The 72,089-nt window shown below is 44.9% G+C and overlaps 1 protein-coding gene and 1 long non-coding RNA gene across 7 annotated transcripts; one reads left to right on the top strand and one right to left on the bottom strand.

The window, feature by feature from the left end:
• Nucleotides 1-19,700: 19,700 nt before the first annotated feature.
• LOC122928593 (transmembrane gamma-carboxyglutamic acid protein 2-like) lies at nucleotides 19,701-64,493 on the bottom strand. Of its 6 annotated transcripts, XM_044281586.1 has the most exons (8): nucleotides 58,769-59,109; nucleotides 58,389-58,471; nucleotides 37,235-37,337; nucleotides 35,915-36,078; nucleotides 28,672-28,720; nucleotides 25,653-25,785; nucleotides 22,204-22,359; nucleotides 19,701-21,145 (listed from the first exon to the last, which is right to left on the bottom strand). In XM_044281586.1, exons 3-8 carry the CDS (start codon nucleotides 37,326-37,328, stop codon nucleotides 21,115-21,117), a joined length of 627 nt encoding a protein of 208 aa, XP_044137521.1. In that variant the 5' UTR covers nucleotides 37,329-37,337; nucleotides 58,389-58,471; nucleotides 58,769-59,109; the 3' UTR covers nucleotides 19,701-21,114. The 6 variants fall into 6 exon arrangements, with proteins under 6 accessions (XP_044137521.1, XP_044137518.1, XP_044137523.1 ...); XM_044281583.1 differs by lacking the exons at nucleotides 58,389-58,471; nucleotides 58,769-59,109 and adding an exon at nucleotides 64,411-64,493; XM_044281588.1 differs by lacking the exon at nucleotides 58,389-58,471 and having other exon boundaries at nucleotides 58,769-59,108.
• Nucleotides 59,305-65,140, top strand: LOC122928594. The gene is made up of 3 exons (XR_006387900.1): nucleotides 59,305-59,437; nucleotides 62,492-62,551; nucleotides 64,877-65,140. It is a non-coding gene; the product is annotated as an uncharacterized LOC122928594 (long non-coding RNA).
• Nucleotides 65,141-72,089: the final 6,949 nt, after the last annotated feature.

Raw genomic sequence — 72,089 nt, 5'->3', positions numbered from 1 at the left:
CTACAATGTGTGTACTGTGTGCATGCTACAGATAGGGGAAGGTATTTTCTTCTAGAATGTGCACATAGAAACCCGTACGTTTGTCTTCCTATGAGCTGTGGACATGGCCAGCAGACACGTAGCATGGTCACAGCCTGCGGGATGCTTCAGGCAGTTTGGAATATGGATGTGTTATAGGCGCATATGAGCAGTGCTGATCTTTAGCCTAGATAGTATATGTTATCATTTAGTCTTTATAAGATGGGTGATCTGATTATTATTTTTGTTCATCAATCCAAAATTATTTTACATCATCATTAATGCAATCAGCTGTATTTGTCAGGATAGGTTCATTTCACCCATTGACTTGAACATATTCATTTCATAGTTTCTTTTTTGGGTGTGTGTTTGACACAGCTGGTACTGTAGAAGCAGTTTTAGGAATTGCTGTGATAAGAACAACCCTATTGTCGTCTTTAAGGTCAAGATACTCCCACCAATGCTCCCACCAATGTAGGGGGGCTGAGGTGCCACTTCCAGGGAAAGGCGTCATTCACAAGTCAGTGTTTTGGTCAGTGATTTACATTTGAGCCAAAACCAGGTGCGGTTCTAAACACAGAACAGGTGCAGATCTTCCCCTTATACCATATGTCTGTGGAGGCTCCAATCCTGGTTTTGGCTCACAACCACTGATGGAGATCACTGACCAAAACACTGATATGTGAATGAGGCTAAAGACTGTGAGAGAGCCACAGTGTTGAATCAAGACTGCAGGTTCTTCATTCCTAGGATCAGTGAAGTTGCAGAAATTGGATCTCCACTGATCATAAAGTGACTGCTCGGTCATGTGGGACACATCACCGCTGAGCACCATGATAGAGCAGCAGGGAGCCAGCGTGTATGATTTTTGACATCAATAATAAACAACATGGGGTCCAGAAGTTAAAATAAAGATATAGGAGTATGTGTATTATAAAGTGGACAACCCCTTTAATGTTTATTGATCTGTGTATTTGATGGTCTCACACATTTCAAATTTAATTTACAAATTACAGCAAAAAAGCTGAGTTTGCAAATGTTTGTGCTCCAAATAGCAGTAAATCATGAAATAATGTATTGAGTTGGAGATAGTGAGAAATATATGACTGGAAGGTGTATATAGATAATTTCCAAAATACGAAATATGAGCAACAATGTAGAGGGAAGGGGGAGATTAAAATATATAGCTGTATAGATGTCTCCATTATAATATACATATACTGTATATTGGCCCTGAATGGCCAGTAGGGCTATAAGTTATATCCCAGTACATATATATATATATATATATATATTGTGTGGACTCGCTCTGGTAGACAGGATTAACAGACGCAGTATTACAAGTTCTTTGGATTAAACAGTTCAGTGTTTTATTCACACTTTAGGCAAGCGATAAAACAAGCAGTGTAGGGGGATCAGCTCTCTTTCAGGGGTCAGTCTCACAGATATCTTCAGGACACCAAGTTTAAGATCCAAACACTGTGCTTTATTGCGGCACATGCGCATAAACATGAACAATAATACAACATAACAAACACTTGCCCGGCTAGGCTCTAACTGAACAAATAGATCCCTGACTCACCTAAGTCCCTGTTCACACCCTGTGAACACGTGCGGCTTTCTGAGCCAATGTCCCACAGCCTCCTGGCTGTACAGAGCACAGTACGCCCACTGTCTCCAGTCCAGTGTCTCTTGGGGAATCGTGGTCACTCAGCCCTCCTGGCTTGGACCACATTGACAGAGCCTCCAGGCCTCTGTCCACAGGTACCACACTCCCCCCTTTCTGACACTCTGGGAGGTGCCTTATGCCAGGCTGATTACCTCCAGCTTCTCTCACCTGTGGTGGAACAGGGGTGTGGACTGCACTATCCACCCCTTCCTTACCTCCAACCTGCGTGAGACCTGTCACTGTCTCACATATCCCCCCCTTTGTTCAAGCCCGTGAGGGTGAACACCTGCATAACCACGGGAGGCTGGTGAGAGGGTATCGACCTGGCCTGGACGTGGGGAACAGCCACCCACCCTGCTCTTTGGCTGCTCCCAATAAGAACCGGCCCAGATTGGCTTTACAGCCACACTAAGTAACCCAGTGTCAGTGAGCACTAGCTGCCGCTGACACAGAAGATTACCGGTTCTTATTTCACCGAGGCCAGGAACCTCAGTGACACGTACCTTCCCTTTGTTCTGCCAGACCCACGCCAGCAGAGCTTGGTTTATCACCAAAACCAACATCTTGCCTAACCGAAACTGCCTAAAGGCCTCATGTGCCCATCTCATGGCCAGATACTCTTTTCTTACTCTTTGCCGAGTGATGATGATGCGCTGTCGTATATTTTGATCTCTCTCTCTTTTTAGATCCTCTGGCTCCTGTACATGCGCCTCACGTCCTTTCTTTGACTGCTGCAGCTCTTGCCTGAACTGTTCCCAGTCATGGTCATATCCTGACACTTTCTCCTTTGCTTTGCAGGGCTCCTTCAGCAGGGCATGCTTGCCCCTACTCGCTTCTTTTACGTGCATCTGGGTCACTTCTTCCTTCTTTCCAGCAGTAGTTACCCCAGCTACTATGGCAGTTTTAGAGACCTCTGCTTCTTTAGCGGCTTTTTCCACTTCGGCCGTGGCTCCCTTTGGCTTAACTTTGGTCTCTGTAGAACCTGGGGACTTCACATCAACCAACACATCGGCCTTAACTTTTTCAGTCTTTGTCTTCTTGAAGTCTCCAGTCTCTTTGAACGCCTTCTCATCCTTCTCGGACATGGCACCATACACTTGCCCTGTTAACCCCTCCCCCTCTTTCTCATCGAGGCAGGAGGCACCAGGGTCTTCAGCAGACTCCTCGTCTTCTGTCATTTTCTCCAGAGTCAGGAGATACAGCCCATTGTAATAGCCCGGATCCGAAAACTGATCTTTCACCTCCTCGTACTTCTTCCCCAGCAGCCTGCTGGCTATTTGGAAGGTCTTGTATGCAGAGGGGACGTCTTCCAGGCTTAGGCTACATGCTACCACAGGTCTGTGGTCTTCGGCATCCACATCAGCCCCATCAACTGGTTTAGCAGAAGCATCTTCCATCTTCTCTGCCACAGCCAGCACCACAGTGCCACCCTCTCCAGTCCCATTTTTAACAGGCTCTGGCTTCTTGACATCTTCCAGAGAGCTCTCCTCTTCAGGTTTCTCACCTTCCACCTGCTGTTTGAGAGCACACTTAGATTTCTCCCACTCATCTTTTAAGCTCATGAGATTTTCAGTCTCTGCTCTGAGTTCAGCCTCTCGAATTCAGCATGCTCCTCAAGCGCTTCTTCCAGGGCTTTAGCCAAGGAGAGGGCCTTGGTCTCCTTTTCCCAAGCATCAGTCTCTGTTTGGTCACGTTTTCCACCATATCGAGCCGAGATGTATTTCTCTTCAGCTAGGAGCCAGTCACACTTCTCCTGTTTCTTCGCTGGATTAGACATAACTTGCTTCTGGTGGTCCAGGTCCACCATCAGATCATCCAATCCTCGCGGAAGTTTGTTCTTGGTTTTCTCCACCTTTTTGTATGTCACACCCTGTTTCTCTAGGCGCTGAACCACCAACCACCTGTTTTTCAGCAGTTTCTTTTCAGCTTTTTGCACAAGCTTGTGGGAAGTGCCCTGCTTTTGGGCCTCCGGTTCCAGCTGCTCCTTGCTCGGCTCTGCTGCAGCAGATGTAGGAGTATCACCATTCTCTTTCTGGCTCTCCTTCTTTGCCCTTTCTGAAACCTTCTTCAGTTGCTCTGTGAAGACAGCTAGTCCCGTCTCTAACGTTTCTAGGGAGCGTGAGGAGAGAGAGAGAGAGATCATCCTCCTGTTTGCAGCTGTACTGTCGTGTCAGGTCACCTACAACTGTCTGGATATGGGCTTCAGACCCTAGGCTGACATCCCCCGACTTAACTCTCATCTCGTCAGATATAACTGTCTGGTCGCTACTAGTAACCACCTTTGTTTCACAGGACCTTGACATGGTAGCTTCACTCTCTGGGTTGCTAACGGTCACAGCACATACGTCACCTATACCGCTCGTGTCATTATTAATTCTGACCTCTAGGGGCACTGATGAGCTAATCCCCACCTGGTACACTTCCTTAGTAACCAACCAATATTGTGGAGACTGCATTTCCACCTCTGGTATGTGCGGTGCACCCTCTAACCCCATCATATTTTCCTGCACCTTCAAACACTGAGCTGGAGCTGGGCTTTGCTCCACACTACTTATATGTATGTCTTCAAACCTTTTGATTAAGTCATATTGCGCTTCATGAAACATAGCAGATGCAGAAAATAAAGTTTCATCATCATTTACATTTTTACCACCAGGGGGCGCTTCTCCCCTGACCACAACCTGCAACGGAAAAGATATATCACTGTCACCATCACTTTGCACTTGACCAGCACCCTTGTTTCCAATGGTCAATATTCTTTTCCCGTGCAGGTCAAAGTGCAGCTCCCTTAGATCCTCACTTAAAGGGACAGGTACAGGTTCTGCAGGAGTTTCGTCACTATCTGCAGAAGTGTCTACCTTACCCCACAGCAACAAACCGATATCACGGCCCAATACTCCCTCATGCATGAGCGTATCTGTAACATCAAATTCATAAGTCCCTGTTCTCATTGGAGTCTAACGCTCAGTGAAAATCAGCGGATAGTCCTTATCCGCATGACTGTCCAGCACCTTTAATATTTTGCCAGTCTCAGGTTTCAATATTGTGCTACCTCTTACCCGGGCTATCATGGGATCCCGGATCCTTGTCATCCCAAAACTAGCTTTGGTCATGGGCAACTGAGGTAACACAGAAACCTTCTCCTCTGCAGGTTTCTGTGAGGGAGCAATCACAGCAGGCTTATCCGCCTGTCCAGACACTGCTTTTTTCACATTGTCACATATTTTTGTAGCAGTTTCTCGACTGGGTGTCTTACCCCATACTGGCCCAGCAGGTAGCAACTGCCGCCGACTCACTGTAATGGGGTCTGCCACACAATCAACAACAACGTTCTTACCCCCTGATGCCACGGGTTTGGCAGTCTTGGGAGCCGAGGACATTCCAGGGACATCTCTACCGAGATCATCATCCTTCTTCCGGACTTTGGAAGACTGCCCCTGGTTCCTGGTACCACGATCACCTGCAGACTCTGTGATGCAACCGTTGCTACTGGAAACGCCCTGGCCTTGAATCCAGACTTTTCCTGGATGGTCATTCCAGCCGCACCCTTTAGAATCTTGTGCACAGTCGCAGAAAAGATATGTACTCCTGAGAACCGCACCGCTCTCCACCTCTTTGTCTTCCCGAAGGTTGCCCTTGGCAACGGCATATCTTTGCTTTTTATCAGGAACTCCGCTCCACAACTGCCCAAACAATGGAAAGTCCTTGCCCAGTACAAATTCCACTTCCAGTGTCTCACATTTTAACAGCTCCCATTGCACAGAGCCATAGTCTGTCACAAAGGTCAGTGACACTGTAGTTTTTGTCTCTGGCCCCCTTGTTACAAAGTCTAGAATTTCAGGCAGGACCCGAGACACTTGCTGGCGGGAGTCTAGAATGACCCCCAGCGGGATTCCCCCGATCACTAAATCACAGGATTTCTCCCACGGGCTATACCATTTTGCAGCCATTTCCACTGATTAGTCTCTTGTACTGGGCTTCTGGCCCTTTAAATCCTGCACTGTTTGCACCACAGAGAAAAAATAAATAAAAAAATGTCCAGATTAACACCAGCAGTCCCTGCTCCTGCAAACTAGCAGGCTTCCAGCACTTTTACTTCTCAGCAGGGACACCTGCCCGCATCAGACACCAATTGTAGGGGATCAGCTCTCTTTCGGGGGTCAGTCTCACAGATATCTTCAGGACACCAAGTTTAAGATCCAAACACTGTGCTTTATTGCGGCACATGCGCATAAACATGAACAATAATACAACATAACAAACACTTGCCCGGCTAGGCTCTAACTGAACAAATAGATCCCTGACTCACCTAAGTCCCTGTTCACACCCTGTGAACACGTGCGGCTTTCTGAGCCAATGTCCCACAGCCTCCTGGCTGTACAGAGCACAGTACGCCCACTGTCTCCAGTCCAGTGTCTCTTGGGGAATCGTTGTCACTCAGCCCTCCTGGCTTGGACCACACTGACAGAGCCTCCAGGCCTCTGTCCACAGGTACCACACTCCCCCCTTTCTGACACTCTGGGAGGTGCCTTATGCCAGGCTGATTACCTCCAGCTTCTCTCACCTGTGGTGGAACAGGGGTGTGGACTGCACTATCCACCCCTTCCTTACCTCCAACCTGCGTGAGACCTGTCACTGTCTCACAGCAGTCATATTCAAACAAAAAGTCCCCTTGCGGTGTTGGTGGCAATTCACACCATGCAGCAATTCTGCCTCAGAGTCCTTGCCGATAGCAGCACCAACCTGTTTACACACCAAACAGGTAGCTAGCCTTTATCCAGACACAAGGCTCCCAGATCCCAACACAGACATGGCTTCTGAGCCCATCTGCCTATTTAAGGACAGCCAGATGCTGCCAAAACCCGGACCGGCATTTAAAATCCAGTCCGGTATTTGACCTCACCTGGCAGTAAATCAGCCCTGCAGCACATGTTTCCACAGTTTGAATAAATTCACATGGTAAACCTGCTCCGGCTTTCGCCGCCCTGGCTGGTGTACCTTGTAGTTTACATCTCCAATTTTTTATTTTTTTTTGTACATCGTAGGGCCCCTGCCACCTAGCCAGGAACTTACTGTCCACGGTCGCCACCAGAACCAAAACCCGATCACCTGGGTTAAAGATCCGGACCCGAGCCTGCCGATTATAGACCGGACTCTGGGCTCGCTGAGCTGCCTCCTTATGCTACCAAGAGGCAACACTGTCTCTATCCGATCTTGCATCTGGGTAATGTACTCAATGACACTTTTATGTGGAGTGGGTTGTTGTTCACACGCCTCTTTGGCCACGTCCAAGAGACCACGAGGGTGTCTGCCATATAGCAGTTTGAAGGGCGAGAACTCAGTAGAGGCCTGGGGTACCTCTCGCACTGCGAACATGAGATAGGGCAGAGGGAGGTCCCTGTCCTTCCCATCTTTAGACACTACCTTTTTCAACATATTTTTTAATGTGACCATCTGTCCGTTTGCAGATGGTAAACAGACGTCCGTAGCTGTTTTATGTGCAGCAACTTACAGAGTTCCCTCATCACCTTGGACATAAAAGGGGTCCCTTGGTCGGTCAGAACCTCTTTAGGTAGTCCCACTCGGAAACACATCTCCATTAACTCCTTCGCTATGAGTTTGGCCGAGGTATGTCGCAGTGGCACCGCCTCTGGGTACCAAGTGGCGTAGTCCATAATGACCAAGATGTGTTGATGCCCTGTGGCGGACTCCGGTACTGGGCCTATGAGGTCCATAGCTATTCTGTCAAATGGTACTTCGATAATCGGGAGAGGTACTAGGGGACTACGGAAACGTGGCTGGGGGCTAGTTAACTGTCAGGTTGGGCAAGACTTACAAAACTCTTCCACTTTCTTGAATATGCTGGGCCAGTAAAACCACTGTAGAATACGATCCTGAGTTTTCTGCAGCCACCGGTGACCCCCTAGAATGTGTTGGTGGGCTAGATCTAACACAAGCTTTCGATAAGCCTTGGGGACCACCAACTGTTCAATAGGCTCACCCCGTAGTTTGTTTACCCGATACAACACATCCTGATGAACCACAAAAAGGAGAAACACTGAGTCTGCCCCAGGTTGTTGTGGTTCACCATCTACTATTAACACATTTTCCCAGGCGCGGGATAGGGTTGAGTCCCGATGTTGGGCAGTACCAAAATTATCTCCGGAGCCATTGAGGTCTGCCAATTCAGGATCCGGCGGCAAGTCCTACACGTCTCCCACCATCACACTTAGAGGGGGTTGTCTCCCCTTCTTCCACTGAAGTGGCGGTCACACCTACTGCTAGCCCTTTGGTCTCAGGTTCCCAGGGTTCTGGTCTCCTCCCTGAGTCGGGCCACTCTGCTAGTCACTCTCATAGCAGGCTACAGTGCCGGGAAGCCCGGGAAGTCTCTCCCTATTATAAGTTTGTAGTGTAAATTTGGGGCAACTGCCACTTTGTGAGTCCATCTGCCAGTCCCTGTGGTTAGAGACACCAGGGCGGTGGGATAGTCTTTTAAGTCTCCATGGATTCACATGACCCTGACCAGTATACTCCACCCAGTATACTCGGCTGACCGTACCAGGGGAGCCCTTACTAGGGACACCAGACTCCCTGAGTCCAGCAGAGCCTCCGCTGGAGTGTCTCCTACCTCCACCTGGCACAGGTGGTTTAGAGTTTTTGGGGTACCTGCTGCACACAGCTTCCTGGCGTATAGCGACTTACGGTAGCCATAGTTAGTATCCATGGGTTCCACCTGATGGGGACAGTCAGCTCTTACATGGCCTGGCTCCTGACACCACCATAAGACTATCAGAGCCAGGTCCGTAGAGGGTACACCCCGGGTGGGTTTAGTTGGTACAAGTCGCCGGGTCTGGGATGGAGATTTACGGTGTTTGACTGCCCCCCCTCCCAAAAGAACCCCCTGTAACAGTCTTAGTAGCCTCGTAGCGCTCCACCAGGTCCACCATTTCCAGGGCATTGCCAGGAGACAACTGGCCGGTCCAGTGCTGGAGAGGGGGTGGCAGAGCCCTCCAGAACATATCAGCCAATAGTCTATCCAGCATATCCGTGGGACTCAGCACATCAGGCTGTAGCCACTTTTGCAAGAGGTGGAGTAAGTCATAATACTAGGTCCTCGCAGGCTCAGCCGGCTTAAACCCCAACTGATGTAACCACTGGACCCGGACCAACACATTCACCCCCAGTCTTGCCAAAATCTCACCCTTTACTTTTTGGTAGTCGGCTGATTGATCGTCCGGCAAGTCGAAATACACCCTCTGGGAATCGGATGCCAGGAATGGAGCGACGACCTCAGCCCACTGGTCATGGGGTAGCTTTTCTCTGATGGCCACTTTCTTGTACATCGCGAGGTAGGTTTCGATGTCGTCTGCGGGGGTCATCTTAGGAATTGCGGCACAGACTACTGTCTGCAAAGCAATCATGTGTTTTAGCAGCAACTGGTTAGTCTCCTGCTGCTAATTATTAGCCTCGCGTTGCTGCAGGTTTGTCTCTCGCTGCTGCAGATTAGCCTCCATGAGGTCCTTCACAACAGCCTCCATTTTGTCGTGGGGCACTGGTTGTAATACAGCTGGTTTAATGTACAACATACAACCGTGCCTGAAAAATGCAGAACCCACAAATATCGGCGTTCACGCCAGCCTCACTGCTTTTGCCCGCATCCTCCACCAATTGTGCAGTTTTGCTCTGGTAGATAGGGTAAGCGGGCGCAGTACAGAGGCAAAAAACAAGTTCTTAACTCAATTGCACAAAACAGCATGTACTGTAACCTTGCAGTTTGGTGTTAATTTACACACAATGGAAAGTTCATATAACACAAGTCACCTTGCTGGCAGTTCTGCCTCCAGTAGTCCACAGCGGGCTTTTTGGGGCCTGTTTCTTCAGCATGCGGCTCTCAGCCCTCCAGCATGGCACAAAGCCTCAGTTCCCAAAAACAGAGACATCTCTGCTGAGCCCAGCTGCCTATTTAAGGACAGCCATGTGCTGCCAAAACCCGGAATTGCATTTAAGCTCTGGTCCGGTATTTCCGGCATTTGACCTCACCTGGCTGGAAGCCAGCCCAGCCACACATGCTGGGAGGAAAATACCTGCCTTGCCAGACACAACCCCTCACTGTGTCACAAGTGGCCAAATGGAAGGGAGTATGAAGATAAAACTTACATAATCTGATTCAGCATCACTTACACTATACACCTCTTACTCTAGTTTCAGAGCTGACAAGTTCCCTTTCAATAGAAAAAACTAACAAGCCTCAGCTAATACTGTATAAGGGCATGTACACACTATATAGCATACAGATATATTCTTTGAACAGGAACAAGAAAAACATACCTCAAAAATATCAAAAAATAGCAATTTTATTACACAAAAAACTGAAAAATTATATAAAAACACATTGAGTCGGGGATAACAATGTCAGAAATAGGTGACAATGACCTTAAATGATGTATGGAAACACAGGCCTACAGCCCTACTGCCCCTGAAAAGAATGTATTACATGCCCCAAAGAAAAAGGGGATAACAGGTGAGACCAGATATTAAATGAGAGTAATATATAACCAAGCCCAGAGGGATGTCCCATATTGAATGAAGGCTGGAAAAATAATCAAGCAAATATAAAAATATTAGCTCCTGCTGAGCTCACCTGGAGACATGATCAGGGGAAGAGAGCTGTAGTGTAGCCAGGTAAATGCCTCGACGCGCATTTCGCTCTAGTAGCTGCGTCAGGAGGTCAAACATACACATGGTGTCATTATATAAATCAGACTTTGGTACCCAAAAGGAATTGAACACTGGGTGATGCATGCCGCGTCATTGCAGCAGCATCAGAGGGAGCAGTGGACCGCAAGCCACCCGTCCATCAGCTATCCAGTCCGCTCTCAAAGGACTAACACGGCGCCACCACGTGACGCAGCCACCAAGAGCACCCTAGTTCTAATTTCGTTACTACATAAACCAATAAACAAATTAAAATTAACGCTGGGCATAACACTCATAACCAGGGGCGTAACAATTGCGGTCACAGAGGGTGCGACCATGACCGGGCCCAGCGGGGGGAGGTGGCCCGCTGCGGAAGCCGCACTCACCCGGCCCGACAATTCTTGTCACTGCTGGGCTGTTTGTTTCCAGAGTGAAGCAGGGAGACCTCTCCGCTCCCTGCTTCACTGTTCTTCAGGAGCTTAGGCGCTCCCCCTGCAGGCTGCACATCGTGCGATGCGAGTGTGGGAAGAGGGTAAGGGAAGAGGGTCATCAGGGAAGAGGGTAAGTATGTGTTGTTGTTTTTTGTCTTTTCCATAAAGCTGGAAAAAGGGGGCAACAACTACAGTGAGGGGGCACAAAAGAGCATAACCACTGTGTGGGGCACATATCTGGGTATAACTACTGTGAGGGGGCACATATCTGGCATAACCACTGTGAGGGGGCACATATCTGGCATAACCACTGTGAGGGGGCACATATCTGGCATAACCACTGTGGGAGGGCACATATCTGGCTATAATGACGGTGAGGGGGGCACAAAAGCAGGCATAACTACTGTGACAAGATCAAAGGTGGGCATAACTGCTGTGAGGGGCCACAAGGAGGACATAACAATTTTGAAGGGACAACAATGTGGGCATTAGTACTGTGTAGTAGAATTTAGGGGAAATGTCCTAGATTACCCTGCTATACATTGGCATGGCTCGGTCTTACAGGACCAGCACAGCGCCCCCTGCTGGTGATTTCACAGGGGCAGTCACCATCCCTTCCTTATGTGATTATTCTTTTTTTCCTCTATCACCACAGGGTCCTTGTTCTGGATACAGCGGACATCACGCCGACACCAGCGACACCCTGGATGAGGTAGTACCAGATTTTATTAGGACTGGGTGAGTGTAGCCATGCATTGGGCTTAGGGCTCTTTAACACAAGCGGATCGTGTGCGGGTAATCCACTGCGTGAAAGCGAGCCAAGCCCCGTTCCGGACAGCAGAGACAAGGAGCATTAACATGATTGATAATGCTCCGTGCCTCTCTGTGATCTTTTTACTACAAAATCACGGTGACAACTTTATCTCACTGTGATTTTGTAGTAAAAAGGTCACAGAGAGGCACAGAGCATTATCAATCATGTTAATGCTCCGTGTCTCTGCTGTCCGGACTGGGGCTTGGCTCTCTTTCACGTAGCAGATTACCCGCACAGCATCCGCTCGTGTGAAAGAGCCCTTAGTGTAAAGAAAATCTGCCGCCTCTTTGTAAAAATGGGCCCGATCCAAAGTTTGCACTGGAGCCCATAACACTCTAGTTACGCCATTGCTCATAACCTAAATATGGATAAAGATATTGATCTATAAGGAACAAATGCTCAACTATAATATATCAGAGAGACCAAAAAATAAAATGCGATGCACACTTTTTACCATTATATCGTGAATGATGTTAAAAGTGCCTTAAAGTGACAGTGCACCAATAACACACATCATATGAAAGTACAAATCCAAAAATTATATAAGAAATAGAATACAATTATGAATCATAAAGTGCAAGTGCAATGTGAATAAAAGTAAAATAGAACCTGTCCAACAACATTAGGTAGGCAAAAAGATCTCAAAAAGCAACACATCATGGCCCAATCTGAAGAAATTCAAGAAAGAAAGTCATTGACATCAGTCTGGAAAAGGTTACAAAGCTATTTCTAAGGCCTCATGCACACGACAGTAATTTTTCACGGTCCGCAAAACGGGGTTCCGTTGTTCCGTGATCAGTTTCCGTTTTTGTTTCTGTGTGTCTTCCTTGATTTTTGGAAGATCACCAGACATGAAGGAAAGTGAAAAAAAAGTCAAGTTTGCCTTGCAAATGATAGGAAAAAAACGCACACGGATCACGGACGCGGATGACAATCTTGTGTACCTCCGTGTTTTTTCACGGAAAGGTCATATTGTTTTGACGGACTGAAAACACGGATCACAGACGCGGATGACAAACGGTACATTATCAGAGTTTTCAACGGCCCCATTAAAAGTCAATGGGTCCGCAGAAAATCCCGGAAAACGGAACAACGGACACGGAACACAACGGTCGTGTGCATGAGGCCTTAGGCTTTGGGACTCCGGCAAACCACAGTGGGAGAACTAGTATCCGCAAATGGGGAAAACATGGATCAGTGGTGAAGCTTCCCAGGAGTAGCCGACCTATCAAAATTACTACAAGAGCGCATCGATGACTCATTTAGGAGGTCACAAAACAACTCAGAAAACCATCTAAAGCAATATAGGCCTAAGGCTACTTTCACACTGGCGTTTTGGTTCCCGTTTGTGAGATCCATTTCAGGGCTCTCACAAGCGGTGTCTGCCTGACGATGCTGAGGCAAACGGATCCGTCCTGACACACAACGTAAGTCAATGGGGACGGATCCGTTTTCACTGACACAATATGGCACAATAGAAAACGGATCCGTACCCCAATGATTTTCAATGGTGTTCAAGACGGATCCGCTTTGGCTAGGTTACAAATAATACAAACAGATCCGTTCTGAACGGATGCATGCGGTTGTATTATCTGAACGGAAGCGTTTGTGCAGATCTATGACGGATCCACCCCAAACGCGAGTGTGAATGTAGCCTAACCTGCCTCAGTTAAGGTCAGTGTTCATGATTCAACAATAAGAAAGAGACTGGGCAAAAATGGTATCCATGGGAGAGTTCCAAGGTGAAAACCACTGCTGACCAAAAAGAACACAAATGGCCCTTTCACATTTGCCAAAAAACATCTCAATATTTCTCAAGCTTTTTGGGAAAATATTCTGTGGACTAACGAGACAAAAGTGGAACTTTTTGGAAGGCGGGAGTCCCGTTATATCTGGCGTAAAACTAACACAGGATTTCAGAAAAAGAACTTCATACCGACAGTCAAACATGGTGGTGTGATGTCTGGGGCTGCTTTGCTGCTTCAGGACCTGCATGACTTGCTGTTATTGATGGAAGCATGAATTCTGCTCTCTGCCAGACAATCCTGAAGGACAATGTTCAGCCATCAGTTCATGACCTTAAGCTGAAGAGAACTTGGGTTCTGCAGCAGGACAATGATGTGAAGCACACCAGCAAGTCCACTTCTGAATGGCTGAAATAAACAAAATGAAGGTTTATGAGTGGACTAGTCAAATTCCGGACTGAAATCTGATTGAGATGCTGTGGCATGACCTTAAACAGGCCGTTCATGCTCGAAAACCCTCCAATGTGGCTAAATTAAAACTATTTTGCAAAGAAAAATGGGCCAAATTCCTCCTTAATAAATGAAATCATCATTTAAAAACTGCATTTTTTGTACTTACCCAGGTTGTCTTTGTCTGATATTCAAATGTGTTTGCTAATCTGAAAAACTTAAAGAGGACCTTTCATCTGTTCTACTTATAGGAGCTAAATACCTGTACTTGCTGATGCTGCCACACCTTTTTTTATGTGTAATCTTATTTTATTAATTTTTTGATTTTCATAAGCAAATTACACATTACATCACAGATATTGATATAGGTAATATGGACACAGTCCAACACAGGGACACGCAGGACCCTCAGAAAACAGCTGAAGTAACACAGACATTTTAACCTTTAAAGGGACTCGAACATCCCAGTTATAACAGGGAACCCCAATCAAGAAGGGCTATCATTGCGGAGGAGAGTAAGGTTTATTGTGAGCCCTCGAATGCCCAAGTGAGCACACTGAGTGAGTAATCCTAAACGGAGGTTCCTAAGACACATCAAACATAAAGGACACAAAAGGAAAGAGGATTAGGAAGAGGGGCGGGATAACAAGCAAAGGGTACACCTGTCAAAAACCCTGCTGGGGAAAAATTCAGGAACAAACCAAATCTCTAAATCTCTGAGAGTCTAGAAAGAAAGTTAGAGAGTTGTATCTGTTCTGGTAAATCCCACCTCTTTCCTGACTGTCGGCTATCAACTCTTCCATCCTAAGAATATGTTTCAATTCCTTGGCCCACTCAGACAATGTAGGGGGGGGAAGTGGTTTTCCAGTGCCTTGGAATCACCATACGCGCCGCTGCTAAGAAGAGACGTAGTGCCCCTTTCTTAACTTGTGAGACAGAGCCCGGAATGAGAGACAGCAGTGTAACCTGAGGAGTATTAGGTATTGACTGGTTCGAATAGCTGGTATAGATATCCAAAACCTTCTCCCAGAAAGGCTTTATCACCTGGCAGTCCCACCAGATATGCAACATAGAACCTTGCTCTCGTTCACACCGCCAGCAATGATCGGGAACCGACGGAAACATCTGGTGTAGAGTAGTAGGACAATAGTACCACCTAGAGACAATTTTATAATTATTTTCTTTAATTTCAGATGTCATAGACATCCCATGGGAGAGTGTACAAATCTTCTCCACTTCATCCGCTGAGAAGGTAATTTGCAGGTCCCTTTCCCATTTTGCGAAGAAAGGGGCTCTGTCACTATTCTGGGATTGTAGCAAAACCTGATACATGGATGATATTGTACCGCGACCATCAGTGGAGGCCAGGTAAAGTTTGTCAAAGTCTGTCAACTGACCTATCGCTCCACCAGGAAACGTGAGACCCATGAAAGACCTGACTTGAGCGTACCCCAACCATGAAACTTGTGAGAAAGCTGCGTTCTGTCTGAGGATCTCCCACACCTTTTTTTAAACATCGCTCCTACGCCCCGATGCGCCCTCCTGAAGTTTTCACGCTCAGTATGTAAATACTGAGAATCGGTACAGGGAGGAGGAGACGCCAGGGTTTCTCAATGGGCGTCTCCTTCTCCCTGGCTGTGCCGCGATCCAGTGGCGTCTCTAGCTTTCAAATTTTGGGGAGGGGCACACTGGGGGCCAGGACAAAAGTAGGGGGGGCAGCTATAACAGCGATACATTTACACAAGTATGCTTAGAAATGCTGCGATACTTTACCCAATACCTAAAACTGCAATAGGGAAGAAAAACCCTAATCACTCAGATTTCAACATGTCCTAGCTGCCTGGGGATCTGTGGATGACACATACCGTTTATAGCATCTTATGCTATGTGTCATCCACAGATCCACCCCATATCAGTGTCATACCGGGATCCCTCTCCCTATAAGGCCCCATTTACAAATCCGAAATTTGCGTAACGGAATTGCGGACCCATTCATTTCTATAGGGCAGCATGATGTGCTGCCGGACACGGAAATGCGGACCCGCACTTCCGGGTCCGCAATTCCGTTCCTGAAAAAAAATGCGGACCTGCACATTGCCGCTGTTACGGACGTCTGAATAGAGCCTAACAGTGGCACAGACACCCCCCCCCCCCCCCAATAACCGTGTCATCTACAGATTCCCCCCCCCACCCGTAACAGTGTCATGACATCCACGGATCCCTCCCCCCTATAACAGTGTAATAACTCATGACATCCACAGACCACAGATCACCCTCCCCACTGCTCACATTTGAACATGAATTCTCTAAACGGTAAAGTAGTAAACACTGTAATCATCCAGGCTGCACTGACATTAACTTTAAAGGGGTTCTGCACTTTCATTTAACTGATGATCTATCCTCTGGATAAATCATCAGCTTCTGATCGGGGGGGGGGGGGGGGGGGTCAGACACTCGGTACCCCCGCCGATCAGCTGTTTGAGAAGGCACCGGCGCTCAAGCACTTACCGCCGGCCCACTGACTGACGACACGACTAGTATTAACTAGCCTGAGCGTGGCTAAGCTCTGTTCACTTGAATGGAGCTTAGCCGCGCCCACGCTAGTTGATACTAGTTGTAACTCGTGACATCACTGGGCCGGCGGTAAACAGTGAGAAGGCCGCGGTGCTACTGGAGCGCCGGTGCCTTCTCAAGCAGCTGATCGGCGGGGGTCCCGGGTGTCTGACCCGGGACCCCCACCGATCAGAAGATGATGATCTATCCAGAGAGTAGATCATCAGTTAAATGAAAGTACAGAACCCCTTTAACTTTTAAATCAGTTAGATTCAGGGGCAGCCGCCAGCCATCTCTCCTCTCAGACTCAGAGTCAGATCTAATCTCTCTAGTTAGAATAGAAAGAGACTTAGTCAGTCCACTCAGTCACTACTTGCAAGTTGTACCTTATTATTATTAAGTTAACCTGCTACACACCGTCACCACTAGGTCAGGCTCAGTCCAGTCTGTTCGGTATCGGTAGGTTAGGAGGAGGAGCAGGAGCGCCGCCCGCACTGCACTGCTGCCAGTAGTTGAATGAATCAGAATCAGCTAGTCTCGACTAGCGGCGCGCTGATTTATGCACAGCACTGCCACCGAGTCCGACTCAACTGGTCAGGTCCTGGGGCCGGGGCCAGGACGAGGCGCAGCGGCGGCACAAGACTCAGTCAGATCAGATCATCAGAATCAGATGTGAAGAAGATGTCCCGGTAGGGCTGCCTAGTGCCTACACAGTGCGCAGCACAGACCAACTAGTGCCAAAATGAATGGGGGACATTTTAGTTGGGGGGGGGGGGGGCACAGCTTGATAAAGGGGGGGGGGGGGGCCGTGGCCCCCTCTGGCGACGCCACTGCCATGATCCAATCACATCGGAGAGCGTCACAGCCAGGGAGGTTTTTCCAAAGCGATTGGATTGTGGCACAGCCAGGGAGAAGGAGATGCCCATTGAGAAACCCTGGTGTCTCCTCCTCCCTGTACCAATGCTTAGTATTTACATATTGAGCGTGAAAACTTCAGAAGGGGCGTAGGAGCGATGTTTAAAAAATATATAAATGTGTGGCAGCATCAGCAAGTACAGGTATTTAGCTCCTATAAGTAAAACAGATGAAAGGTCCTCTTTAAGTGTGACAAATGTGCAAAAACCAAAAGAAATCTGTAAGGGGACAAATACTTTTTCTTCACAGCACTAATATACACTCACCTAAAGAATTATTAGGAACACCTGTTCTATTTCTCATTAAAGCGATTATCTAGTCAACCAATCACATGGCAGTTGCTTCAATGCATGTAGGGTTGATGCTCCTCCTGGTCAAGACAATCTCCTAAACCCCAAACTAAATGTCAGAATGGGAAAGAAAGGTGATTTAAGCAATTTTGAGCGTGGCATGGTTGTTGGTGCCAGACGGGCCGGTCTGAGTATTTCACAATCTGCTCAGTTACTGGGATTTTCACGCACAACCATGTCTAGGGTTTACAAACAATGGTGTGAAAAGGGAAAAACATCCCGTATGCGGCAGTCCTGTGGGCAAAAATGCTTTGTTAATGCTAGAGGTCAGAGGAGAATGGGCCGACTGATTCAAGCTGATAGAAGAGCAACGTTGACTGAAATAACCACTCATTACAACCGAGGTATGCAGCAAAGCATTTGTGAAGCCACAACACGCACAACCTTGAGGCGGATGGGCTACAACAGCAGAAGACCCCACCGGGTACCACTCATCTCCACTACAAATAGGAAAAAGAGGCTACAATTTGCACAAGCTCACCAAAATTGGACTGTTGAAGACTGGAAAAATGTTGCCTGGTCTGATCAGTCTCGATTTCTGTTGAGACATTCAAATGGTAGAGTCCGAATTTGGCGGAAACAGAATGAGAACATGTATCCATCATGCCTTGTTACCACTGTGCAGGCTGGTGGTGGTGGTGTAATGGTGTGGGGGATGGTTTCTGGGCACACGTTAGGCCCCTTAGTGCCAATTGGCCATCGTTTAAATGCCACGGGCTACCTGAGCATTGTTTCTGACCATGTCCATCCCTTCATGACCACCATGTACCCATCCTCTGATGGCTACTTCCAGCAGGATAATGCACCATGTCACAAAGCTCGAATCATTTCAAATTGGTTTCTTGAACATGACAATGAGTTCGCTGTACTAAAATGGCCCCCACAGTCACCAGATCTCAACCCAATAGAGCATCTTTGGGATGTGGTGGAACGGGAGCTTCGTGCCCTGGATGTGCATCCCTCAAATCTCCATCAACTGCAAGATGCTATCCTATCAATATGGGCCAACATTTCTAAAGAATGCTATCAGCACCTTGTTCAATCAATGCCAAGTAGAATTAAGGCAGTTCTGAAGGCAAAAGGGGGTCCAACACTGTATTAGTATGGTGTTCCTAATAATTCTTTAGGTGAGTGTTTATACACACACACACACATACATACATATTATCGCGAGTCGTCAACAAATGGGCGGATTCCATCTACCAGCGCCCAACATGGCACTCGGCTGACGCTCATATGATACAAAGAGAAGTGATGGTAGCAAGACATCTTACCCTGATGATGTCTTCAATGGAGCTGTTCCAAAACTACCGTAAGTGTTCTCTGCTCTCCTGGCCCCTCCTTGCCCCACTTTTGAGTACCTCATACTGCAGGAATGTGGCAGGTATAGACATCACTAAATAACTTCATGACGTTAAAGGGGAGGAACTAATTAAAAACCTCGCTTTACAACACACATTTTATATATCTTTTTTGGGGACAATCCCTTTAGCAAAGCCAGGGGAGCATCTATATCTGTGCCCGTCTACATTCTGATTTAAAATGGATCACAGTTTCATACCACCTTATTCCCATGATATACTGGGACCTGGGGAAATAGGTCGGTACATAACAAATTCACAACACTTCAGCCTGTATACTACATATGGGGGTCATTTACTAAATAATGTTGTGTCACACGTCCTAAATAGAAAAAAATCCTGCTGGAGGAAGATCCGACCAGTTTATTAAAGGAGTTGTCAGGTTTTCTCATATTGATGACCTATGCTCGGGATAGGTCATCAATACCAGAGCGGTGGGGGTCCGACACCCAGCACCCCTGCTGATCAGCTCCTTGAAGAGAACACAGATAGCCCATAGTAACATCAGATTTGACCTTTCATTTTTCAGAGCACCTTTAGAAAATGAAAGGATGAATCTGATTGGTTGCCACGGGTCAATTCACAGCACCAATTTTGATAAATCTCCCCCAGAAGTCATAAAATGTTTACACAAATGGCCTTTGTACCAAATTAGCGTTTTTTTTTTTTTTTTTAAATAACAGCCCACAAGGTTAAACCTTCTTAACAAATTATCTTTATTTAAAAATACAAATTTAATTAAGGCAACTTTTCAGTGAAATGTGTTTCTAATCCAAGAAGGAAAAAAAAAAAAATTCTGTTCATATTTTTGATCTCCAAAAGCCTCCCCTCCACATGCCACAATTAAGAAAGGCACTCAGTGGCATATGAAAGCAAGATCCAGAGACCAATCACCACCCTGTAGTCTGTGTCACATGACTGTGCCGATACATCGTCAGCCTATGAAACAGTCCGTAAAACGGTGGGTCTCCTGCCCTGCCCAGTAAGGATATCATGTTCACCCCCGGCAGAAACACTTGTGTAATGGAACAAACCTGACATTGTGGGTTATAACTTAATAGAACTCTGGAGGCAGCCATTGTTGCCTAAGGCGTCCCATGTAGTTTCAGTCAACAAAATGGCAGCCTCCACTGAAACACACAACCCATCTTACTATGCCTTTCAGGAATGGAGTAACTTACTCATACCAATATTTCTGCGGGAAAAAAAACATATAGAACTACAGTATATCATTGCAAATCTGAACCCAAGTAAAATATCTGCTCCACGTAAGTTGAAGAGATCCCATCTTGTCAACTGTTCTTTTATATATTTAAAAAGCCCAAGTGAGCGGTGCCTCGGTGTACTCATCCCGCCGCCCAATAGGTATTCACAGCATGTTTTTTTTTTTATCAAGTCTTAAATCCCTCTTTCTGGTGACGTGGCTGACATTGCATTGCCTTGAGTGTAAACTGTAAGGCCTTAGAGGAGAAAGAACCGATGCCTTCCAGAGACGGAGAATGACTTGTGAAGTCACGTTGTCACGGACTGAATGGAATTTCCTCAGGAGTCTGTAGCACTGTTGGATATTGTTGTGTAGTCATAGCAATTACCCTTAAAATATCCAGTGGATCTGAACTAAATGGTAAGCAACCAGGCACAAAAAATCCCTGCTGGAAAATGTGAATTTTCATAGCATTTTTGGTCAGCATTACTGAAGAGTCTTCCCTCATAGAACATCCCTGTAATTTTACATTTTCATTGATTACACAGAATATTCCAGTTCAAAGAGAGGGACAGAATTACACCAATTCTCGTCTTCTAGTAAATCAGCTTCTGCAGAGCAGTCCTGTGTCTGGGAAATGGATAACAAGCTCATAGTTAATTACAACATCAGCTACCGCGACCATGTCCTGGGGTCTGAACAAAGCGATCTCTTCCAGTAGAGCGTAAACATTAATAAAATCCTCCATGCCGGTTCAGTGGTCTTCTCTTTGGTAACGGTTTATTTCAGTAGTGTTAATAAAATCCCTGGATAAAGTATTTTGCTCCCCCAAAAAAAGTCCTCCTCTGAAATCACACACCATTCATACAGAGACAAAAAAATAAGGCATCATGTTGACTCTGAAACCTCAGCTGGGTTGATTTGATCTGGCTGAACCTCTGTGTAAGAAGAAATAGCAAAATGAGTAAATAATATACTAGATATTGAAAGCTGAAGGCGTATTCCTTCCGTCTCAGAACAGGCCCCCTGAACTTCTCCTGCCTCATGCACATGGCCGTTGTGTGTTTTGCGGTCCGCAAATTGCGGATGGCATTCGTGTGCGTTCCACAATTTGCGGAACGGCACGGACAGCCATTAATATAACTGCCTATTCTTGTCCGCAAAACGGCCAAAAATAGGACAGGTTATATTTTTATTTTTTTGCGGACCACGGAACGGAGCAACGGATGCAGAAAGCACACAGAGTGCTGTCCGCATCTTTTGCGGCCCCATTGAAGTGAATGGGTCCGCTTCCAAGCCGCAAACACTGCAGCTCGGATGCAGACCAAAACAACGGTCGTGTGCATGAGGCCTAAGTACGATGGTCAGGGGTGGTCGGGACTACGGAAATGGCTGAGTTACCCGTCCTATACTGTTTCCATATCTCCTATACAAGTGAGACGGAGCTGAAAAGTTAAAGGGGTTGGCCAGTTTATGGAAACTTTTAGAAAGGTGCTGGAAGCAGTTTACGAATAGGCTGTGATCGGAGCATGTCCATTGCTGTCCACATATGTGCAGCATCGGACCCCTTGTGCTGACAAGCTTGTTCTTCTGTAAACATAACGACCCTTCCCCTGACATGGCTGGTGATAGACCGGTGCATCAGCGGCCTCCACAGAATAACAGTGTGTGTGGCATGGGCAACCAGTAGGTTGTTGATGGACGGGAAGGTGCAACCTACGGGTTGTTGATGGACGTCAGTTGCCATGTTGGGGGAAGGATCATTATGCTTACACAGGAACCGGCTGTCAGCACAAGTGGTCCAATGCTGCACAGAAGTACACAGCAATGGACATGCTCTGATCACAGCCTATTAGTAAACGGACTGCTGCTACCTTTCTAAAAGTTACCATAAACTGGACAACCCCTTTAGCATAAATCCTGGTGAAGTAGTATGTAAAACAGGGCAGCTGGTGGGATGCCATGCAACACTGAAGTTTACCATGAGTTTAAATACCTGTGATAAGGTGGAGGGGGAGCATCATATGTGCCCGATGCCTCCAATGCCTCTTCATAGGATGGCAGCCCTGGGGCGGTGGGATCAGGTAATGGCGGTTGGTTCAGAGGAAGTGCTTCAGGAAGCGGAGTATTACTAGTGAGGTGTACGGGAGGCCTGAAAACAAAAGTAGAATTGAATGAGACTATCAAACAATATGAATTAAGATTTTATTTTTTACAAAAGCTGGTGTAAAACGTTACCCCTTAAAAAGGAGTTGTGTCATCAGAAAATTACCTATTGTTTAAATCACATTTTTAAATAATTTTTAATGGTCATTTTAAAATTTTCCATGTCAATACCTAGATTTAAAAAACATTAAATCCTGCAGTTTTCGTACTGGCCACTAAGCCTAATACACTTTACTGTAGTTACCTGCTTATCTGTCATTCTAATCCTGCCTGTAATGATATCACCTCTTTCTAGAGATAAGACAGGATCCACCCTTCACAATAGGTGATTGTCAGAGCTTATCTATTCTTTCTTTGTACAATGACCTCTGCACAGGGCACAGAGCATGCCTAGAAAACTCTACCATAGAAGTCAGTGAGGTCCCCTCCTGACCATTGTGTACTGTTGGGGTGCCGTAAAGCAATTTTCTTAATGCTGTCTAAATTCTGTTAAAAACAGATCAGGCAAGATGGCCGCCCGCATAATCATGTTCAGAAAATAGAATACATAAATCTGTAAAATAAAAATAAAGAGTTTACAAAAAAAGATGTGCTGCTATCTGGTTTTAACTGGCAGATAAAATGTTTGATGACACATTTCCTTTAATGGGTAGACACTGTGCGGAGATCTATCAAACTGGTGTAAAGTAGAACTGGCCTAGTCGCCCATAGCAACCAGATTCCTCCTTTCATTTTTTTACAGCTCCTTTGGAAAATTAAAGGAGGAATCTGATTGGTTGCTATAGGAAACTAAGCCAGTTCTACTTTACACCAGTTTGATAAATCTCCCCCTGCATTTTTGTTTTTAGCATTTTCATCCCTGCATTTCAACAGTCATAATTTTTCCACTGACGTAGCCGTACGTGGGATGTTTTTTTTTGTGTGGGACAAGTTTTATATTTTAATGCCACCATTTTGGTGTACATCTAATGTATAGAAAACATTCATTTTCATGCTGCAATCTATAGGAATGGTTTATATTATTTGGTCGCTTTCCTGTATTTTTCATTTATTTGAGCTATTTTCTCAGTTGTGCACAATATGTTGCTGTACGTGATTTGTACTCCCTCTGGGGAGGGGGTGAAAAAAAACAGCAATTCCACCATGGTTTGTCTTCTTGTGGTCTGGGTTTGTGCACATTTTTCAGTTGACAATGCTGTGTGAGGTCTTGTGTTTTTTACCGGGCAAACTCTGGTTTTCATTGGCATCATTTTATTGTTTATAAGACTTTTTGGATTTCACTTTTTATACATTTTTTTTTTTTTTTTTTTTTTTTAAGGAAAGATGAACCAGAACTCTTTTTTTTGTTTGTTTCACCATGCAGGATAAATGCATAGAAATGTTATAGTTCATGTTGTTAAATAGTTTCATTTTTTTCTTATTTTTCATAAAAAAAAGCATTTTTTCCAAGCGGTTGAAGATGAGATGAGAATTATCCTTTGCAGTGGCCCAAGCTTTTTTTTTTTATAGCTTACAAAAATAAATAAATACCATTCACACTATGCATTCAAAAGTTGCACAATTTTTAGGCAGTAGTAAGGACCTTTGGTGACGTCACTGCGCTCATCACATGGTCCATCACCATGGTGGTGGACCATGTGATGAGCGCAGTGACGTCACCAAAGGTCCTTTTCTCACAGGTCCTCAAAGAAGAAGACAGAAGAGAAGCCGGGCTGCGCGAACAAGTGGATGAGGTGAGTTTAATTTATTTTCTTTTTTTTTAACCCCTCCATCCCTAATGCTATTATTTTCCCTTATAACCATGTTATAAGGGAAAATAATAAAGATCAGGTCCCCATCCCGATCGTCACCTAGCAACCATGCGTGGAAATCACATCGCATCCGCACTTGCTTACGATTTTCCCGCAGCCCCCTTCACTTCTATGGGGCCTGCGTTGCGTGAAAAACGCACAATATAGAGTTTGCTGTGATTTTCACGCAACGCACAAGTGATGCGTGAAAATTACTGCTCATGTGCACAGACCTATTGAAGTGAATGTGTCCGGATTCAGTGCGGGTGCAATGCGTTCACCTCACGCATTGCACCCGCGTGGAATTCTCGCTTAACACTCATTTGTCTATTTACTCATACATTATTGGGAGGAATAGCACAATAATAGTGTTCTAAGAAAAAAATACACTCAAGCATTATTATTAAAAAAAAATTTTTAATACGTGGAACAGTTTTTCAATCAGAAAAACTAGTGTTAAAGTAGTCTTTGTTGGGCTAAAAACATGACTTTTGTGTATTTTGTTTGCTTTTATTGAACAATGCAGGTTTTTCTTCTTATTTTTATAAACACTATTTATGGTACTATTTTAGGCTTAAAAATATGAAAGTGAAAATAATACCCTTTTTAGCCTAAAATAAACATTTTATTAGGATTCATCATTGTCTGATTTTTCATGCATTGCCTATCCAATTTAGGGGCGTCGGGTCTTGACTAGCGGTATGACAGTGAGTGGCAGGGAGCAACATTTTTTGGAGTAGGTTATTTTTTGTGCAATTATTGATTTCATTTATTTCTAATTTTGTTTGTAAATCTGTTAAAGGGCAGAAACTACCATGGTTATCACTGTTAGAGGTCCTTTTTCTACTGGCATCCCAACGATCACTTGATTAGGGATAAGTGAACTTTTGTTTCCAAGTTCAGCATACAAGGTTCGGGTTATCTAAGAAATCCATTATGGATTCCGCTACCACGGACTACAAGTTATGGTCTGTGGTAGCGGAATCCATAACAGAATTCTTAGATATCCCGAACCCAAACCTTGTACGCCAAACTGGAAAACAGAAGGTCACTCGACACTACACTTGATCAATCACCAATAGAGGCAGCAGCAGCCGTGATGTTACCTTTTTTCGATGTACAACCTTCTGTACTCTTCTTCTCTCCTGGTTCCCCAGAAGTCTCTGACAAAAGGGGACCCAACATTTGGCTCCCTGAATGCTCGGGCAGATGTCTAACAACTGTAGTGGATATAGAATGGTGTGGGGGCTTTAGAGAACCAGGTAGTCCATAACCAAGGAAAAAAATAGTTTTGTAAAGATCTGTTTGATTGAATATTCCTTTCTTGAAATGTTGTAGTATATAGGATATAGCAGAGAGCTGCAGAGGGTTCACGTTTGTGCTAGCAGGCTATCACAGAGGTGGTTGAGCTGGAGGAGGGTTGTCTATTAGCTTAGTATACCATATGAAGTTATGAGTAGCAGGCAACTTCCTTATAGTGCTCACTTACCTCCCATGTCTTGCCCGCTCCTTGGCTCTGTATCGCACACAGTACATGATAAGAACGCCTATCATTACTAGCAATACGAACCCTCCCACCAGTCCTGCAACCAGTCCGGCAATATCTAAAGCAGGGGAGTTTCCTGCAGGTACAGAAATAAATAAATTTAGAAATTAGGCCATTCAAATCAACCATCGCCCACATCCTCTACAAGTATACAGTACAATGAGTATGTGTGAAACCATATACTGTACCCCGACTTGTAAATATAGAACAGATATAACCACATGTGAGGAAGGACTATATGATGTGGAAGCCATGATATAAGTCATTACAAGCATAAAAGGCTACATCCTCTGTCAGCACCGCAGTATATGTTGGCGCTATATAGGACAAGCCTCCTCATACATCAGTCTGGTATTCTATTGAGATCAGACTATGACGCTTCATTGGGTACAATTTCTGCAATGGACTTAAGTGCCAAATGGTTTTATGCCATGAAAACTGCAAGAGCAGTCTCTACGGCTTCTATCTTTCAAGTAACTAGTGGCATAGGTTGTAGATCAGGTACTACTGTCCCAGAAATCTTCATGAGAATGTACCAAATCACCTAATCACCAGCCTAATGTTACTTTCAATCTTTTCCTGTCTGCCTCTTCCATTGAAATGACTTTGGTTTGCCAAAGCAGCTGGTTACCAGGCCTGGCAGATCATCTAATGTAATGCGCTCACCTATTCCACAGCAATGCACAGAGATTGCCATCACTTATATCAGTCCCTGTCTGGGGCTCACAAGCTAAATTCCAAATTTACTTATCAATATGTTTCTGGAGTGTGGGAGGAAACCAGAGTACCCGGGCCGGCAGTAACCCACACACAAGGAGAACATACAAACTCCATGCAGATGTTGATCTTTGTCAGATTCAAACTTAGGACCCCGACACTGAAAGACAACAATGCTAACTACTGGGCCACTATGCTGTACGTGTAACACCTCAGAGTGGCATTACCACTTCTTCACCCCGATACTGTCTCTAATGGGCTAATATAATGTCACCTTATATTTTTATTCCAAGTTCTCCACCATGTGCTTTTCTAATGTTTGCAACTGTTTATTTCATGTAATGTGCCGGGTTCACCAGCAGGTGGCAGCAAACATGGCAGAGCTACAGTTAGGTAGAATAGAGCTTTCCATTCTATTCTTACCTCCCATGTCTAGTCCCACTTCCTGCAGGAAGGGTGGGGATCAATTCTAGTTTAGTCTAGCTTACCCCCTGCTTGGGGAAGGTGTGCAGAGCACGTCTCTGCTGGACGTGCCCAAGGCAGCCAGAGCACCCTCATCTCTGCTGGCCATGGAGGCAGAAAGCTTGAAGCCTCAGAAGCCAGGAGCATAGTACCCTGGCCTAATCTAGAGACATACCACAGAAAGTGAAGTGCAGCATCAAGAAGAAGCTGAGTTATACAGCCAGCCTGTCAGTACAGCAGAGCATAGAGAAACAGATATAGCAGAGTGGAGTTTGCCTGCCAAAGTACATGTCATACTTTTATTCCGGCCGCCTCTCGGCATGCTTGCCGTGCTGCCGCAGGAACTCCACCCCGCCCCTATTACAGTCAATGGGCCGGAGTCGTAGTACTGGGGCACACGTGCACTAGCGGCAGCACAGATCTGACAGGCTGTTCACCCGCCGGAACAGCCTGCCAGAGTTCCTTGCCGCTAGTGTAATAGTACCCTTAAGCTTGAAGATTGTTTATGATGAACATTTATTCAAGTAAAGCTGCCATTGAACTTCATCACAAGATCTGGGCTCAATTTATCTTTCAAAGTCCAGCCGTATCCAGGTAGGAGCACCGTGACACACATAAAGGGACATTTTAGGCAGCACTACACCACTCGGCATTTCTTACGTCTAGGTCGCATTATACAGGGCCCTAGGGGGAGGCGCCCGTTGCATATGGAATCCTCGGCTAAGGCTCGTTCCAACTCAAAAAACGCTATAATGGCTGCCTGTATAAATTACAATAGGAAGCACAGCTCTGGAGCTCATACAGATGCTCTACAATTATAAAACTGTGTAGACAAGGAACCATTATGCACACATGTAAGTTTTATTACACTGATTTCAAAGCAGAAGGTATAGCCACAGACTCAACAGTGATTTTGTAAGGATTAAAATAACAGTCCTAGCAAAGTAGTTACACTTGTGCAGATTTCCTAATCCTACCCAATAGAAGCGTAAAGTGAGAAAAATGAAGTTTTAATATGTGCAAATTAGCCTCTAAGAGCAACGGAGGTGGTGTTGCTCCCTCTTCAACTGCTGTGCCCTCTCCATTTTGACTTTAGGAGAAGTCAGGGCCAGGTGTGATCACACTTGCCTGGGCCTGTCAATCAAAGAGGAGAGGGCACGGCAGTTGAAGAGAGAGCAGAGCCGCCAGGTGCAAGGGAAATGCCCTTGTTGCTCCTAACGGCTTATTTGCATATATTAAAACTTCATTTTTCTCATCAATGCGGGCAGATATGAACATGGGACCAACACAGATGCCTTCAGCTGCCAAGTGCACTTGTAACAGGTCAGCTAGTGTCACAGGTACAAATCTGCTGACAGATGCCCTTTAAAAACACAATTCATTTTGGTGTATTTAGCTCATCAAATCTTCCAAATTGCATTAGGCCTGGTGTATACGGAGGTGGTGTATGGCACCGAGGGAGAGTCCCACGGAAATGTACCTCCCACTCAGGTCATAGAGAACTGAGCCATGTATTAAAGCTACTAAATTTCAGTAAATTACTAAGTAGAAATCCCTACTTACCCACTTTGTGGTTTGTAAATTCAGGACGAATAGGCCCCAAGCTCCTAAACCTACACAGGGGGTTTACATAAGCCCTGCCCATCTTCCGCCCAGGACAGACTGAAATTTGCAGGGACTGTCTCTAAAAATTAGGGACGGCCCTACAAATTCAGGACTATTGGCAACTATAGAAATCTGGACTAGCCCCATAATGTCTTACTGTAAAACCCTGACCACTTACCCGAGCTCCCTCCCTGTCCATTGTGTGCATAGCTTTTCCAAAAGTTTTTCTGAAATAGACAAAGATACATAGAAGAAAATATCAGCATTACATGTTTAATATGTAGAAATAGATATTTAAGCCGTGTCAGATACACTGGTTTGACCATGTGAAGGGAACCTGTAGGAGATACACGCTGACCCAACACCAGTAGCCACCAAATAAGAGCAGTTCCTACTCTGGTGGAAGAGGTTTGTCCACGTATTACATGCTGAGCAATTCATGTGAATGTCTTTCTTCTGCAGCAGGTATGGTACCGTATATAGCCAGCCCCCGGATCCTACAGTGATAGCACTTTATATACGACAAATCTCCACCATTAACTCCCTGCTCAACCTAATTCACTTTTTACACACCACAGATCCATTGGCTTTAAGTGCCTTCTGATGAATCGCCACTAGAGGGCGCATGATGTTTCTGCAGAATGAAAAATGGTCTTGCTCATGGTATTGAAAAGGTCACAAAAATTATTTTCAATAAATCACATCAGGAATTCATATAACAAATACCTAAAAGAATGTAAAGCCTGTCTATCCTTGAACACTAATGAAAAAATGAAATAGAATTGTATTTCTGGGTTTACTTTTACTGGTGCAGCGAAGGCAAACATGAGACAACCCCCGCAGTCGGGAGCCATTTATCAATCAAAGCAAAGAAGCAAGCAATGTCAAATCCTTAGTCATACAGCATGCAATATAATATATAATGCATTACAGTCAGCATAGCAGGCACTGTGCATAAAAGACGCCTGCAGTGGGTGATAACGCATACAAGGCAACCAATAAAATTATTATAATCAGCTTTATTTATATAGCACCAACATATTCTGCAGCGCTTTACAATCAGAGGGTTCATATACAAACAAAACCATATGACCCAGCAACAAACAAGTCAACAATAAAAAAATAAAAAAAAATAAAAAAACGGAAGGACTTCCCTGCCCGCAAGAGCTTACAATCTATTCTGTTGAAATTCTAACCAGTTTTGCACTCCTAAAGCAGAATTTGGTCATATTGTGTTGATTTTACTTATTTTTCTAGTTTTTTATATTTTTATGTAAGAATTTGGAGGAGAAAAACAAAACAAAAAAAATAAAATAATATATCCTTGTTCTACACTGCATCATCTGCCATCATTATACCCCCATACAGGCAATGCTTCCCCCCTTCTTTAGAGCTCTGCAAAAGGGTTTTGGTAGGAATAGCCATCTGGCAGCAAATCACTGCCGACACAGTTCAATCAGCTCTCAAGTATCCATGGCAACCGCACTGCCAGAACTGTCAATCACCTTGCGTTCAGCACTCCATCATTAATGGGACTGGATTACGTGACTGCACAGGAGCCGGTCTCTCCAGCTTATGCCTTCCACTGCATACCATAGCTGATTAAAAGGAAAAACTAAGCCACGGTACAGAGGGCTTGTCAGGATCGAGGAAATCAATGATGTCACACAACATAGGATTATTTTCTGTCTTTTAAATGTGTCATTGATGGTAGCTTCAGCCACTATGGATATCCCCGCTGAGCAGGACATACAGAGCCAGCACCCATTCGAAATATTCCTGCGGATAATTCCCAATCTACATATCAGTCCCTACACATTTACGTCATTCTGTCACACTCTGGGGTCATGTATCAACAGTGTTCTCTATACAATGCTTAAAGAGTTTGTTCCACAAAAAAATATTCTATATTTTTCAAACCGGCACCTGGATCTGAATACTTTTGTAATTGCATGTAATTAAAAATGTAGTGTATCCATTAAGTTATTCAATAAAATCTATCTGTACGGCGCCACCTGCTGTTTGCTCTTTTTCTAATTTTTCTGTACTGCTCACTGAGATGGAAGCACATGCTCCGTCCAATCCTTCAACTACCACCAGGTGCAGTAGAAAGGACACACCCCCTGAGAAAGGACTCGCCCCCTGAGCTGCCAGCTTGAAATAAATCTAGCAGAGCAATTGGAGCAATGAATGGAAATATCTCTGGATCCATGTGAGGTAAAGGGCTGGTTCTAGCTTTGTTAGAAAGAGATTGTCATGTACTATATGATTTTCATGTTTTACATATTTACATTAGTCATGGGATAACCCCCTTAAACTGTGCAGCATGTTACCAGCAAAGAGTCCAATGATATGTGGGCTTCCCCCACCTTCCCCTGCCCTCCAGACACTGACTTTTTTTCCACTATTACTGTGCATAGGGAAAAACCTGTCCATCAGCAGCTGGGAGCCATATCCTTCCTGCGGCAAATCCTTGCTTCCGATAGAGTCTAACATGGAAGTACGCAAGTAAGTCAGTGCCTGTCCCTACAATACGCCACCTTCTCTGACTGGTTTCCTTTAAAGAGGTTGTCCGCCTTTGGAACATTTTAATTGTGGGCAGCAGATTGAAAACAATCATGCTCACTTGCTCCCTGCCACCCCATTCTGACTCCCTGGCTCCCATTTTTACAGCCAATGACTGGCATCTCCAATGATGTGTTATAAAGTGACACATGACCCAGTAGTGACGTGCCACCTGGTGCCCCTTCCCTGTTGAGTCCAGTAATTTGCCACAGTAGTGCATGTGACCCCATCCATCCGACTGTTTACAGGACGGGGACTGTTGGAGAGCCGGAACGGAGCTGCAGGTGAGTCTCAGTTTTTCCAAAAAGGTACAACATGCTGTTGTCCAAAGTTAAAAATGTCTCAAAGCTGGACAACACAATACAGACACAACTTAATAGAGGGGGTACCAAGCTGGGACCCCCTTCTATAACCTCATATGCTCTATTAGGTCATATGGACAGGGGGTTATCTATAACTATAATCGTCACAAGTATGGCACTAATGAATTCCAAAGGAAATCTGTCCAAAAATGTGGGTTCGTGCTTTAAAAAAGTTCTTGGATGTTAGTAGTAAGGCCTATTGCACACGACCGTATGGCTTTTTCAGCATTTTGCGGTCCGCAAAAAATACGGATGACGTCCGCGTGCATTTTGTTTTTTGCGGAAAAGAACAGCTGGCCCCTGATAGAACACTACTATCCTTGTCCATTATGCGGACAATAATAGGACATGTTCTATCTTTGAACGGAACGGAAAAACTTTAATACGGAAATGGAAGGCATACAGAGTACCTTCTGTATTTTTGCGAATAAATTGAAATTAAGGGTTTCGTATACCGAATGCAAAAAACGGATTGTAAAACAGAAAAAAAAAGTTTGTGTGCAAGAGGCCTGAATGTTACATTTAGGGCTCATTCACATGACCGTATGAATGGATCCATATCTGTTCCGCAATTATGCGGAAAGGGTGCGGACCCATTAATTTCAACGGGGTCGCAAAAGATGCAGACAGCACACAATGTGCTGTCCACATCCGTAGTTCCATTCCGCGCAATTGCAGACAAGAATAGTCATTTCTATCATAGTGCCGGCCATGTGCGGTCTGCAAATTGCGGAACGGACACAGGCTGATATCCATAATTTGCGGACCACAAAACACCATGGTCGCCTGAATGTATCCTTACCATGTTGCATTTTTTATTTAATTTGCATTTCAAATGCAATTGAATTTCTTTAATTATCAACCCTGTTAACATTCAAAACTCAGTCCCCCCAGGGGGATAAGACAAAGAGAGGGAGAGAAGGAGAAAAGCGACGCCTTGAAGAGCATGTTATAGGTTGGGATGACTTTCTAACATTAAGAAGTCTTGCCAAAAATAATCTCCCTAACAAGTTTTTTTATTTTTATTACCGTAATAAGATAAGGAAGTGAAAACAGATCTCTCTCCTGATATACAAACACACAGATCGCGTGGTATAGTAAAATTGACCTTACATTCCAACATTGATAAAAATAAAGTCTTACATCTGGGGCAGCAAAAAGATGGGTGAACACACAATTTTGCACAAAAAAGGAAAATAATAAAGTCTATAGGAGTCATTTATGAAGACCCGCGTTTTTTGACGCCAGTCTTAATAACCCCTATATCTGGCAGTGGATCTGCTGAAGTTATGAAGAGGTGTTGGTCTCTACATAAGTTCGGCGCATCCAGTGCCAGTCTAAATGTAAGCCAGATTACATTTAGACCATTTTCTATGCCTAAGCCTACATGCACACGACAGTGCTGTTTTTTGCGGTCCGCAAACCGCGGATCCGCATAAAACGGAAGCCGTCCGTGTGCCTTCCGCAATTTGCGGAACAGAACGGGCGGCCCATTGTAGACATGCCTATTCTTGTCCGCAAAACGGACAAGAATAGGACATGCTATATATTTTTTGCGGGGCCACGGAATCGTGCAACGGATGCAGACAGCACACGGCGTGCTGTCCGCATCTTTTGCGGCCCCATTAAAGTGAATGGGTCCGCATCCGAGCCGCAAAAACGGTGGCTCGGATGCGGACCAAAACAACGGTCGTGTGCATGAGGCCTAAGGGTACTTTCACACTAGCGGCAAGGAACTCCGACAGGCTGTTCCGGCGGGTGAACAGCCTGTAGGATCCGTGCTGCCGCTAGTGCATGCGTGCCCCTGGACTACCACTCCGGCCCCATTGACTATAATAGGGGCGGGCTGGAGCGTCGGCGGAAGCACGGCAAACATGCCGAGAGGCGGGCGGAGTAAAATTATGACATGTCGTACTTTAACTCCGGCTGCCTCTCGGCATGTTTGCCGTGCTGCTGCTGGAACTCCGGCCCGTCCCCATTATAGTCAATGGGGCCGGAAGGATAGTCCGGGGGCACGCGTACACTAGCGGCAGCACGGATCCGACAGGTTGTTCATCCGCCGGAACAGCCTGCTGGAGTTCCTTGCCGCTAGTGTGAAACTAGCCTAAAACAGGTGTAGAAAATGGTGAATGAAATATTGGCCAATTTCACACAGGCGTATTCAGCGCAAGAAATGCGATCCGTGAATGCTGTTCCTATGACATGGATCCATGCCATTAAAATGATTTATAATGCTGTGTGTTTCTGTCTGATCTTAGCTCTAATGATTTATACTCGCATAACGCCAACTGTACAAATTATTAGAGTTGAGATTGGGTAGGAACACACAGCATTATAAATCATTAATTTACAATGCTGTGTGTTCTTGCCCAATCAGAACTCTAAGGCCGAATGCACACGACCGTGGAACACGGACGTGAGCGGTCCGTGGTATCCCGGCCTGGCATCCTGCTGAGAGCAGGAGAGCACAGAGTCATTGGTTGCTATGACGCCACACGCTCCTGCAATGCCAGTCCGGTATTTCACAGACCGTGTTCCAAGGACATCTGCATGAGGCTTTACAGTTTATAGGATTTCTCAGTACTTCCCATTAAGCCCTGCCTTAAGCAGTTTACTATGGCGGGCCAAGGAGCCTTCATATGGCCCCAGGTTGCTATATTAACCAATCAGCATCCCATGACTTTGGCCTCATGCACACTGCCGTGTTCCGCGGCCGAGAGCGGACCGTGGAAACCCAGCCTGGTATTCCTCCTGACAGCATGAGCACATGGCGTCATTGGTTGCTATGACGCCGTGCGCTTCATGCAGCCGCTGCTGTACAATAATACACTAGTAGAGTGTATTACTGTACAGGAGCGGCTGCGTGAAGCGCACGGCGTCATAGCAACCAATGACGCCGTGCGCTCATGCTGTCAGGAGGAATCCCGGCCGGGTTTCCACGGTCCGCTCTCGGCCGCGGAACACGGCCGTGTGCATGAGGCCTTTGCTGTGGTGGTGTAGATCAGAGGTCAGGGGTATCCCCCTCCCACGACTAACTGCTCAGATTCTGCAGTCGTTATTGACTGCAGCATTTGAGGGGTTAAATGATTAGTAGTTGCAGCCAGGTGTAAGGTGTATTACACAGCCGGTACCCCACTGCTCTGGAACGTCAGCCAAACCAGAGGGGCTGGAATAAGGGCATGAAATAATAAATAATAAAAGATGCAGTACTCACCTAGTAAATGCCTCTACTGTTCCAGTGTTGCCACACCGTTGCTCCTGACCAGTCAGTTTACACGGTTGCAGCAATGACATAACATCTAAAGCATATGACCGCTGCAGCCTATCACTGGCCTCAGTGGAAAGCTGCAGTGGTCAAGTGCTGTACAGGATACATCATCACTGCAGTTAACAGACCAGACCACTGGAACAGTAGGGTGATTTACTATGTGAATAATGCGTTGTTTATGTTATGATATTTCCCCATTTGGGCAAATTTTGCACTATACTGGAAAGCCTTTTTAATTCCATTGGAGTCCCGACCCCTATAGGACCTAATAGTAGAAGTATGGACTTCCCTCAATTAAGAAACCAGCACAAAGGGCAATTAAACCTAAGCATTGGAAAAGTGCGGTCTGCATGAAGCAAAAGGATCGGTAAAGACAATCTGTAGCCTTTAGTTCACTATTATAAAAGAAAACGATTACTTAGAGCAGTGATAGGCAAACTGCGGCTCTCCACCTGTTGCAGAACTAAAACTCCCAGCATGCAAAGACTGCCTACAGCACGGGTGTCAAACACAAGGCCCGCGGGTCGAATCCGGCCCGCCAGACCTTGTCATGTGGCCCGCCGCCGGCCGCCAGCCTTCACCTTTTATTATCACTTCCTGCAGGCGGCCCCTGCAGGAAGTGATAATAAAACTACAAGCGCTCGCCGAGACTGAGAGGAGGGAGGAGGGAGGAGGCAGGCTGGGCGCTGGCAGTGTGAGTCATACGTCACGCGCCTGCGCCGCCCACTTTATGAATGAAGCAGGCGGCGTGTGCGCATGACGTATGACTCACGCTGTCAGCGCCTGTCCTCCCGGCCTGCCTCCTCCCTCCTGCCTACCGAGCGGCGAGCGCTTGTAGTTGTAAGTACCCACAGATCCCCCATAAGTGTCACCCACAGATCCCCACAGATCCCCCATAAGTGTCACCCACAGATCCCCCATAAGTCCGATACAACCGGCCCTTTGACGGTGACCAAACTGCTGATGTGGCCCCCGATGAATTTGAGTTTGACACCCCTGGCCTACAGCTTTCAGCCTACAGCAGGGCATGGTGGGAGTTGTAGTTTTGCAACAGCTGGAGAGCTGCAGGTTGCCTATCACTGACTTAGAGCAATGCAAATACATAATAATCAAAAATGGGAAAAAGTCCATATTTTGGGGAATATAACACCAAAGACTGGTGCCAATCCTTTCTCTAATCTCATACAACCACATCCTTACAAGACATGGGGAATAGGTGTACTTACTGTTTTATCATCGTCTTCAAAGCACTCCCGTGCCTCCTCGTAGTTACACACTTCCTCGTAACATTCTCGCTCCAGGTTACCCTGAGTAAACATCTCAAAATCCCAACTGTTGTAGCGCAGCTTGCGGGTAATGAAGGAATTTGCATCTTCATCTTCCAAGAACACTAAAAGAAGATGGAAGAATTCAGGACAATCTTACATGCAATTTTCTGCATTAATCAATTACCCCAATAAAATAATTGTATTGAAACACTTTATTCCAATGGAGTCTAATCTCATCGATCTTTCTATACTACTCCCTGTTCATTTTTAGGGTCACTCAGGTTGTAAAGAACATGCCCAGCCTCCCGCCCTTGATTTCTCCTCTAACATTCCCATCTGACTAGAAGTTATTGTCCTAGCATGCATGTTTACTTCTATACAGACCAGTGAGACATACATCAACGGCAACCTTGAACATCTGGTCAGAACAAGTCTACCTGGTTGGTCAAAACACCAACCTACACCCAAGAAAGTTTAGATATGATTCATTGGGCCAGATTTATCATGACTCTGACAGCTCACTCCACTTTAACATATTGCTAAAGTCAGTTTTAGCCAAGTCAGATTTATGATCGGCCCTTTAAGACTGTAATAAATGTGGTTTGACGGTAGCAGTTTATCCATCAGTAAGCAGCTTTACAAAAGTCGCACATCTTTACGAAAAAGTCGCACGTTATATTAAAAAGTCTCATAAGATAAGCATGGTCCTCACTGGAGTGAAATTGCGACTTTTTTGCGACTTTTTAAATAGTCCCAATAGTAAATCTGTCTAGAGATTCATTTACATAAGAAAACACGCCCACTTTCAGAAAACTGGCGAGTATAGTGCAGAGCAGAAAACTCGCAAATTTTTGCGCAGTTTAAGCGATTGCGCAAAAATTTGCAACTTTTTCACTCCATTATTCTGACTTGAGCTAATGATAAATCTGGCCCATTGTGTCTATGGAAACATAACAGACTATTATAGGATTAAAAAAATATATATATATGGCGGCTTCATTCCAAAAAAACAGTGCCACATCTGTCCTTGGGTCATGTCTGCCATTTCAGCTCAGCTCCACTGAAGTGAATGGGGCTGAGCTCTAATACCACACACAATCCATGGACAACGGCTCTGGTTTTGGATAAAAATAAATAAAAACAAGGTTCAAAATTAGCAGACTTGTTTCTTTGACTTTCTCGCAATAGATAAATGACCCCAATTTTTTGGAAGATTTGGGATTTTTTTTATTTTTAGATAATTATACTGGATAATGATCAGTTTTAAGAAGTGCTCACCTGCTCTTCCCGACCTCAGCTTATGGGGATCAGTAGCAGTCCCAGTGGTCACTATATATGCCTGAATTAGCAGGAGGCATCCTGCCCACCGCATCGTGCCGACCTGCAGGGGAACAGCAACAGTTTTAAAACATGTCTCCAGAAGCAAAATTCGACATACATGTTTGATGACTCATTTTCAGATTATTTTTTTTGCTGTACAGGAATGTTAATGATTATATCAAGTATCTGACAACCTGTCCAACTGACACAGGTTCAGAGCTCTAGATGTAGAAGGGCAATTTCACACAATAGAGTGTCTGCATGGATTTCTGCACAGCATCTGCCTCCCATCCTCTTAAGGGCTCAAGAGTACGACCGTATGTATTTTGCTGTCTGCAAACAAACAAAAAAAAAAAAAACGGATGACATCCATGTTGCATCCGTTTTTTTTTTTATGTGGATCCTTTGTAACAATGCCTGTCCTTGTCCGCAAAACTGACAAGAATAGAACATGTTCTATATTTTTTTTTCCAGCTCCATTGAAATGAATAGTTCTGCATACAGACCTGTAAAAAAAACGCAACGGAAGAAATATACATTCGTGTGCATGAGCCCTTAATCTGTCTTCAAGAACAGACATATCCTTGTCTGCACACACATCAACTCCATTGAATGGGGCCAAATCAGTCGGCAGATCCGCAGCATGTAAAATGCAAAACCATGGCAGAAATTCGGGGGTCAGCCTCGGAAACAAAATGCCGAGTGAACTGTGTCCTCTCTTGTAATGATCCTTCCACCTGTGTCAGTTCAAGACTGAGACTAATTTAAACGTCTAAATGTAAGATTTCCATTCACTGACAACAAGCAGAACGTTATTTTACATAGCAAGGAATAGAAACAGAAAATTAGGAAGGTGCAGCACATTTTTGTACATAAAACTGAAAAATTACCATCCTACACGCCCAGGATGGGACCACCAAGGTCCATGTGTTACATTACACTGCAGTAAACAATCATTTGCTACGGCAGAGAGGGGATCCCGTTCCAGATTGTACTATCCCCATTTTCTCAAATGGCGACAACCTGGACATGGATGTTATCTGCACAGGTACTGCATACAAAAATGTGGAAAATGTACTTGAATTATATAAACTCTGATCAGGGCACCAAGGATTGTGGTGGTGTCGAGCAGCTCCTGAAAGGGGCCTAAATACTATCTGTGTCCCAGTCCTCTACGTTAGGTCATTGTCCCCAACCTTGTAAGAAACACAAACTGATAACTTTGCGTAAAGCTCTGACCTGTAACAATGTATGAAGAATGATCCTTCTCATAACAGTCCTCTTGCAGGATTTTCAAGGCTCCTTGAACATAGATCCATCAGAACAGAGGCTCAAGAGAGAGAAAGGAAATCAACTTCATAAAAACGTTCTTCTAGCTCTAAAGCTCTGAACGGTTTCCTCAGCAAAAAGGTCAATGTGCTGTCTACGTCTAACTGGCAGAAAGACAGGAACACTCCTTTATAATACAGTATTTGTATTAGTCATAGATGGGCTGTCCCTTTAACTCTTTGGATACAAGTGGAACTCTATATTCCATACCGAACAAATAGGGTCCAGTCACACAAATGTATCTTGGCTGTGTGTCCCCTTTCACCATAAAAATAAATGTAGTATGCTACCATGGGAATGCATGGGCCAGGGGTGCACCATCAATGAGGCAATTGCCTCAGGCACCACCAGGTATGGGCAAGAGGGGGGCAGCAGTATAGTATTGGGAAGCACAGTGGGCACGTATATGGTGCAGTATTACCCTAAAGCTCTGTATGTAATGTTTTCCAAGTAGGTCTTTAACAGTAGGCTCGCAGGGAGGTGGTTAGGTTAAGAAATGACAAATATAATGGTAAGCACTCTCCACCTGGCGCTGAATAGATCAGTCTAACAGGCTTATAGTCACATGTACAACAATTTATTAAAAACTTCTAAAAATATAGATTCAATAAAAAACTTAAAAAAATCCCAAAGAGGTAGATACAGATATTTAGCATTTTGCTGTCCGCATGATGAAACTGAGCCAAACGGATCCGTCCTGGCACACAATGTAAGTTAATGGGGACAGATCCGTTTTCTCTGACACAATCTGGCACAATAGAAAACTGATCCGTCTCCCATTGACTTTCAGTGGAGTTCATGACGGATCCGTCTTGGCTCTGTTACAGATAATACAACCGGATCCGTTCATGATGGATGCATGAGGTTGTATTATTGTAAAGGATCAGTTTTTGCAGATCCGTGACTGATCCGCCCAAAACGCGAGTGTGAAAGTAGCCTTAGACGTTCTAATTAAGTAAATCATGGTGATTTATTTGGCAATATTTGGCATGGAATAAGAAGAACCATCACTCTACAACCAAAAATTACAAACATGGTATATGTGCCTAAGGCCTCATGCACACGGCCGTTGTTTTGGTCTGCATCTGACCCGCAGTTTTGGCGGCTCGGATGCGGACCCATTCACTTCAATTCCGTTGCTTCATTCCGTGGCCCCGCAAAAAAAAAAAAAAAATATATATAACATGTCCTATTCTTGTCTGCGCTTTGCAGACAAGAATAGGCAGTTATATAAAAGGCTGTCCGTACAGTCCGCAAATTGCAGAACATGCACGGACGCCATCCGTGTTTTGCGGATCCACGATTTGCGGACCGCAAAAAACACAACGGTTGTGTGCATGAGGCCTAAAACGCATGATTGAGGAACTTTTTTATCCACAAATGCAGCTATACAAATCGCTCTAGGACCCAGCGCATCAAGTATAAGGCCCCTTTCACACAGGCAAGAATTCCGTGCGGGTGCAATGCGTGAGGTGAACGCATTGCACCCGCACTGAATCGGGACCCATTCACTTCAATGGGGCTGTGCACATGAGTAGTGATTTTCACACATCACTGGTGCATTGCGTGTAAATCACAGCAAGCTCTATATTGTGCGTTTTTCACGCAACGCAGGCCCTATAGAAGTGAATGGGGCTGCGTGAAAATCGCAAGCATCGGCAAGCAAGTGCGGATGCGGTGCGATTTTCACGCATGGCTGCTAGGAGACAATCGGGATGAGGACCCGATCTTTATTATTTTCCCTTATAACATGGTTATAAAGGAAAATAATAGCATTCTTAATACAGAATGCTAAGTAAATTAGGGATGGAGATGGGGATGGGGTTAAAAAAAATAAAATAACCTCATCCACTTGTTTGTGCATGGTGACGGACCATGTGATGAGCGCAGTGATGTCACCAAAGGTCCTTTTCTCCCAGGTCCTCAAAGAAGAAGAAAGAAGACAAGCCGGGCTGCGCAAACAAGTGGATGAGGCGAGTTTAATTATTATTATTTCTTTTTTAACCCCTCCATCCCTAATTTACGAAGCATTCTGTATTAAGAATGTTATAAGGGAAAATAATAAAATCTACAGAATACCTAACCTAAACCTGAACTTCAGTGAAGAAGTTCGGGTTCAGGTCTGGGTACCACATTCATTTTTTTCTCATGCGCGTGCAAAATGCATTGCACTCGCGTGGAAAAAAACTGAAGACCGCAACGCAATCGCATACAAAACTCACCCCATTCGCAGGCAAAAAAAAAAGAACTTTTGATTTTCCTGCGATGCACCCATATCCTAACCATCCCTTACACGCGACACCCGTGTGAAAGAGGCCTTACAAACAACATCTCTTAGCAACCATCAGTGAAAACGGGAGCAAGGATGCAATGCGTTTTTCACTAAAGCCCTATTCACTTCTATGGGGCCAGTGCTGCGTGAAAAAACGCAGAATATAGAACATGCTGCATTTCTCACGCAATGCAGAACTGATGCGTGAAAAAAAAAAAAACGCTCATGTACACAGACCCATTGAAATGAATGGGTCAGGATTCAGTGCGGGTGCTATGCGTTCACATCACGCATTGCACCCGTGCGTAAAACTCGCTCGCGTGAAAGGGGCCTAAGGACTGCCGCCAGATCACGTGGGACGCCATTCCAATCTGACCGGCACAGACAGCGGAGAAGTGGTAACGTAACTAATAATCTGTGTAAAGATTTCACGCATGCACATACCATGCCATAGAGTGCCTTGTGAGACGTTGAGAAAGGCTAGTAATTTTACATAAAGAACATTTGCTACTTACCTATCGGGATTGGGAATCCATATTTGGTGTCATAAAAGCGATAAAAACTAGACGATATTATCAATATACTGCCATTGATATATATTATGCAGATACATGATCGCAATATATTGGTCACCATATGTGTTTGAACAATACCAATGAACAACTGCAATTGAATATCTGTATCTACCTCTTTGGGATTTTTCAGTTTATTTTATTGAATCTATATTTTTAGAAGTTTTTAATAAATTGTTGTACATGTGACTATAAGGCTATTTGACTGATCCATGCAGCGCCAGGTGGAGAGTGCCTACTATTATATTTGTATATTCATTTTAAATTGACATTTGGGTGAGTCTGTTGGTTTGAGCACCTATTCCTTGTTTGAGTGGAGTTTGGACACTGGATACCTGTTAACTAGGGTAAGAAATTGGCATTGGAGTGGGGGGAGGAGGGGGGAGTGGTTCAGTTTTCGCCTCTGGCATTAGAAGGCTATGTGCACCCCTGGCATGGGCAGCCAATTTCTATTCAACGCTATTTGTACAGTTGCTTCATTTTACAAGTACTGTGGCTTCCTCGCAGTTTGCCAAACACAGTGCCATCCATTGGATAGTGGCTGTGCTTGGTATTGCAGCTCACCCCCATTAACTTGAATGGGATTGAGCTGTGCCTAGGCCATGTGACCAATAAAGGTGGCATCACTGGCCTAGCAGAGGGCCACAATGCTTACTGGCCTCTTCAAACAGCTAATCGGCAGGGAAGCTGGGAGTTAGATCCCCACCAATCAAATATTGATGGCCTATCCTGAAGGGTGGCCACTGGCTTCACCCAAGAAAGCCGGACCTCACCGGCCATGCCCCGAAACGGATACACCACACCCACCTCCATGAAGTCACGCCCACCTCCATGAAACCACACCCCCATCGCTGGCAGGGGAAAAAACTGGGGGAGGAGAGGGAAGAAATTTCTGTGGGGAAGGTGAGCTGGGGGCAGTCAGGGCGCTTCTCTCCCCCTCAGTTAGCCACAGGGTGCCATGTCTGCGGCTCTAGTGACTGACTGGAGGTGAGAGAAGCCTCAGTCAGTTGCTGCAGCTCACGCTCAGATAGCGCAGGGCTGCTGTCTGAGCGCGAGCTACTGAAAGGGTGGACATCCCTGTGTCCGTCCAGGCCCTGCGCCAGGACGGAGGACAGGGAGCCAGAAAACCGGACTGTCTGGCCTAAAACTGGACGTCTGACCACCCTAAGAGGCCATCAATAGCAAAATGTCTGATAAACCCTTTAAAGGGGTTGTCTCACTTCAGCAAATGACATTTATTTTATCATGTAGAGAAAATTAATAAAAAGCCACGTACTAATGTATTGCGATTGTCCATATTTTCTCCTTTGCTGGCTGAATTCATTTTTCCACTACATTATACACTGTAATCCAGCAGCGGTGGTCATGCTTGCACACTATAGGAAAAAGTGCCAGCCTCTCAAGTGGCCAGGACCTTAAGATCGTGTATAGGCATGTGCAGCAGATTCCATCCCGGCGACCTCATATCTGCGCTGCAGAGGTGCAAATATGGACAATCACAATACATTAGTAAGTGCCTTGTATTAAAAGGGTATTCCCATCTCAGACAATAGGGGCATATCGCTAGAATATGCCCACATTGTCTGATAGGTGCCCCTTAGGGACACGTACCTACACAGAGAATGGAGCGGGGAAGGTGGTGGCCAAACCCGGGGTCCTCCGGCCACCACCTTCCCCGCTCCATTCTCTGTGTAGGTACGTGTCCCTGAGGGAAGCACACCGCGCTTAAATGGCCACCGCTCCCATTAATTTCCATGGGGCTGATGGAAATAACTGAGCCAGAGCTCGGCTATTTTCGGCGGCCCCATAGAAATGAATAGAGGGTGGCTGCGTATGCACAGTGCGCCCTCCACAACTTTCAGGGCTCTGTTCTCAGTGCAGGTGCGGGGCCCAGAGGTGAGACCCACACCTATTAGACAATGGGGGCATACATATCCTAGCGATATGCACCCATTGTCTGAGATGGGAAAACCCCATTAACTTGATAAATACCATTTGGTGAAGTGAGACAACCCCTTTAAGATGCAGCTACTGTATGTGACAATAATCTGATCATAATAAAGAGTCACCAGTCAGGGGGAGTAAGTTACAAGCATTTAATAAGAATTACAGAACAGTTCTTATCAGACAAGAAGCATGATCCTGACATAGTGAGGCTTTGTTTCGCACAGGCAGCACGGCCCACACAGCTTATCTATTCCAGCTCTGCCTTTATGAAGTTATTAGGAATATCGGAGGTGCTGCCAACATCTCCTTTCTGCACTCACCTTGTTTCTTAAAGGGGTTGTCTGCTTTTTACTATTAATGACCTATCCTCTGGAAAGGTCATCAATATCAGATTGGTGGGGGTCCGACAGCCGGCACCCCCACCAATCATTTGGCTCTGTACTAGTCACTTGAACAGAGATGATCCCACAGAAGCAGGGGCGGATTAAGTGCATGATAGGCCCGGGGCTGTCTACCCAAATTGGGCCCCCCCCCCCCCTCCATTTTAGTTTAGTTTTTGTATGAAGAGGCTGCGGTGCTTCATGGGCGCCACAGTCTCTTCTTAGGCCATATGACATCTTCAGACAAAAAAAAAATACCCCAAATTGGGTCCTAAACTGAAAAATTTGGTTGTCAAATTTAAAATACATATAATTGTAATAAAAAAGACATGGAGGAGAATACAGCACCACATACCTGTTACATCCAGTGACATGTCCTGTCATGTAGACCTTCTATTTCCTCTTCTCCTCCATTTGACCCAGACCACCATGGCAAATTCTTTCAGCCGCATCTCGTCTCTACAGTTTGTAACACAGACACGTTAGATTTCTCAATTTTTCCATCAACCTCCTCCTCCTGGTGTCCCCACAGTGTCATCCTGCCACCCCCAATACTGTGCCCGTTGTGCTCCCCAATGCCCCAGGAACTATACTGCTGAAAAAATAGTGACCCTGATAGTTATAATTGGGGTAATTTATCAAACTAGTGTAAAGTAGAACTGGATTTCCAAAAGAGCTGTCAAAAATGAAAGGTGGAATCTGATTGGCTGCTATGGCAACTAAGCCAGTTCTGCATTACACCAGTTTGATAAATTACCCCAAATGTCCCTATAGTGTCCACAGCAGCTATAATGTCTCCTAGAGACCCCCAGTAATAATACCACCCTCTATTGTGCTCCAAGGCAATAATCCCTGTATAGTGTCCCCAGAAATAATAGAATTGCCCCTATAGTGCCTCCCCAATAGCAACACCCCCATATAGTAATTTCCACCACACTGCCCCCACACAGTAATCCCCCCACACAGTAATTTCCCCCAAACTGCCCCCATATAGTAGTTTGCCCCCACACAGTAATTTGCCCCACACTGCCCCCATATAGTAGTTTGCCCCCACATAGTAATTTGCCCCACACTGCCCCCACATAGTAATTTGCCCCACACTGCCCCCACATAGTAATTTCCTCCACACTGCCCCCACATAGTAATTTCCACCACACTGCCCCCACATAGTAATTTCCACCACACTGCCCCCACATAGTAATTTCCACCACACTGCCCCCACATAGTATTTGGCCCCCACATAGCAATTTTCCCACATAGAAATTACCCCACACTGTCCCCACATTGCAATTTCCCCCACACAATAGTTTCCCCCACATAGTAATTTGCCCCCACACTGCCCCATATTGTAATTTGTCCCCACATAGCAATTTTCCCACACTGCCCCATCTAGTAATTTTCCCCCACACTGCCCCATCTAGTAATTTGCCCCCACATAGTAGTCCCTCTCATAATAATTTGCCCCCACATAGTAGTCCCTCTCATAATAATTTGCCCCCACATAGTAATTTGTCCCCACATAGTATTCCCTCTCATAATAATTTGCCCCCACACAATAGTTTTCCCCACACTGCCCCCACATAGTAATTTGCCCCCACATAGTAATTTGCCCCCACATAGCAATTACCCCACACTGTCCCCACATGGCAATTTCCCCCACACTGCCCCCACACAATAGTTTCCCCCACATAGTAATTTGCCTCCACATAGTCCCCAGATAGCAATTACCCCCACACAATAGTTTCCCCCACACTACCCCCAGATAGAAATTTGCCCCCACATAGTAGTCCCTCCCATAATAATTTGGCCCCATACAGCAGTTTGCCAAAACACAAGTTTCCCCCACACTGCCCCATCTAGTAATTTGCCCCCACATAGTAGTCCATCTCATAATAATTTGCCCCCACATAGAATTCCCTCATAATAATTTGCCCCCACACTGCCCCATCTAGTAATTTGCCCCTGCATAGTATTCCCTCCCATAATAATTTGGCCCCATACAGCCCCCACATTCCCCCCCATGTAATCGATTTATCTTCCCTAATAGGTCCCCCTGTGTCCCCCCCAAGTAGGCAAATGAAATAAAAAATGAACAAAAAATAAATACTCACCTATGGCCAGGCGCTTGCTCGCAGAGGAAGGCGGGCGGGATGAGTCAGGCGCGTCACAGTGCTGCGTCCCGGCACAGGCGCGCGATGACGTCATCACGCACGCCTGCGCCGGGATTTCACTACCGCATAGGCCTCAGGCCTACAAGGCCTGAGGCCTATGCGGTGAATGCCGGTGATCGGCGACGGGACAGGGAGCTATGCGCTCCCGTGCCCCGCCGCAGTATGTGGGAGTTCGGGTCAGCGTTGGGCCCCCCAGCCGTGCTGGGCCCGGGGCTGCCGACCCGAACGTCCCTATTGTAATCCGCCACTGCACAGAAGTGAATGGGGATGGCCTAGTTGTAATTTGCTGCGGTGTAGAGGTAAACAGACAAGAGAAGGCAGGACTGCTTACTTTTCAAACAGCTGATCGGTGGGGGTGTCGGACCTCCATCCTGAGGATAGGTCATCAGTATTAAAAAGTGGAAAACCCCTTTAAGGCCCCGGCTAAGCAGGCAAGTGCCAGGAACAAACAGTTTGCCTACTTGTTAGAGGAGGTAAAAGCTGCATTTACCTCCGCTGTGACCCGCAGGATTCAGTGCGGGTGCTATGCGTTCACATCACGCATTGCACCCGTGCGTAAAACTCGCTTGCGTGAAAGAAGCCTAAGGACTGCTGCCAGATCACGTGGGACGCCATTCCAATCTGACCGGCACAGACAGCGGAGAAGTGGTAACGTAACTAATAATCTGTGTAAAGATTTCACGCATGCACATACCATGCCATAGAGTGCCTTGTGAGACGTTGAGAAAGGCTAGTAATTTTACATAAAGAACATTTGCTACTTACCTATCGGGATTGGGAATCCATATTTGGTGTCATAAAAGCGATAAAAACTAGACGATATTATCAATATACTGCCATTGATATATATTATGCAGATACATGATCGCAATATATTGGTCACCATATGTGTTTGAACAATACCAATGAACAACTGCAATTGAATATCTGTATCTACCTCTTTGGGATTTTTCAGTTTATTTTATTAAATCTATATTTTTAGAAGTTTTTAATAAATTGTTGTACATGTGACTATAAGGCTATTTGACTGATCCATGCAGCTCCAGGTGGAGAGTGCCTACCATTATATTTGTATATTCATTTTAAATTGACATTTGGGTGAGTCTGTTGGTTTGAGCACCTATTCCTTGTTTGAGTGGAGTTTTCACACTGGATACCTGTTTATCTAGGGTAAGAAATTGGCATTGGAGTGGGGGAGGAGGGGGGAGTGGTTCAGTTTTCGCCTCTGGCATTAGAAGGCTATGTGCACCCCTGGCATGGGCAGCCAATTTCTATTCAACGCTATTTGTACAGTTGCTTCATTTTACAAGTACTGTGGCTTCCTCGCAGTTTGCCAAACACAGTGCCATCCATTGGATAGTGGCTGTGCTTGGTATTGCAGCTCACCCCCATTTACTTGAATGGGATTGAGCTGTGCCTAGGCCATGTGACCAATAAAGGTGGCATCACTGGCCTAGCAGAGGGCCACAATGCTTACTGGCCTCTTCAAACAGCTAATCGGCAGGGAAGCTGGGAGTTAGATCCCCACCAATCAAATATTGATGGCCTATCCTGAAGGGTGGCCACTGGCTTCACCCAAGAAAGCCGGACCTCACCTGCCATGCCCCGAAACGGATACACCACACCCACCTCCGTGAAGCCACGCCCACCTCCATGAAACCACACCCCCATCACTGGCAGGGGGAAAAACTGGGGGAGGAGAGGGAAGAAATTTCTGTGGGGAAGGTGAGCTGGGGGCAGTCAGGGTGCTTCTCTGTGTAGGCATTCAGAATGCAAACTGATCCGTTTTAGACCGCTTGTGAGAGCCCAGAACGGATCTCACAAACGGAAAGCCAAAACGCGAGTGTGAAAGTAGCCTTAGTCACTGCTGGACAGAGCCGTACGCTGACGGAATTCCATCCGGCCTCATTCACTATAATGGTAACAGACGGAGATTCGGCCACAACCCAGAAACATGCAGAGGAGCGGCCGGACAAATACAATTAATTAATCATTATTCATAATTTTATTTTGAAGCTCAAGTTGGAGTCAGTACATTTCTACTACTGACTGACTCCACAGACCTGGCACGGAGGAAGCTCATGGCTCTTACAGGAACGATTTCATGCCATACGGTTGCAGTGCAAACAGCTTTTACTGAACAGTTTACCGTACGGAGGTACACACTTGGGCGTTTCTCAAAAACAACAGCTCAGTTTGGATGACGGCAAGTTCATCAGAGTGATATACATTGTTTGTAACTGGTGGTGGCCTTCTCCTTGTCCAGGTGCTATTCTACCCTCTAGGCAATGTATCTCTGCAATGTTTCCAAACCACTGCCTGGGGTCTGGGTCTCGTTCTTTTAGAGATGATTCAATGGCATGTCAGCAACCCAGGCATGTCTCAAACTCTGCAACCCCTCTCCAACACAGAGCTTCACAGTAATGACCTTCTCACTAGCCACAGTTATTGCCTGCCTTTTTATCCCTTGTTTTTCCCTGATCACGTCCAAATGGTCACAAGAATGCGGTCCCACCAACCATACACTTGCATTCTTAATGTCCCTCCAAAGAAAAAACTCTAAGACAAGGGACTTTGATAAAAGATATAGGTGCTGATGCAGACAACATAGGACCAAAGAATCAATCCTTCGGACTGCAAAGAAGGTTGTCCTATACGGGTGAGCCCTCTCCATATGCCATTAGGACATATGGACATCTTGATTTTCCAACTCTGGCAGTATTGAGCCGTCTCTCATCCTAATGGCCCTACAGAGGTGCAGTGTAACCGATTTCCTGATGCTGCCGTTCTGGTGTTGGCCAGGTCCCCTGAGCCAGTGATTGGCGGAGGGCATTTCCTGTGTGTCCAGACAGGAGCAGGAAGTGGAGCGCAGCATTGGAATGGCGACAGCAGGGGATCAACAAGGCGAATATAATCTTTAATGTTTTTAAGACACTCTGAGCCTAATGCCACCAATTATGTAAGTATGTCACAGAAATGTAAAGGAAACATGTAAAGCTATTCTACAAATTAAGCAGCCAGACAGGACTGATACCAGTAATTACTACACTTGGATTTTTTTTCTTTTACGTGCAGTAATCCGCAGATCATACTATACAACACACCAGCATTCATTAAATATGCAGAGCTTTCACTTTAGCCAGTATTACCACTCTGCCAGCACTTGTATTAATTCCGGTTTACATTTCTGTAGTCCCCTAAGGGGATTTTGGTCAATTCATTATGAAATAGCATAAGAAGGGTGTGAGTAGGCTGGCTCTTAAAACACAATCCACAAGCAGTTGCTGCAATGTGCATGTTCACTTACACTGAGGCGTGCGTTGCCTCAATCCTCTCCTGTCAAACAGATTCGTTTAGAAATATATTCTTACTAAGCGTAGAATTTAAGGTAAATCATCGACCCTCTTCTCTGCAGAAAAGAAACGATGAATGTTCCTGTTCCTCTGTTACTCCACACAGTCTGAAACATTGAGTTACAATATAATTTGCACGACTTTGCGTCCTGTCCTAAAACTCCATACAATGGTTTCTTATGTCTGGGTATACTGGTGAGCCATTGATATCCTACACAACCTAACACTAATCCAAGTGGCCACAGTTCAATGGCTCTAACATTAAATAAATCATAAAACTCAACCAAATTTGCTATTTTCAGCAGGTTTGGCCTATTCCAATCTGGGACATTTATGACAAAGCTACAGAATATGCCATAAATGCCCGATAGGAGAAGGTCCCACTACTAAGACCCACTTCTATCTCAAGAATAGGGCCCTGAAATGAATGGAGAGCAAGCCATGCATGTGTGGCCACTCCTTCATTTACTACCATGAGACTTCCAAAAATAACAGCCAGCGCTTTGCCATTTTCAGAGGTCCTACAGTGGTGAACAGAAAGGTGGCTGCACAAGTATGGCTTGCTCTGCCTTTATTTTGGGGCCCTGTTCTTGAGACAGGAGCAGGTCTCAGAGGTGGGACCAACACCTATTGAAATTACACAAGATGGTAATACCTCTTTATCATGTAACGTGGCCTCCCAACAGATTTAGGGGGGCCACCTATTCTGTCCAGAAAAAAAAAAAATGGAAGCATTTGGTCAAATGGAGTCCATAGCAGATGCCTTTGGACTCTGCCTCTAAAGTTAATGGATCTGTGCACCGCGTGGTCTCCGCATCCATATGTCCTTTCCACAGCTCCGCAAAAGAAAGATAGACCGTCCCATTCTTGTCCATATTGTGGACGGAATAAGAATTGTTATAATGGGTCCGCAAAAAACAAAAAAAAAACAAACGGGTGCAACATGGACACCATCCATATTTTTTTTTAACCTGCGTTTTACGGATAGCAAAATACATACAGTCGTGTGAATACATTCCGTGCTCATATTGTGGCACGCAAACAGTGGATCCGCAATATAAAAACACTGACTGTGTGCTCCGTATCAGGAATGGGGACCCATTCACTTGAATGGGCGCAGGATCCACTAGGTACGCAGCGGTGCAGAAGCCCATAGAAGCTTGGATTTCGGTCCGTGCATCCGCACTGCAAAAAAAAAAATAGAACATGACCAAACTGATTCTTGCAGATTGTGGACCCATTAAAGTGAATGGGTCTGCATCTGAAAACGGTGGGCACACAGCCAGTGCCCGTGCATTTTCCTATTGAAAAGTACATTTTGTACAAATATACAAATGTTGTGTTAAGTGGTTTCCCTTTACCACAAAAATGTCCTGGCGTAAGCTGCAAACATAATATAGTAAGGGTTCAAAAACACAGTCACATTGTATGAATGGGAAGTCATAATCCCATAATATCTGCGTTGGTGTAATTTTACATGCTGCACCTGACAAATGCCACATAGATGCCCTGTGTAAATTTGATTAGAGGTTATCCCAAAACTGGCGATAGGCTTCGGTAGTTCACAATTTTCAGCAGGAGTTATATTTGAAATTCAGAAAGAAACCATAAGTTTGGTCAAATATGACCACGTTAAGACAAGATTCCTTTCTTTGAAACAAGTGACCTCATTTTCCTGAATAACATAGTGGTTGAGATAATTTTATAAGGACTTCTATCCTAGTCCCAGTTCAAAACAATATTTTTTATTTCCATACTCCATACAGTGCCTTAAAAAAATAAAAATAAAATTATATATATATATATATATATATATATATATATATATATATATATATATAAAAACCTACAGTCAGAGCAACAATGGAAAGGTTTAGATGAAAGCATATTCATGTGTTAGAATGGCCCAGTCAAAGTCTGCGATCAGGGAAAATAGTGCGAGTGCGTATGCAATTTCAGTCCGTTTTGACTGTGATTGTGTTGCGTTGCTCAGTTTTTTCCGCGCGAGTGCAATGAACTTCGGGTTTGGGTTAGGTGTTCTTTAGATTTTATTATTTTCCCTTATAACATGGTTATAAAGGAAAATATTAGCATTCTGAATACAGAATGCTTAGTAAAATGTGACACGAGGGATTAAAAAAATACAACAAATGAACTCGCCTCATCCACTTGATGGCGCAGTCAGCATCATCTTCTTTCAGGACCTGCAAAAGGACCTTTGATGACGTAATCGCGCTCACCACTTGGCGACGTCAGCGCAGGTCCTGCTGAATGAAGATAGAAGGATCTTCTATTTTCATTCAGCAGGACCTGCGCTAACGTCACCACGCTCACCACGTGGTGAGCGCGATTACGTCAAAGGTCCTTTTTCAGGTCCTGAAAGAAGAAGAAAGAAGACTATGCTGGCTGCGCGAACAAGAGGATGAGGGGAGTAAATTTTTTTTATTATTATTGTTTAACCCCTCAAGCCACATTTTAGTAAGCATTTAAATACAGCGATTTAGACTTTACGCTGGGTTCACACCTGAGCGTTCTGAAAGGAGCGCTCTGTATGTGCGATTGTACCGGCGTTTGCAATCGCGCATACAGAGACAAGCGAACGCCCATTGTCACACGTTCCCGAAAGTCTATGTACGGGAACGAGCGACAAGACGCCCCAAAGAAGCTCATGTACTTCTTGGGGCGTTGGGCGTTTTACAGCACGATCGTACGCGCTGTAAAACGCCCAGGTGAGAACCATTCCCATAGGGAAGCATTGGTTTCTCCTTGTTGAGCGTTTTAAAACGCTCAGGTGTGAACCCAGCCTTAATGGGGTTGCACATCCCTATCATCTCCTAGCAACCATGCATGAAAAATCGCACGGCATCCGCACTTGGTTGCGATTTTCACGCAGACCCATTCATTTCTATGGGGGCCTGCGTTGCGCTGAGAAACGCTGAATATAGAACATGCTGCGATTTTCACACAATGCACAAGTGATGCGTGAAAATCACTGCTCATCTGAACAGCCCCATTGAAGTGAATGGGTCCGGATTCAGTGCGGGTGCAATGCATTCACCTCACGCATTGCACCCACGCGGAATTCTCGCCCGTGTGAAAAGGGCGTAAATCTACCGAACTGACAGGAAGAATCTGATCAAATAACCGTGGTAATTGTGAAACGTACCGCTCTTGGTTTGTACACACAAATAGTGCCATGTGTAAACGGTCCCAAAGCCTGCCTCACTTGGGAAAGTAAAATTCCTTTGGTCAGATACCAGACGTTCAGTCACTCAGCAAAATGGCAAGTGCAACATATCAAAGAAGAGAAAAAATATATATGAACAATGAAAGATTTCAAAAACTATGAGCCTGGAATGCAAGCTTCTGTTGTACAGCTTCAATGAGGCCAGATATGGTCAGCATCCCAAGCCAATGGAGATCCATGTGTATTCCACCTTTGGTTGTTTGTCAGTGGGAATCCATGTCTTAGTTTATACGATGAGATTTAGAAAAACAAGTATGGACGTGTCCATTCTTTTTGCAGCAGGTGGCCACTACTCAACTGAAAGGGACTAACTCCATGGGCAGATCCACAACATGTACTATTGAAAATCTACAGCAGAAATCCAAGGGTCAGCCTCAAATTTCGGCAGCGGATTATTCAGATGGGAAAAAAATCTGCTATCTGAACATACCTGAAGATTGCTGTTGGTTAATGACTATCCCCCTGACTCTGTCATAAACATACATGTGTGGATCAGCGGATACCCAATGTTGACTGCCAGACTCCTCCAGTAAAACCTCATTTACACATCCATGCTCAAATCTGTGGGAAGGTGACCAGTGATGCATTCGAGTGTGGTCCGTGTGTCCGTTTTTTGCTGTCCACGTGCCATCCATGTTTCACTGACTCTGCATAGTTGATATAAGTTAATATTTTTCAAAGCATCTCTTCCTAATGATCCATGAAACACGGATGCAAAATTAATGGCATCCATGGTTTTCACAGACCCATAGACTATAATGGATGTGATAGATCCGGGAACACGGACAAAATAGCACATGCAACCGTGCTAAATCACTGATGTGTGAATACACACATTGAAATGAATGGGGACGTGTACTGTCTGGAGAACATGTAAAGCACATGTTCGTGGAACACTGATGTGCAAATGAGGCTTAAAGGTGGACATACCCATAATTTCACCAAGGCAGCTCCCCTGATGTTAACATCGGAGTATTTCATGCTCCGATGTGCTCCCTTGCCCTGCGCTGGATGCGCCCAGCAGTGTGTTCAGTGACGTCTCCGGCTCTGAGACGTCACTGAACGCCCATTAGTGCCGTTGACGTCACCGGACTCACTGCTGGGCGGAAGCCTCCGCCTGGCAGGCCTATGGATAGCCCGGTACGTCACCGGAACTCCAGAAAATGTGTTTGCCCTGCGCAATTTAGCGCAGGGCAAAGGAGAACATCGGAGCATGAACTGCTCCGATGTTCAAGTCAGGGGGGCTGCCTGGGTGAAAATAGGGATATGTCCGGGTTCAGCTCTGAACCCGGACAACCCCTTTAAAGCTTGGAACACAGACTTATAAATTATAACACATTAGCACAATGATTGTCAGCTGATAAACATAAAAGGGGGTAGCCCAGATTCTGGAAATATAATGTATTCATTGCGTGCATTCCTAATAGACCTTTATACAAGTTCTGCTTCATATTCAGGAGCTGAGCTTGTTTTTATTTCTCAATTTGCTGTGGAAAAGTGAGAGCGGAGTACTTCTTTTAGACATTTTTGATAAAATAAGACCATCATATCAGCTTTTCCTGGAGTGTTTCTTTAAAGTAGTGATTTAATTGGCGAATAAGGCTAGGTTCACATCTCCGGTGTGTACTCCGGTAGTCTGTCCCAGCAGAGGAACACACTACCAGAGTACACTGTATCCGACATAGCTGGACATTGCCAGATCCCCATTAACTATATTAGGATTCGGCTAGTTGCATGCAGCGGTTTTTCTTTGGCAGAAAGCAGGCATTTATGTTGGTAACCCGCCGGATCCCATTATTGTGAATGAGGAAACGGCGGTGTCCAGCGGCGTCAGATACAGTGTGTTCACCTGCTGGGACAGACTACCAGAGTACACAACGGACATGTGAACAAACCCTAAGAAAAACACCACATATTATGATACATTTGGGGTCATTTATCAAACTATGGTAAAGTAGAACTGGCTTAGTTGCCCATGGCAACCAATCAGATTCCACCTTTCATTTTTGACAGCTCCTTTGGAAAATGAAAGGTGGAATCTGATTGGTTGCTATGGGCAACTAAGCCAGTTCTACGTCACACCAGTTTGATAAATGACCCCAATAGTCTGCCTATACAATACTGTAAGGTGGTCATACACATGAGAGCAATGTCATCTGAACCACTGTTGATTGATGGCTGATACATGATTGATCATTCAGTGAAAGATATTTTGTCCATCTCATCAATACATCGTCCATTACTCGCCTGGTGTAACTGAACACGTATGGCCGTTCTGTGAGGGTGCGGCCACATGGTCAGGTTTCTTGATGCAGTTTTGGAAGCCAAAACCAGGAGTGAATTAAAAAAATATCGTATTTGTCCTTTCTCTCGTTTCATGAAAACCTGACCATGTGGCCGTACCCTAACAGCCAATCTGTATGATCACATCTACTCACCCTGATAAAGGAGCAGCCTGCTGTCATTTATCACCTCAGTTATGTAATGAGTTGTGAAGGGACAAATCCTTTGTCTTTAACCAAGAGCTGATGGTGCAATTTCACGCACATCCAGAACGAGCAGCCAAATAACTAACTGATAACATGTTTCAAAACATGGAGCATTATGGTGGGGGAGGGAGGACACTGGGTGAGAATGCTGGCAAGAGATGGTTTTCTGCATCACACCCTAGCTTCTGGGCAAGAATTATTCATTACCACTGATCTCCCAGTCTGCAGAGCATGGTTCTGAATGCACTGGGACAGATCATGTCAGGCAAATACAGTCTTAGGCCTCATGCACACGACCGTTGTGTGCATCCGTGTCCGTTGTTCCGTTTTCATGATTTTCTGCGGACTCATTGACTTTCAATGGGCCCGTTAAAAACTCTGAAAATGCACCGTTTGTCATCCGCATCCGTGTTTCCAGTCCATCAGAAAAAATAGGACCTGTCCTATTTTTTTGACGAATGGGTCCGCGAACCGTTGTCCAAGTCAATGGGTCCGTGAAAAAACACAGAGGCACACAAGATTGTCATCCGCGTCCGTGATCCGTGTCCATTTTTTTCCTATCATTTTCAAGGCAAACTTGACTTAGATTTTTTTTTTCACTTTTTTTGGTCTGGTGATCCTCCAAAAATCAAGGAAGACACACGGAAGAAAAAACGTGTGCATGAGGCCTATTACTGCAGCGGCAGCATGAAGCGCACAGCGTCATAGCAACCAATGACGCTGTGCGCTCCTGCTGTCAGCAGGAATCCAGGCCTGGATACCACGGACCGGTGTTCCACGGCCGTGTGCATTTGGCCTTAGGCCTCGTGCACACAGCTGTATCCGTTTTTGTGGTCCATAAAGCGTGCATTCGCAACACACAGATACCGGCCATATGCACCCTACATTTTCCCTTCTGCAGGTCCCTTGCTATGTTAGAAATGTCAATTCTTATCCACAATACAGAAAATAGAAACAAGTGTTAGGCTACATGCACATGATCGTATGTGTTTTGCTGCCCAGATGACATCCGTATGCCATCCTTTTTTTTTTTTTGCGGATCCATTGTAACCATGCCTAAAACGGAAAAGAATGGGACATGTTCTATTTTTCTGGTGGGGCTACGGAACGGACATACGGATGCATTTTTGTGGACCCATTGAAATGAATGGGTCCGCACCCTATCCGCAAAAACAAACAAACAAAAAAAAACGGAACAGACACGGAAACAAAATACGTTCGTGTGCATGAGGCCTTAATGTTGACGAACAAGTACTCCAAGGGCTGGAGTAGTTTTTACACCAGGCGCACAGACTGCCAAAAGGTGCACCTAATTTATGATTGGGCGTACGCATCGTCAAATTCTGTGTATCCTTCAGTGGCGCAGAGGGGAGACAAAGACCGGCGAAAAAGGCTGGTCTTTGTAAATGAAGGTCATCCGTTAGTCAATGCACAGAGCAATTTTCCATCTTATAGAAATGTGTTCTACTGTACTTTTTCTTTAACAAAAAATGTTGCAGTCACCTATATGTTTGTTTATACCCCTACTTAGCTCCCCTCTAAGCCATCCATGCGCCCTATCGGAAATACGGACAGGGGTTGTCTTAATGAGACAACCTATTTTGGCTGGGTTTACATGCTGTGGGTACTGCACACAGACGATACCCCACCTACCTGTGGCGGCCAATGGCCTAACTATTTTCTGGGTAAAACTAAGGCCTCTTTCACACGAGCATTACGGATTAGGTCAGGGTGCTTTCAGTGAAACTCGCACCATTTTTTTAAGCAAGTTCAGTGAGTTTTGTCTGCAATTGCGTTCGGTTGTTCAGTTTTATCCACGTGGGTGCAACGTGTTTTGATGCATTTTTCACGCGCGTGATAAAAAAACTGAAGGTTTACAAACAACATCTCCTAGCAATCATCAATGAATAACGCATTGCATCCGCAAGCAAGTGCGGGTGTGATGCGTTTCTCACTGATGGCTGCTAAGAGATGTTGTTTATAAACCTTCCGTTTTTTTATCGTGCGAGTGAAAAACGCATCAACACGCATTGCACCCATGTGGATAAAACTGAGCGCAATCACAGACAAAACCGAATGAACTTGCTTACAAAATGGTGCGAGTTTGGCCCCATGCACACGGCCGTGTGCGGGCCGTGGAACCGCGGCCTGGATCCCTCCTGAGAGCAGGAGCGCACGGCGTCACTGGTTGCTATGACGCCCTGCGCTCCCTGCTGCCGGCACAGTACAGTAATACACTGGTATAGATCATACCAGTGTATTACTGTATTGCGGCGGCAGCAGGGAGCGCACGGCGTCATAGCAACCAGTGATGCCGTGCGCTCCTGCTCTCAGGAGGGATCCAGGCCGCGGTTCCACGGCCCGCACACGGCCGTGAAACACGGCCGTGTGCATGGGGCCTTTCACTGAACGCACTTGTTAACTCATAACTGGGCACCTCCATTCTTGGTAAGGTGCCCCATTAATGAGCGGCAGGGGCTATATTTGAATTCGCAATATTTTACAAATATTTTGTAGAATATTTGTTATATATTCGCCAATTCGCTAAATCAGCAATGTAAAAATTGCGTAATGCAAATTCGTAACGCGAAATACAGGCGTGGGTCACTTTGGCTACATTTTTCAAGCTGATAGAAGTTTCATGAGAAAATGGTTGGCACGGCAGAACATTACAATAGCTTTATATGGAGATAGAGTCAAGTGCTCCAATATATTCGCGATTGCGCTAATCGACAGTGATTCGAATATTTTTTCGCACTACGTGCAACTTCACATTTTAGCAGGTCTGACCACAGATTTCTGATTGGTGCACTAAGTATTGTTGTGAACTTAACATTGCTTCCTTTTCATTGGCCCACAAGCAAGAAGCAGAGAGGAATCATGTGTTCAGATGGAAAAAAAAAATGACGAATATTCGATATAACGAATATATAGCACTATATTCAAAATATTCGCTAATTCTTGAAGTGGCGATATTCGCGATAAAAATTTGCGCTCAACACTATTGCCTATGTGGTAAGGTGGACTGCCTAGTGACAGGCGACACCACAATGCTTCTGTCAAGATCTAGGGGTGTCTTCACTTTACAAGGCTGCCCCTTCTGGGAAGGGGGTTCCCATTGCTACAGCATGGGCAACCAAACTGCTGTATAGGGGAAGCAGCCTGAGTAACATCCCTACATGTGGGTTTCTATGAACGTGGGTTGTAGAACTAATTCCAGCAAGAAAAACAAATTAAAAATGCTGGCCAAGTTTTCCCTAAAATTCATCAACAAATATATGTACATACACATACACACAAACAAACATACAGCATTTATAGGAGATGACATAAAAAAATAAAAATCAAGTACTTATCAAATTCCTGGGATCAATGCAATTACAGGATTAGAGGCTTTTGAGGTAATCCTACTGCACAGGGTGGGTAGATGTTGTGCTTTAAGGAGAAAAATGTGTCACTTTAATCACTTCATGAGCCATGTACAAGTTAGACACAACAACAACAACAACAACACAATCCACTTGACCATCTGGTGGACTGCAGTATATAAAAATACTAAGGGTACAGCCACATGGGCAAGTTCTGATTTTGGCTTCCAAAACTAGAGTAGATAATAAAATGAGAGAGAGTAGAAAAGACAAAGTCATTTTTTTAATCCACTCCTAGTTTTGGCTTCAAAAACTGCATAAAAAAACCTGAACGTGTTGCCGTACCTAAAGGAACTGTACTTACCCCTTGTAGATTTTGGCAGGTGATGAATCACGCCCTGATATTATAGCAGCTGGAGTGCAGCTTGTCAATAGCAAATTAATTGTCCTTCAAAAAAAAAAAAGTTGGTTGCTGCTTTCAAAAAAAGGAAGAGCAGTAGAAATCAATAACCCTTTGCCCAGGACATGTCCAGCTTCAGGTCACTGCAGACCCAGCAGGTCATTTAAAACCATGCGGCCCAGAAATGCAGCCGCTAAACATATTGCAAGACGGAGCTTCTAGTAACACTTGGATTAAGGAAACAGATCTCAAGTGATCTGCAGTAGTGAAGGCTCCAGCATCAGGGGTCTACTTTCCAATGCTGATTCACAATGTTCCTCCTTTTCCTGTAAGCTCTCCCTCCCCCCTCTCCTTTCCTGTGCCCAGTACAGCCCCTGCGACTAATATGAGGTTTGGCTGCCAGCCTCAGGTAGCTAGAGGAGGAGGTGTGTTGTACAGGTCACATGGACAGCTGAGGAACAGGTAGAACGCTGTACAAAGGGCTGGAGGCAGGTGCATGCGGGGGATCCTGCATTCCTCTCTGTGTGAAGGCTTGGTTTAATCTGGAGCAAGCCAACATAAGCTCTCTGCAAATTCTCTCTATGAGCCCTAATTTGATCGCACTGGAGTGTGCAAGGGAGACAGGCGGATAAGGTCTGATTATTACAAACACATGCCTTTATTCCATTTCTCCAAATCTTCCTGGTTATCCGGCTAAACACAGATCTCGGGATTGTTCATTGTCTGCTATTTGTTATTCTCCTTGGAGGATCTGCCAGGCTCTTATGACTCTGGTCCTTGTTTGGTAGGGCCTCATGCACATGACTATATGTAGTGTTGAGCGAACTTGTGTTTTAAGTTTAACGTACAAGGTTCGGGTTATCTAAGAATTCCGTTATGGATTCCGCTACCACGGACCACCATAAGTTATGGTCCGTGGTAGTGGAATCCATAATGGAATACTTAGATAACCCGAACCTTGTACGCCGAACTTGAAACACATGTTCGCTCATCCCTAACCATATGCATTTTGTGGTCCGCAAACCGCAGCTCCACAAAGTATGAATACCGGCTGTGTGCATGTCGCATTTTCCTAAAAGAACTGCCTATTCTTGTCTGCCAAACGGACAAGAATAGGACATGTTCTACAAATTGTGGAACGCCCGCATGGATGCAGACAGCAAACTTTCCCATAGTAATGAATGGTTCCGCGTGTGATCCACATAAAATGCATATTGGATACAGACTCAAAATACGGTTGCCTTGCTGTATCCCAGGGCAGAAACCACTGCGCTGTGGGTTTTGCCATGGATCTTCATGCGCATCCGCTCGCATGTCCTAAATCCTCTGTCTGAACCTACCCTCAAAGTGAAGATTTCCTATAATTACATGATGCTGAGGGTTATTAGTTTTGAACTATGTGTACTGAGCTCAGCTTAAATATGTCCTTTGTTTTCTACAGTAAGAAATAATTTATGTATTTGAAGTGACACAAATATTATTACAGGTCCCTGATGGCGGTTACCAAAAACTTTCTCATGCCAGGATTTCTGAAAACTGTCCTTGTTGTCCAATCACTGCACACGTTTCATTTTGTACTCTGCTCTTAACAAAATGAAAGCAGTGCTGTGATTCGTTGCTATGGGCAACAACGACTGCTTTTTCTTTTAGACCGTTCCATAAATCTGCCCCAATGCGTTTAGCACTCAGAATACAGCAACCGCTTAATGTCAGCCTATGGTAACCAATCAGAACACGTTTTACATTTCCAACTCTGTCTCAAAAACAATTGGATTATGTGCTATGGGCAATAATGACACTTTGTTAGAACAGTTCCTATGCATAGGGGTACAGCTACGTGGTGACATCGGTCACACGACACCTGTCATGGCCAGGATCGCAGTGTAGCGGTGATCCCATGGAAATGAATAGGGTCACAGTACGAGTTGCATGTGTGCCACAACTGCGATCCAGGAGTCTCAGTCACGGCACTCGTGCTGCGACCCCATTCATTTCTGTGGGATCACCGCTACACTGCAATACCTCTGCAATCTGTCCGTGCCTCCGCACTGCAAAAAAATAGAACATGTTCTATTTTTTTGCGATGCGGACGGATCACAGACCCATTCAGACGGACGTTACCGGTGCATTGGGGACATCGTTGCGTTCCCCTGCCACCACGCCTAGAGGAAGAAGGTACGAGGACAGAGCGCATCAGAACTGTAAGTACCTTTTCTATCTTCGATGCACCCCTGACCAGTGCCCTCTGCGTTACATGCACCCCTGACCAGCGACCTCTGCGTTACATGCACCCCTGACCAGCGAACTCTGCGTTACATGCACCCCTGACTAGCGCACCCTGCGTTACATGCACCCCTGACTAGCGCACCCTGCGTTACATGCACCCCTGACTAGCGCACCCTGCGTTACATGCACCCCTGACTAGCGCACCCTGCGTTACATGCACCCCTGACTAGCGCACCCTGCGTTACATGCACCCCTGACTAGCGCACCCTGCGTTACATGCACCCCTGACTAGCGCACCCTGCGTTACATGCACCCCTGACTAGCGCACCCTGCGTTACATGCACCCCTGACTAGCGCACCCTGCGTTACATGCACCCCTGACTAGCGCACCCTGCGTTACATGCACCCCTGACTAGCGCACCCTGCGTTACATGCACCCCTGACTAGCGCACCCTGCGTTACATGCACCCCTGACTAGCGCACCCTGCGTTACATGCACCCCTGACTAGCGCACCCTGCGTTACATGCACCCCTGACTAGCGCACCCTGCGTTACACGCTCCCCTGACCGCTGCACTCTGTGTTAGGTCTCATGCACACGACTGTAGTTCAGGCTCAGATGCGGACCCATTCACTTTAATGGGTCAGCAAAAGATGCGGACAGCACTCCATGTGCTGTCTTCGCATCCGTTGCTCCGTTCTGTAGCCCCGCAAAAAAAATAACATGTCTTATTCTTGTCCATTTTGCGGACAAGAATAGGCTTCTCTACAATGGTCTGCCCGTTCCGTTCCGCAAATTGCGGAAGGCGCACAGGCGGCTTACGTGTTTTTTTTTGCGGATCTGTGGTTTGCGGCCTGCAAAAAATGGTCGTGTGCATGAGGCCTTACACGCAGAATCAATAGTATTAGTTGCACACACCAACAACACCCACAGGGTTATTTCACAAAAGGGTGAAGAGTTTGGAGAAGTGAACAATATAGGACAACATGGTTGATTTGAAAAAAATTCCCCAATTCAGCTCCCTTTCCTATTCAGTTATGTTGTCCTAGATTGTTCCCTTCTCCAAACTGTTCACCCTTTTGTGAATAAGCCAGTGAGCGTCTGTTTAACATAGTGACATGTTTAAGGCTAGGTCTACAAGACGACATTTTGCTGCACCAATGTCGCGCGACAATTTTTATAATGGCTGTCTATGGTGTCGCACTGCAACATGCGACATGCTGCGACTGCGACAGTTGCAGAAAATCCATTCAATATGGATTTTTCTGCGACTCGCGTCGCAGTCGCAACATGTCGCATGTTGCAGTGCGACACCATAGACAGCCATTATAAAAATTGTCGCGCGACATTGGTCGCGCAGACCTAGCCTAACATATGGGCTTATTTACACAGCCCTGGTGTTTGCTGAAACTGCTTTAAACTATAAAGGAAAGTTTTGGAGACTGTTTCTCTCTTTCTCAGGTCTGAAGCAATACCGAGGAAGAAAGGGAAACTCTTGAAAGCTTGTCTTTTAAGTATTAGGTTAGTACAATAAAAAGGTATACCTGCATACCGCAATACTTTCGTATTTTGTAATCTTACTTATATATACTTATTTTGGTTTTTTTCAGTAGTATGATTAATACACTAATGTTTATGGGGGCCTTTGAGGTGGACATACTCGTTAGTCTAAAATTGTTCAAGACACATAAGTTCAACCAAAACAATTGTCAGCTTAAATTTTAACATAAACGACCGTTTAAGCTGGCCAATGACAGACTATTATCATCTGGAAAAAAAAGTCGGTCATGCTTGAAATTTTCATCCGACTGTCGAAAGATCTTTCACTGAAACACCATTCCCAGGAAGATCTTTCGCCAATCGCCCGGTTTCATAGAATTTTTATGATAAGTTTGAATAACTATAAGGGCCAATATGGACTACAATGTGTATGGTTGAGTCGTTGAAATTAAGGTTCACCAGAAGATTGTTCAACTGATGTTCAATCATTAACCAACTTTAATGTGTATGGCTCATGCACACGGCCGTAGCCGTTTTTGTGGTCTGCAAATTGCATACAAAAAATACGTTCATGTGCATGAGCCCTTAGTAGTAGTTTAAGTGCCAGGATACTCCTTGCTGACCCTTGGAAGACCCACTGAAGACACTTTTGGCAGACTACTGAGATCATATCTGTTGCGTTGTTGAGTATTGGCAGTGCTGAGGTCCATGCTAGTTTTTAAATGCACTGTGTGAACTGAATTTTATAAAATCCTATTGACAAAATCACAACTGTGTAACATATGGCCGCTACAGAGCTATGCATGCCCTTGATATAAATTGCAGCTATAGTAATGTACTGGGCACTGTAGCAAACTCTCAATCCACACTCTTTCCTCTTTGGCCTATGGCAACCTTCATCCTGTTGCTCCTAGTTCATGACCAGAACTCCAGCACTACAGTGAAGGCTGACAGACAGACAAAGCTGCATGATCGTTGGAACGGATGTAACACAAGAATACAGATTTAGGCCTCTTGCACACGACCGTATGGCTTTTTCTGTATTTTGCAGGCTGTTTTAAACGGATCCGTTTTTCATTTTTTTTTGTTTCAGTAGCGTTTCCTCTTTCGTTCAGGTTTTCCATTTGGGTTCTGTTTGTGATCCGTTTTTTTGCGGATCGCAAACAGACGCATACAATGATGTTTAAACAGTAAGTACATAAAAAAATTGGGCTGGGCAAATTGTCAATAGATGGTTCTGCGAAAAACTGAATGGATACGGAAGACCTACGGATGCATTCCGCATGCATTCAGTTTTTTTGCGGAACCATTGACTTGAATGGAGCCACGGAACGTGATTTGCAGGCAATAAAAGGACATGTTCTATCTTTGAACAGAAATACGGAAACGGAATGCATACGGAGTACCTTCCGCTGTTTTTGCGATCCATTGAAGTGAATGGTTCCGCATACGGAAAACAAAAAAACTGAATGGAAATGGGGAAAAAAAAAAAAACGTTTGTGTGCAAGAGGCCTTAGATGGTGCCTGAAAATCTAGGAGAAAGGAACACTAGACCTAGAAATGAATGCTAGTGTAAGTAAACGGGTGACCCTGCCCTGTTTGTCAGTCTGCTGCATTTCTTCATGTTCCTGTTGTGCAGAAAACATGAGTTAACTTCCTGCTGATCTGCTTCAGCGTAGAACATAGTAAATGAGACGGGACATAATCCTTTTTTCTGTCCTACTGCTGACAGTAGTGAGGGAGGCTCCTGCTGCAGGCAGACATAGGACAGTGAGGACGAGCAGGGGACACAGAGAACATTTCTTTACATATTTCTCAGTTTACGTGTAATACAATTACTTAAGAGGGACAGGCACAATCAGTACAAAAAAAAAACCTACATGCAGATGATAGCTGTAAGTCAATAGGAAATTATGGGGCACACTACAAAGAGCTTTTTCGTGGACTTCGTCTACTTGCATTTTTTGGGTTCATGGCTTTATTTCAGAAGTTTTCCAGACTCTAAAGTGAAAAACAAAAGAAGCGTTAAAGAAACACAAAACATGAACTATAACCCCATGATTTCAGTTAATTTATGTGTCCATAGGACGAGGCTGGGATTACACAGTAAAAAACGCAAGAAAAAAAAAACACACCGTGAAAGCCGCCTGCGTTCTAACTACAGTTGCGGCATAAAACCTGTATGCACAATTATTGCATCGCTGAACCAAAGTAATAGCGCCTGTGATTTTTATGGTGGGATTTTTAAGTTTTGTTTTTCTTTGCTGTGACTCGCTAGCATGGAAAAGGAAGTTGTTTCTTTTTTACACTTGCTCATACAAGTGTTTTTTTTTTTTTCTGTTTCAGGTTGTGGATTTTCTAGTCATTCGCATTGTAGAAACCGTCCTCAAGCAGCGAGAGCAAACACATGACCTGAGGGGTTACAGCTAATGATCTCACAATTCCAATCCTTCAAAACATGTCTGCTACTTCTACAGATTCCTCCCGCTGAAGAGGATATCACTCCATACCTGTGACCCCGACCATTGTCAGCAACTAAGGGAATCGAATCATGTTCCCCATCAAACATCATCCTACACAGAGGTCACACAGACGCTTAATAAGTGTGTTTCCGACACTCCAATTTACAGTAAAAAAAAAATACCATAAAAATAATTTTTCAAAACATTATTGAATATGTATTTAGACTTATTTGAAGTTTCTCCGAAATGGAGATATGTGGGATAAAGTAGTGATTATGGAAGGGGGGGGGGGGGGGGGGGATTCTTCTGGAATTGGTCAGTCATCCCAGTGAAAAACACAAGCAAATCTGTCACCCTGATGTTGGACCGTTATCTACAGTATAGGGGTGGGTGATATGGCCTAAAATCTATATTGCAATATAATTTTAAGCATGTGCGATATATATATCGCAATATCTTGTTTTCTGTATTTGGGGGAGGGGTTAAACTTTTTTTTTTTTTTTTACTTTTTATATAATAACTATTAGCCTCCTTAAGGGCTAGAACCCTTGTCATATTCACCCTAATAGAGCTCTATTAGGGTGAATAGGACTTTACACTCTCCCTGCTGCCCTGTGCGTTGTGCACACAGCAGCAGGGAGCTGACTATGGCAGCCAGCCTCTCATCAGCCCCCCAGCCTCTCCCTCTTATCAGCCCCCTCTGGTAACTCAACCCCCCCCCCCCTCTCTCTCCCTAGACAGGGTCCCCCCCCATCATTAGTGGCAGTGGGCAGTGCGCCCCCCCCCCCAGTATTGATCATTGGTGGCAGGGGCCCCCTTCCCCCCCACATCATTGGTGGCAGCAGCAGTGCGCCCCCCCCAGTATTGATCATTGGTGGCAGGGCCCCCCCCTTCCCACATCATTGGTGGCAGCAGCAGTGCGCCCCCCCCCCCCCAGTATTGATCATTGGTGGCAGGGGCCCCCTCCCCCCCCCCCCACATCATTGGTGGCAGCAGCAGTTCCGATCGGAGTCCCAGCAGTGTAATGCTGGGGCTCCGATCGGTTACCATGGCAGCCAGGAGTCACGCTACTGAAGTCCTGGCTGCCATGATATGTCAGTGAGCAGCATTATACTCACGTGCGCCGTGGCCGCCGGGAGCTCCTTCTTCTGTCTGTGTGGCGCATTGCTAATGCTTACAGCATTAGCAATACAGATACCAGCTCACTTAGTTTTTTGCTATATGGAGGCCCCTTAGTATCATCCAATCTGGATATTTTCATAGGCATTTGGATATTTAAATTGGAAACAAGGTATCCAAAGGGAATGAATATGAGAAGGGAAATTATGCCTTTTTATTAAGGGAGATTTGGAGGGGGTGGCCTTTTTTATTTATTTCTCCCTTTCACCTTCTCAAATTCATCCTTATCCATATGCATAGGAATATAGTTGGGATCTCTGAAACTGCATCTACGACGAGGTTGATTTGGTTTTCCCTGAAACTAAAAAGGAAACAACAATAGGATAGGAAATAATCCCAATGTGAACAGGTATCTATAAACCGCAGGAGGCATATAGCAGAGTTCCTTTCTTTTCCTTTTCTTTTATCTGTATGTTACATAGCTCTTATGTTAATGTCATGAGAGATAATGGGCATGCGGCGAATGAATTATTCCGCTGCAATCCCATTCTAATGTTTTTAATGTAAAATTTTGTATGTCAGATATTGAGCTGGAATGAGTCTGGTGTTCCAGGTGATGACTACTAGTGACCAGTGTTTTGGGAAGTGGCTAATCATGGTCCACCTCCCTCCCCCCCTCCCATGTTTCTGAGAACACCAGACGCACACCACTGTTACGAATAAGAAGTTTTCGAAACGCGTCAACAGCCAATACACCAGAGAGAAATTGTGTCCTATATGTCTGTGAACACTTGCCAATAAAGTATGGAGAAAAAGACACTTCAACAAAAGTGAGTGCTGGAGCCTATATCTTTCTGTTATTTGTTGCGCCTATAGCAGGGGTGCACAACGTTTCCTGGTTGGGGGCCACATTGCCAGACTGAACCAATGACGAGGGCCGAAATTAAAATTTAAAGGTGTATTAACAACTGAAATATTGTACTTATGGCACATTGAACACACATTATATAACATTAATGTCTACTTACACTTCCAGGACTCCCATCTAATGGGAGAAATACATAAAAAATACATGTGAGCAGCCACAAGACATAGGCATACATGTCTGTTACCAGATGGTTGGGGGCCGCACAGAATGGTATCAAGGGCCGCATGTGGCCCCCGGGCCGCAGGTTGTGCACCCCTGGCCTATAGCATTAGCAATGCGCCGCACAGACCTATGAGAAGGAGCGCCCGGCGGCCACGGCGCACGTGAGTATAATGCTGCTCACTGACATATCATGGCAGCCAGGACTTCAGTAGCGTGACTCCTGGCTGCCATGGTAACCGATCGGAGCCCCAGCAGGGACTCCGATCGGCACTGCCGCTCCGTGATATCGCGGTCCGGCGATATGCACAAAATCCATATCGTGGCACAAATTTGTATCGCCTATACCGCCCACCCCTACTACAGTAATACATGGGTAGTACTGCAGATATAGAGTCCAGATTCCCCCACTGTCAGCTCTCAGTGCTGCATTGAAATACATTGTCAGGACTGCTGTGTATTTCAGTGCAGTTCTGAGGGCTGACAGCAGGGTAATGAGAGGCAGTAGGAAAATAAAAAATCTATAGTACTATGAATGTATTACTGTAGCTAAAAGTCCAAAATTGGGGATACAGATTACCTTTAATGGGCTATTCTCATCTCAGACATTGGTGGCATATCTTAGCTATATGCAACCAATGTCATATTTGTGCAGGCGACACCTCTGAGACCAGCTCATAATGCCAGAACGGGCTCCCCAAAGTGAAGGAGAGCGCACCACACAAGTGCAGCTACCCTACATTCACTGATCTGAGAGTTCCAAAAATAGGTGGCCTGGTAATTTCTGGAACTCCCCTAAAGATAAATTGATTGGTGGCTGTTTTTTTTTTTTTTTTTCGGTACTCCCATAGAAGTGAATGGAGAGCACTTCGAGGAACCCGTTCTGGAGATTGGAGCAGGTCACAGAGATGGGACCTGCATCTATCTGACATTGGTGGCATATTGCTACAGTGTATGATAGGCTAACCACAGAGAACAGATTAGTGTGGGGGGAAATGGCAGTGCGTCTTATAGAGCGAACACTAGTGAGTGCTTCCATCGTGTAAGCGTTTCTAGAACCCAACGTCTAGTCCCAGTGCAGCGCGGGGCTAGAGAAGACCAGGGAGTGGTGAGTGTAGTGCGCTGAATGGAGAGGTCTATTTAGTTATTTTTTTATTTGATCAGAGGCCTGATATGGGGGTCTGATGAAAATTTGGGGCTCTATTTTTTTTTTCTCATTTTCCTCCTTTAAAACCTAGGTGTTTCTTATAATTGGGTGCGTCTTATAAAGTGAAAAATACGGTGTATTCCACAGCTTGCCAAATGAAAAGTGTGCCTTTTAAAATCATATTAGACTATTGCAGGGGTCAGATATTTGCCCAGACTTTTACACATATAGTTCATCTCTTCACAAGTCATTAATGCAATGGAAGAAAAGCCAGCTCACCTCACATGTCCAATGTAGCTGTGCACGGGGCGGACCCAAGTCAGTCCGTGTGGTAGATTCAATTGAAAAAAGAGAGGCTCCGGCACCAAGCGTGGACGTAGAAAAAATTCCCAATCTTTATTCAGCAATTTTCATGTATACAGCAAACAGTGGCACAGGCTCCCGCTTAATCCCAGGCAATCAACGCGTTTCGGACACTAGTGTCCTTAGTCATGATCTAGGTGTCTTGCATGGTGATCACTGAAATAGTGTCCAGTTTCCGCTATCCCGCCCCCAAGAGGAGTTCTGGGGAGGTGGGTTGGGCGCCAAAACAATCAGAACCATGCAAGGCACCTGTGCAAACATTTCTCCCGTGATATAAAAACACATAGAAATTTGTTTTAGACATACCAAACAGTTAAACAATTTAAAATCATATGGTTATGCTATCTAAATACATCAGAGATGTTGGTCCAGGAGTGGTAGAAAAGACATATATATATAATATTGTCCATGAGGTAGATTTGAAACACATATCTGAACATTTATGGATATATAGGTATATAAATAAATATCCCCAATAAACATAAGATGCGAGGGAACAAATGTATGTATGTAAAGAGTGGAACGGAATACCAAGGAATATATAAAAATGACAGCAAGGACTAAGCAAACAAGATGTGAACAAATCCACTAATATAATCAGATGAAATTATCAGTGTATATATACGTATATTTCATTAAGTGGTTGTTTGTATCCATCCAATTTAGCCATATCAAAGTAGCCATGGCCTTAAAACAAGTTGTATTCACATATACACTTAGGAATCGCCTAGTGTGAATTCATGTCCTAGTCTGCGCTTATTCGGCAGTCAAAGGGTCATGACCAGCATGAGGTTAATTAGTAGCGCTGCCTCGTGGTGTTTCCTACTTCTTGTTGTATGGAGGTGTCCTTTTCACACGGTCCTCTTAGTATTCCTAAAGAGAGTATACTGTCACTATAATCCAAGTTTTTAGATAGGAAAGGATGAAATAAACAAGACGATTATATGAAATCTGATCTCCTTATTAGTATTGGACATAATCGATTTTATTCTCATAAGGTCTAGTCTGCTTATTATTCAGTACTCAGTTTATTTTTAATTTTAATTTAATTTTTCTGTTGGCAGCTTATTTTGTTTCCCATTCCCATTTGGATTGGTATACTGCTTTCATTTTCACGTTCTCCGAGCATCTTCCTAATAATCAATATTTTTTATTTTTATTGTTATTATTTATTTATTATTCATTTAGTTATTTATGGTATGGATATTTTATTCCTAATTACCCATAATTCTGGCCGATAATATTTTTTTAATTTTTTAATATGTGAGCCTAACGGGACGTATTTCCTTATACATCCACCCCATTCATATCTAAGTTGGGACGCCATTAAGCATGTAGATATACTCTGCCGCAGATGTCTATCTGTAACAGAGTATATCCACACTCAATACCCGTAATCGCAACTACAAAGGGATCAGATAGTATATAATATAGAACCATTATAGAACGCTATCCCAACGTTGTGGCCTCACACTCTGTAGATAGAAAGAAAAGAAAACCACATGTTTAAAAAGGAAAAATTATTTCCAATGACCATGTAAAACATTGGTCTGTTTAACAGAATATAAAACAGGAAAAATAATAAAATAATACATGGCTTCTCTGCATGTTACCTTTAATAAAGGTACATTAGTTCTTTTTAATTCTTTTTTAAGGTTCATGCCCTGTGGGTATCTTGTTTTTAATCTCCAGATCCAGTATGCTTCCCGCAAGAGGGTCTTTTGTTTGATATTACCCCCCCTTTTAGGAAGTGTAATACGTTCAAATGCAAAGGTGGAAAGTGTGGCTATATTGCGGTCGTGGATGTTTATAAAATGACTGGCCGCATTGGAGATCCTGTTATGGAGGGGTTGGCAATATAATTTAAATGCTCTCGTAATCTGTCCTTAAATTTTCTGATGGTACATCCTACATACATAAGGTCACATGCAGTGCATGTGATAATATATATGACACCACTCGTATTGCAATTTATATAACTCCTAATGGGGAATGTCTCCGAGTGTGTGGAATTGTGAAATTCCTTGGTGGTTTTGGCAACCTTACATGTCTTACATCTCTGGCTACCACATATAGAAAATCCTGTGTATTTGAGCCAGGTGGGTTGATTTTTATTTGTCATTTCTGTTGGAGTAAACATAGAGGGAGATAACGTTTTGCCCAAAGTATTGGGTCTCTTAGAGACAACACGGCAGCCATCTCCAAGTACCCCTCTCAGGATGTCATCCTCATATAGGATAGGTAAGCATTTTTGGATGGTTTTCTTGATCGTATTAAATTGTCTACTATAGGTTAAGACTATAGTGGGTATATATTCCTGCTTCTTATCTCTATATTTACTGGCATTAGTGTTTTTGTTCTTATTTTTATTTTTATTTTTGTTTATATTATCACCATCCACAATACTACAGCAACTCCCATTCTCTTTAACTTTTGATTGGCATTGTATGTTCGGTACCAAACCAAGTAATCTAGATCTATTTTTGTTATTAGCTATTTTTATACCCCTAGAGAGCATCCACTTTGGATATCCTCTAGACGTAAGGCGTGTCCATATATTAGCACACTCTTTGTCAAAGGCTTCACTAGTACTGGAATTTCTTTTGGCTCTTATAAATTCCCCCACAGGAATACTTTTTATCGTATGTGATGGGTGGTGGCTATTAGCTTTCAAGATGGTATTGCCGGAGATCTCCTTGCGGTAGGTCTCCGTCAACACCACCCGGTCTGGAATCCCAGTCAACCTCAGATCCAAGAAGTTAAAATAGTGGGTTGGGTGTGGGCATCAGGAGGTGGGCCGTGGGAGAGAACTCTGCATCCCAACTCATTATGACTATATGCCAGAAAACATTACACCAGAAATTTACTCCAGCTCTTAGATGGAGTAGATTTTTGTTGTGGTGCACAGACAGCAGATATTAATGCAATAGCTAATTTGTAGGATACAGTTAGGCCTTTTTTTCACAGGGGCGTCACGTGTGAGGGCCGGATAGGATGCGGGTGTGTCGTTGGAAAATCGTGCGATTTTATTTTTATTTGCCTGCGAGTGGGGTGAGTTTTGTATGCGATTGTGTTGTGTTATTCAGCGCAAACAAGTGGATGAGGTTAATTTTAATTTAAAATTTTTTTTTAACCCCTCCATCCCTAATTTACTATGCATTCTGTATTAAGAATGCTATTATTTTCCCTTATAACCATGTTATATGGGAAAATAATAATGATCGGGTCCCGATCGTCGCCTAGAAGCCATGCGTGAAAATAGCACCTCATCCGCACTTGCTTACGGATGCTTGCAATTTTCACGCAGCCCCATTCACTTCTGATGTGTGAAAATCACCGCTCATGTGCACAGCCCCATAGAAATGAATGAGTCCGGATTCA

This window comes from Bufo gargarizans, chromosome 2 (assembly GCF_014858855.1).
Source record: "Bufo gargarizans isolate SCDJY-AF-19 chromosome 2, ASM1485885v1, whole genome shotgun sequence".
NCBI classification, from domain to species: domain Eukaryota; kingdom Metazoa; phylum Chordata; class Amphibia; order Anura; family Bufonidae; genus Bufo; species Bufo gargarizans.
The sequence above is the reverse complement of the archived record's forward strand: the minus strand, read 5'-3'. Positions and strand labels throughout refer to the sequence as shown.

Excerpts from the sequence above, each read along its gene's own strand:
- LOC122928593 (XM_044281583.1), bottom strand. The coding sequence starts at position 64,491 with ATGCAAGTAGACGAAGTCCACGAAAAAGCTCTTTGTAGTGTGCCCCAT. Across the intron at positions 37,338-64,410 it reads CTTACAGCTATCATCTGCAT|GTCGGCACGATGCGGTGGGC; the intron begins GTAGGTTTTTTT and ends GTTCCCCTGCAG. Across the intron at positions 22,360-25,652 it reads GAGCGGGCAAGACATGGGAG|GCCTCCCGTACACCTCACTA; the intron begins GTAAGTGAGCAC and ends TTTTGTTTTCAG.